This window comes from Metopolophium dirhodum, chromosome 1 (genome assembly GCF_019925205.1).
Source record: "Metopolophium dirhodum isolate CAU chromosome 1, ASM1992520v1, whole genome shotgun sequence".
NCBI classification, from domain to species: domain Eukaryota; kingdom Metazoa; phylum Arthropoda; class Insecta; order Hemiptera; family Aphididae; genus Metopolophium; species Metopolophium dirhodum.
The window spans coordinates 98,660,930-98,733,018 of NC_083560.1; the positions used below are offsets into that span (position 1 = coordinate 98,660,930).

The following is a 72,089-nucleotide window of genomic DNA, read 5'->3' on the forward strand; positions in this document are numbered from 1 at the left end:
GGGGGTAACTATTAAGCTATACAAACATGCAATATGAGTTACCTATTGTTTTGTACCTATAATACCTTTCGATCAGTTTTACGATTACGGCAAACAGTGCAGACAAATATTATGTACCTAAACTCAATTCTATACATATATATTATACATTTATACAACAAATATACAAAGCTGGGCTAGTCAATGAAAACAATTAACTTGAGATAATTAAGGCTGTGTTAAGAAAATTCTTTTTTAGTTACCTATTTAATATTTATATATTTTTATGTTATAATAATGATTAACAAATAATGTATTTGACTCTGAAAGATAAAAGTTAATATCAAGCCCGAATTAATATAATTTTGGGCCCTGGGACAAATAATAATAATATATCCACTACACATATATTATGGAAAACGTACTACCCGTTATGCCAGTGGCCCGCTATTCTTCGATATCCGTATTGTAGGCCCATGCCCCCCTGCCCGCCCTTAATCCGGGCTTGGTAAATATTAATTTACTCAGTTAAAAAGAAGGTAATTTATAATTTTACAACCTAGGTATTTGTATTTTGTTAAGATTTGAACTTTAAATGATTGTAAATAAAAACTCTGACTAAGGATTTTTAATATTTTTCATCTGCCTTTAAAACAATAACCTAAGAGCCTTCTATTAAATTCTCAAGCTTTTTTAACCAACAAATAAAATTTTATTGATATTTATAGAAAAAAAACTAAAAAAAATGGAAAATGAAAATATCCGTAAACAGCTCAAAATAATTCAAAATATTTGTAAAATGTTATGGTGTATAGAAAATGCTAATATAAACATTCAGTCAAAATGTCATGTACCTACCGACATTTGTTTTAGAGTTACACCAAAAACCAAAATCGATTTTCTCAAAAACAGATTTTGCGTAAAAATTCCCGTTTTTCCTTAATTTTTTCACGTCGCTTTTGAAAACTACTGGGAAATTTTTACCTTTGACCCCCCGAAGTACTAACTATATTCACTTTCCTATCAGAAAAGTTACTGTTGAAGAAAATCCAAGCATTTTTACTGCCCTAAAAAGTAATGAAAGACACAAAAAAAAATAAAAATTGAATTTACCACTTTTAAATAAATGTTGTGATATAGATTCATTCAAAGTACCTAGTAGGATAAATTGGGAACCTGTTTTCTCTTTTTGCCATAAATTGCATACGCATTGATGTGATACGTCACTATTTAGTAACTATTAGCTATTAGGTCTAGGTATAAGTGGTATAACTATACAAGAATAATTTGTAAAGGACTTGCAGATGTATTTTCTTAAGCTTTTCGCTTATAATTTTCTTATTTTTTTTAAAGTTTGTCTTTAAATTTTTTTCTCATTATATTACTTAGGTACATGATTATGTTCACTATTTGATGCATGACAATATTCATCAATTTTCGTTATTATGCTGGAACTACTATTTTTATTTGAACATTTCCATCTTATTAATCCGTCTTTGCGTTGTGTCAAACTTATCTTTTAACTTATTAACTCGTTAATGACTTAATGCCCACCCTTGACAAAAAGTGCTGGGCGCCTATCACGTGCGTATCGGCACAACCAGGCACTGAAATATATACCACGGTCCTTACAATACATAAACTTTTGGTTACATCTTATATTCATATTATAACCTCCACGGTTGACGCTTAAAATAAAATCAAATCGTTTCTTTTATGAAATATTGTTATCGTAGGCGTATTCGTAAATAGGGTCCTCAAATGCATAGGGCTTGAGCCCAAATGGTTTCAAGAACAAAAAGAGTGGGAGACTTGTCTTCCATCCACTACTTATACACAATTTTATTTGGTCTATAATACAATTCAAAACTATCACAAATTAAATGTAAATTAATTACGTTGTTCAGGCCAAAGATTTGTATTTTTAATAAATACATTTGTACAAAATTTAGGTATATGCCATATTTCTTCTAAAGTTCTAATTATAATATTAATATAATATGTAACCAATTGCAACCATTTATATACACAACAAAATCACGTGTGAACTATCATTTAGCTATCCATAGGCTATGGCCTATAGGAGTTTAAAAATTAATCAATTTAATAACTTGTATATAACAATTTATTTAATTTATCAATTATCAATAGACAATAGATTACTTTAATTTATTGCTAATTGATATAATGTTTATTTAAAACATTCCAGTCGTTTTTTGAGGCTATATTAATTTTAGTGGTGTAACCCGATTTCACCCGTAACAAAATTAAAAATCCAAAATTTAGATTGTATAAGTGTATATTAGTTTTGGTGTACCTCAGTTCACAGGCAAATTTACGTCGCTTTGTGAACTAACTCGATCAAGAAGAACAATTAATTTGTGGTGGATTATATAAAATAGTACTTGGTATACATTGAACGTGGTTCAAACTACTCTTTAATTTTTCATAATATCTCCAAGAACAATTTGAAATTTTCGCAAAATCGGTTAAGTAGTTTTTGAGTATACATAGATATACCAATATACCCCGGCAACCATGGCCATTAGCATCTGTTTTAGATTATGAGCGGATCGATGGATGTATTGATTTTAAAATGAGTTTTTTTTTTGTGTCTGTCATCACGGTTTTGGGCAGTAAAACTGCTTCGATATTTTTCAACAGTATTTTGTTTGATGGGAAAGTTGGTGAAATCAGTTGGTGCATTCGGGAGTACAAACTTAAAATTCCTTATAGTTTTCATAAACACCGGGAAAAACAACGTAAAAATTAAAGAAAAACGGGAATTTTTACTTTTTAGACAAAATCAATTTTGATTTTTGGCGTAATTCTAAAACTAATAGGTAACGGTACTACGGTAGATACATGAAATTTTCACTGAACATTTTTAATCAGCATTTGCCAGTCTTGGGTAGCATTCCGAAAAAAGTATTCCGAATACAGTATTCGGAATACTATTTAGGTATTCAGAATACTTTTGAAAATACTTTCCCTTAAAGTATTTTTTGCAGTATTCAGAATACCTTCGAAAGTATTCCAAATGCTATATTCGGAATACTTTAATAGTATAACAATATATTTTTTTTAGGATTTTGATTACATAATTTAAAACAAAAAATAGAAAACGTATAATTTGTGTTGGAAATTTGTAGGTAATTGATAACATCTCTCAATATTTAATATCATACATTCATACAATAATAAAATTATAACAGGTATTGGTTCATATCATGTTTACTGATTAGTGGTTACCGATCAGCGATACCGATTGCATTAACAAGAATGCTATAAATAAATTTGTATATTAAAGACTAATGGGTATTTCCGTATTGGCTTATGGTGCTTATCTTATACATTTTATCTACTGTAACTGAACGTCTGTGTCTCTGACGTCTCTGTAGTCTGCACATCGTTGTACCCATACTAACTATGGTCTATGTTCTATGACAAGCCATTAAGACATTTAGAAATGCAGAATGAAGTGCGACAGTCGGACAGTGACACATCACACATTATACTGACTACTGACATAATATATTATTATTATATAATATTTTACGTATTTTTGTTTTCAACGTGTTAAATCATTAATTTGCGAGTTCACAATTATGGCAGATAAAACTTTAAATAGTGTAAATAGTGACTACCTTCTTCCTTGGATTAAATATGAAAATCTTTAACAAAAAATATTTTAAAAGTATTTGGAATATTTTTATAGTATTCTAAATACTTTATTCAGAATACTATTTTTATGGTGTATTCGAATACATATTCGGAAAACTATTTTTCATGAGTATTCGAGTATTTATTCCAAATACTTTTAAAAAGTATTTTACCCAAGACTGGCATTTGCTAATTGCTATACACCATAAAATAATCAAAATATTTCTTCTGAGCTGTTTACGGATATTATTAATTTCCAGTTTTTTTAGTATTTTGGATTCTGAGTGGAACGATGAATGTATTGAATTTACAATGTGTTTTTTTTTGTGTGTCCGTCATCACCTTTTAGAACAGTAACAGTGCTTGGATTTTCTTCAACAGTATCTTTTCTGAAGTGAATCTAGTTGGTACTTTGGGGGGTGTCAAAAGTAAAAATTTCTCAGTAGTTTTCAAAACGCCGTGAAAAACAAAAGAAAAATTAAGGAAAAACGGGAAATTTTAAGCAAAATCTGTTTTTGAGAAAATCAATTTTGATTTTTGTCGTAACTCTAAAACAAATGAACGTTACATGACATTTTCACTGGTTGTTTATATTTGCAATTTCTATACACAATAAAATTTAAAAAATATTTTTATTTGTTTTGAACTGTTTAGGAATATTTTCAGTTTTTCTATGGATGCCAATAAAACTTTATTTGTTGGTTAAAAAAGCTTGATAATTTAATACAAGGCTTCTACTATATTGTTACAATGATATTTGAAAAATATTAAAAATCCTTACCCAGAGTTTTTATTTAAAATCATTTAAAGTTCAAATCTTGACAAAATACGGAAAAATCACAAAAATTTGCAGATAATTTTGAGTTGAAAATTCATAAAATTTTTTCTTTTTAAATCTAAGATTTGAAAATGTAATACACGATTATCCATAAGTTTGTCTACCTTTATCAAAAAAAAAAAATGTCTACAAGAAAGTCAAATTAAATTTTTATGAGCGTTCGAAATTCATATTTTTACAACATTTGATATTCACTCGATTTCTCATGTAACGATTTTCTTATTTTGTTGTAATTAAAAAACATATGACTGTAGATACTTGAAAATTTCACTGAATGTTTATATTAGCATTTTCTAATCACGATAAAAATTTGAAAATAATTTGACTTTTTGAGCTGTTTACGGACATTGTCAGTTTTCAATAAACTTGTATTTGTTAGGTAAAAAAGAGTGAATATTTAATACAAGGCAGTTAAAAAATATTAAAAATACATAGGTAGTCACAATTTTTTTTATAAGCATTTAAAGTTCAAATGTTGACAAAATTTATAAAATTTATAATTTAATAATTATTTTGTAGTTAAAAATTTATAAAATGTTCAACTTTTATAGCTAAGGATTGAAAATTGAAAACAAGGCTCCACGTAAATAGGTTATTAATTACTTTATTCACAACAATATCATCAAATATATACTTAGTAATATCATAGGCTGACTAACCGTTTTCGCTCAGAATCGTTTTTCTTATACAATGATATTATATCATTGAATTCAAATTTAAGACCATCCGTTACAGTGACCCACTTGTAACCTACTGTACAGCAGAGTGACATCCACTTACCCACCTTTTTTTCTATGAATGTCAATAAAATTTTATTTGATGGGTAAAAAACAAGGCTCCTGATATATTGCTTAAATAGCATTTGAAAAATATTAAAAATCCATGGATATGCATAGGTAGTCACAATTTTATTTATAAGCATTTTAAGTTCAAATATTGATAAAAGGTGTAAAAATCACGAAATTGTGCAAATTATTTTGAGTTAGAAATTCCTAAAAATTATTCTTTTTAAATCTAACATTTTAAAATGTAATAAAAAAACTCATTGTAAGGTTATCTACAAAAATGTCTATAAGAAAGTCAAATTAAATTTTTATGAGCGTTGGAAATTCAAATATTTACAACATTGGATATTCACTTGATTTCTCATGTTATAAAGATTTTCTTATTTTGTTGTATTCAAAAACGAATAATCGTAGACACTTGAGATTTATATCAAGTTTATTTTATCAATTCCTATTCTTAAACTTGTTTTGAGCTGTTTACGTACAATTTCAAGTTTCAATCTTTTAGTTTTTTTTTTCTAAGTATCGATAAAATTTTATTTGTGGGGCTAAAAACAAGGCGCCTGATATATTACTCAAATAGCAGTTGAAAAATATTAAAATACATAGGCACAATTTTTATTTATAATCATTTAAAGTTCGATTTTTGACAACATTTATCAAATTTAAAATTTAAAAATGTATAAATTAATGCTCAACTTTTATAGCTAAGGATTGAAAACTTACAACAAGGTTCCACGTAAATAGGTTATTCCGTAACCAAAATATCTCAAAAATATAAATCATGGGTTCTTTTTTATAATTATTTTATGTTAAAGTTTGGAGGAAATTATTAAATAACCAAGAATAACAATTTTATTTTGTTGTAGTTTTATAATATTAATTCAACTTACTGCCTACCGTATTAATAATAACTTATTATTAATACGGTTAGGTTATTAATAAAAAAAGCATTTAAAATGTAAAAAAAGGCATTTAATTTATATAAAAAGGCAATTCATAAATATACTACAAAATAAAATAGTGAACATTTTTAAACACTTTCAAATACACACAAGTTTAAGTTTATGCTTTTTTTTATAAATAGATTAACTTTTTCTTTAACCAGGTTTGTCCTAAGAATTAGTTAAAAACAATTTTAAAAATTAACTTACTTGAGTTATACCAATTAATTTAATGTAAAATAAACTAGTTGGTATTAAAAAAAAAATTGACTACCATGTATTTTGACAAGCTGTCATCAGCAAAACGGTTACGGTTCGGGCTTAAAATATTTTTCACCTACAGCGACACGAATTTTCGACAAAACCTCTTCATAGCATTTATCGAAGTATCCTTTCCGCAATGTCAATTCGCATGGAATATTTTTGTTGCAATATTTTGATAAAAAAGATCTAAAAACGTCATTATTCAATTTATTCATAGGGATATTTGCCGCAACCAACGAGTTTCACAAATCGTAATTGAAATCTGCAGACTTAATGGTATTTTTATTAATGAAAGGCTTTACTATTTTCAATTTTTACAATTTAAATATTGCGAAGAATAAAACGCATTTGTAGCGATAATACGTAAGCTGTGTATAAAATTATAAAATCAACTGAAAATTAAACACAAAAAAGGCATTTATAAGTACAAAAGGCAAAAAAAGGCAAAAAAGACAAAAAAAAAATGCATCCATCGTCTAAGAAATTAAATAAAACACATTTTTGTATAAAAATTATTTTTCTATTATGATTAATAAAAGAAAGGCATTTTCCTTCAAATCCGAACCCTAATAATAAGTAATGACAATATAAAATATCCTCACTGACTAACCATCACCGCTCAGAATCGTTTTTCGTATAGAATGATATTATATCATTGAATTCAAATTTAATAATATCCATTATACAGTGACCCAGTTGACACCTACTGTACAGCAGAGCGACATCCACTTACCCACCTTTTTTTGTTTGTAGGCTGATTGTAGCCTGTAGGGGGAGGAACGGTTTGTTGAAATTTGAAACCATACAGACCTATAAACTAGTAGACAGCGCACTCTACTACCCCTGCCCACATTGCTAGGGAATCAAGTAACTGAAGAAGAAAGAAGAGAGAACGAAGAAAGAAAGAACATAAAGTAGTAAATCATGGAGGAAATACTTATTTTTTTTCCATTTTCTTTATCAACTATAAACATAAATTATTTATATAATATAAATAGGTAATATTATGGTTGTTACAAACCTACAAGTTTGGTAACCATAAATCAGTTATTATGTTACCAATAAAATATAACAATTGGCAGTTTTTATTGTAACACAATTTTTTATTTGGCAGTAGTCACACTGTAATTTACTTATTTGTTTCTTTTCTCGCTCTATATCGAACCCCTGACTTCTCTCTCTAAGCGCTGTCCATTAGTTTATAGGTTCATGGCCTATAGGTGATTATTAAATATATGAATTGATTCTATGCTAAATTTATTTACTGTCTAAGTTGAATAAATATATGAGTTTACAAAGCTCTTTGGTTGAGATATTTTAAAAACAAACAAAATACAATTTAACAAACTATTATTTTTTTTATGAAGAGTACTTCATATTTTGTGTTGTAAATATATAAACTTATTTCGGGAGCTCTTAAATGCCATTTAATAATAACTACCTTCCTAAATAAACCTAAAATATAATATTTAAAATTTTTGGTAAGATAAATTAGAACAGGATCCAAGGAAAATTATTAACAGATTTGCAGAATGTAAAATACGTAAATACTACATATTATAATTTTTACAAAATAACATGTGTGTTTGACTAAATTCCAAATTTATCAAATAATTAAAATAGACGTACAATCAATAAAAATAAATTATTTGCACAATAAAATGAATGTAAATATTTAGTAATTTGAATTGATTGAAATCAATATTTTAACATTTATAAAAATGTTAACAAATGGTTTTAAAATCGCCCCCTCCTCACTAAATTAAATAAATACCTCATTTGGCACCTTGTTAATTATAAATTTCTCTGCGTATTTCTGATTACATGATATTATAGGTAGAAGATAATGTGCATGAAAAATTATAAAACATTATTATTAAATATTTTGAGGCTAAAACAGTAAAGGCTCAAAGAAATTATGGTTAAAAGAAAAGTTTATTTAAACTTGCAATAATGAAAACAAGATTAACAAATATTTACTATAATTGTATTACAATTTTGCTGTAAATGCATATAGTGTATTAAAAACAACAAGGTAGATCCAAAAATTATTATAAACAACAGTTGATATATAAACCTTGTAATAAATTCTTAAATATAAATAAATTACTGCTTAAGTAATTGGCTAACAGTTAATATCTATATTTTATACAATCAAGAGTTGATATTTGATATACAATGAGATTGAATAAAAAAACATACTTTAATAAAAATAACAGGGTCAGTTCAACAGTTTTCCATACAATTATTATAAAAGATAAAACAACAACCGTGTCAGATACGTCATAATATTAATAAATTAAATAACTAAACTTAGTTATAAAAATGAGTACATTGAAATAAAAAAATGTTACTTACTACCAATAATTCAACAAAATAATAAAAATAATTAATGACATTGAGCAAAAGTAATAAATTGTACGATTTGGAATTCGCCATTATATACAAACATTCGCATTAATTGGTAACAATAAAATACAATATAACAAGCAACTTTAACTTTATAATAATATTCAATATGTGCATCACCAGTCATTAAAAAATAAAATTGTACTATAAGTTTGTAAATAATCACACTTGCATAAAATTAACAAAATTTAATATTCTTTACATCAGACTTGTGTAAATATTGGCCTATTCACTTATTATAATAATTTAGAAAAATACAGTTATTCTCAAATCATCTTGATTATTAAAATGTAATCATTAACAACCAAAAACATTCTTGCTGTATTTTTGATTACCAAGGAGAGAAAAGTTTTATTTTATTATATAAAAATATTATTATAATTGTTAATAAAAATTAAATAAAGTAATATTGAATAAGGATATTTTATAATATTTATTAGTTATAAGTTTTTATATATTGTAAACTAAGCTTGGTGTTCGACATTTTTGGAAAATTAAATGACTAGACATTATATAAATGGCACAAAATTATTCTAGGTATAGTTGTATATTACAAACAGATTTAATCTAGGGTATATTTAAGATTTTCATTAAGATTATGTAGCAAAACGATACATTATTAAAACTCTGCTACTTATTTGATTGTTTGCCAAATAAGATAACATATTGAATCTCCAACTGCTTCTACCAGTGCAGCCACCTCATCAGAACCACTCACATTTCTTCTAAAAACTACATTTACTAATGAATCAGACGTGGAAACCAGTTTCTCTGATGAATCAATTCCATTATCAATTATTACAAACGCATCAAATTCATCAAATTCTGTTAGATTTGGTAAGACTACTATGTATTGATGTTCTGATCTATTACTATTATAAATACGACACTGGGGTGGTAATGTAGACGTTGTCTCCAGTAATAATGTAGATTGCCCTGAGATCATCTTATGTAACAAAGTAAACCATTGTGGTTGTTTAAGAAGTAGTTTTAATATATAGCTATAATTCTGGTCATATTCAGATAATGATTTTACAAAAACAGATGTATTCACAAGTTCTTCTAGTTGGTTAAATGTAACGTCAGTGATCCCAAGCTTCTAAAAACATACAAATTTAGATTTTATTCACATATAATAATAATAAATTCATGCTAATGGCCATAGTAGTTGATGCTTCAAAAACTAATAAAAATTAAATAAATAAATTCAATTTTTTCCTTATTATTTACCTGTTGATCAATTGGTATGCCAAATAATTTCCATAGTAAATGTATGCGGCAACGATTAGCTGCTGTATCTACAGTATGTGCGACCAATTCTGCTGCTTTTTTTTCATAGAATTTTATTAGGTTTCTTTTTTTGATAGTTTGTTGATGATGTTCGTTTAAATCATCATATTCATTATTTTTTTTACATTTTTTCTTAAAATATGGTAAATGATTTGGTGGTAATTGAGACCATTTTTGAAAAGCGTTATTTTCATCCAAACTTCCACCACAAGTAGCTGATCCAGATGTCATAGAATTACCAACGCTATTACTAGGTACACTAGCAGACAGTAATGCGTTATTAGATTGGTCAAATCTACGATCAGGTGGACGAATAGGAGTACTATGTCTTTGTTGCACGTTGTAGACGGTTTTAAGTGAAATTGCTTTTTTTCTATAAAAAAAAAAAAAATTGTACATGAACATTTGTAAATAATATTATATCAGCGGAAAACACACTGCTGCGGTAGATGGTACGGTAATGGTAGCGATAAAATTGAGGTCATAGTTTTGTAAGAGACAAACCACATTGGTACAATATTATCGGATCGGTGAACGGTAGGCACGCCGATAATCTTTGTGTGGTAAAGTTTAAAACTAAACGAATGTAATTAAATGTAGATGCGCACATTGCTGCGATAAATCGCTGGTACAGTAAAAAATATTGTACCGTACTCCGATATTTTTTTAACGTTGCATGCACAATTTTTACTGTCTACCGGGCCGATAAATATTAATAGCAATAATGTTTATCTATTTTGTAATTATGACATACATAATATGAAGGTGTTTAGCTGTACAACTATATTATCATTATGGCATTAAGTGCTATATGTTATACATACTACCTTACATTATTAATATTCAAATTAAGTATTAAAATTACAGTAGGTATATCATAATATTTAAAATAAGATTTTATAACAAATATTAGTTGCCTATACTCCCATTCTGCAAATGTGGGCAAAAATTAACTTAAGTTAGTTAAGTTAAGTCAAGTCAACATTTAGAAAGCTATAAGTTAAGATTTAATAATCATTATACATCACTCTTAAGTTGAAAGTTAACACCTGGAAAAATATGAACTTAACTCAGTTATATAATTACTTTTTAATTTAGCTTTAAGTGAAAGCATTTTGATTAGCGTAATATCCACCTTTAGCAATGTATACAAAATACGTAATTTCATTGTAATTCATATTAGTGAATTCAAGAAATTATATACTAGGTAGGTGCCTACATTTGTCAGTTTCTATGAAACACTATAACACTATATGAGTACCTACAGTTCTTATACCTAGTATTCTTATTTACACTTATAGGAAATTTAATGAAGTGATTTTTGGAATAGCAAAATTTTAAAGTTCATGGAACAAGAACAGATCAAAATTTAAAATAGAATTCGTTGGTAGGTATACTTTGTATTTTCAAATTACATTCGGTAGTACTACCCTAGCAATTTGAGATAACACCCCTGGACATGTCACAATAATAGCACACCGGTTATAATTAATAAAATATATTTAGATTTTGAGTAAATCTAGTGAACTTTTTATAAAGAAAAAACCTAATACATATCCTGTAATATTAAATATAGAACAACTAACCATTTTAACTTCATAATATTCACTTATAATTGTACTTATATAGTACCCTTATAATATAATGTAGTACCTAAATGATTTTAAAAGCTATATATAATTAAGAAATCATGATAACATAATATATTCATTAAAATTTAAAAGTATTAACTAAATTAATAAATAATTTCATAATGTTGAACATAAAATGAATAGGTATCATTAGAAAAATCAATTATTTTGAATGGGAATCTTAGACATAGGTATTATAAAAAATCATAAAATTGTACTTGGATTATGAGTTATGACAATGCAAAATAATACACAATATTGATTTATATATATTATAATTTATAACAAACTTTTACAATTAATAATAAGAAAATTAGGACATTAGCAGTGTGTGCAAGTTGTAACGAAAAACGTTCCGGTAACTCATAGCGTTACCAGATCAGTGTGCAAGCTCCGACGGTAAAGATTACCGCACAAATAAAATATTGTTTACCGTATCATTACCGTACTGTCTACCGCAGCAGTGTGTGCGGACCTTAAGTATTATATAATAGAAATATACAAAATATTATTAATAAATTGATAAATTAATTAAGTATAAAATGTAGGTAATATGATGTATTTTTAAATTTTTAAATTTAAATTAGATAGTTTTTACTAATAGTGGCTTAAATAATAATAAAACAGATATTTCATGGGGTTGTCCAACTAATATCAGTTATTAAACAATAACTAAAATGGATTAATCACTATCATAAAGCTGGGTTCTGAAATAAATTATTTTAATGTCAGTGCCAAAAAAATGAAGGTGCTAAAGTGCCAGTTAATTAAATTTTTCACGATTCTATAAAATTTGAAAATTAAATATTATATTTTAGTTGCCACCTAAATTGTAATACTTTTCCACTAATCTACTACCCGATACTTATTTAGGGGGGATTGATAGGGTGTATTATATCACAAAAAATAACTTCATGGGAATAATTCTCCGGCCTTGTAGAATTTTTGGATTTTGATAACTAATTATTTATCTGAAAGAAGAAAACTTCCCACTGGCCGCATTGAACTTTTTTATTTAGTTTGAAATAAGGATAAAATATAATTTTAAAAAAAACGCTTAAAATTGCATTTAATTTTAAAGACATATTATAAAGTTTGAGATCAAAATTTTAAAAACTGAGATTGATGGGCCTGTAGAATATTACCCACTATAAGTTTAAAAAAAAATTATCAAATTTGGTTGATTCTACAGAACAGGCTTATTATTTCCGTAGAGCGTATTTTTGTGTACAAAATTAAATTGACACCAGACGCCTTAAATTATGCCATCAAAAAAATATTATATTATTCTAAAATGTTTGATGTAATATGTTTAAATTAATATTTTTTGGATTAAGGTGTTTTGGCACTATATGCTTCTAAATTTATACTTAAAAAATGAATAATATCATATTTAATATAAACATTTTATAATTCACTACTTATATTATACTGAAAAAATTAAAATTTAACATACTTTTTCAAATTATAATTTTCATTATTTGTCAACAACACGTAATATGATAAAGTTATTTCATTACTAGTGTCCAATAATAATTGTTTTACTGATGACAATGTCATTACAAGTGTTGCATCAAATAAACCACATACTTCATACTGATTATCAGTAAAATATTCATTTGATTCCACTCCCAATTTACGATTATTTGAATTATTTGCCAATTCTTGTCTTCGTTGTATATCACTACCAGCCATATGATGAACAAGAATATAATCCTATAGTAAATTATTATTATAAATGCGTTAATGTTATCTGAAAAAAATTTATTTGTCATTCTTACAGTCAAATCATTGCCAAAAATATGTTGAGAATCTAGAAATTCATGATCTTCAAAATCATCAAATAGAGATGCCCCATCGTCGCCATCTGCTGATGAACTATCACCAATTTTTAACACAGCCATTCCTTCACAATCTTCTGAACAGTTTTCTACCAAGTATTCATATAATTGGAGGCCGGTAACAGGTATTTCAGTACGCTTGATGACACCTAAAAATTATTAAAAATGAAATTTTACAATCGTATTGATATACATTTGAAATATTAATGGTAATACCTGCTAGTACTAAACAATTAGAATATAATGGTGGAAGGGTGTAATATTTCAAAAAATCATCTAGAAATCCAGCGATAGCATTTTTTTTATTATTATTTCCCGTTTTATTGGCACTATTTTGTATAGAGTTTTTATGATCCAATAGCATTAATATATCGCAGCCATAATTACATCTTTTCCCAGCCTTCTGTCTTTCTACTAATTTACTTAGTCTATCCGATAGTATCCGTACATGAAAGTCATATGTAAATGAATGTAAATGCATATTCTGAATAATATTTTCAGATTGTTCAAGGAGACAATACTAAAAAAATATAAATTATTTAATTAATATTATTAAATACAAACAAAACTTAAAAATAACTATGCATGTAAGATAGCATTTTTTTTCTAGAATGTATTGGAGATTAATAATTATTTAATATTCTTTACCGGATTATATTTTTCTTTGTGATTCTCAACAAGATTTGTAATTCTAGCTCTTTCAATATAACTAAGCTTGATGTAATAAAATGGCTGGCATACTCCAATTTCTATTAAAAGTAATCCACCAGAAACTCCAGGTATAGTTTTTTTATAATAACGAGTAATGAATTTAGTGCAATCCAGATCCATTATCATACTAAGATAAAAACGAGATTAATTATTTTGATTATTGTATTTTTTTAAAAAACAAATTCACTTACCCATCATTATATACACGGGATTTACCAATTTGAATTGGTTGGAAGCCACTAAAAAGAGGATCAGTTTCTATATATTGGGCGTAAGCAACTGTCAACCTAGCACATAATCGTTTGTGCCATTGCGGAGCATGTGAAAAAACTAAAGTTTTTAATTTAGATGCATCTACTAAATGATCACGAGTAGCAGCTGATTCTAATCGCCACCTAAAAAAACAAAGTTTATTATTAGGATCATTAAAAAATTATTTATAATAATATAGGTAAGTATTTATATTTACCAAGGTAAAAATAATAATGGTGTTAAACAGTAATGAATTAATCTACTTTGTTGATAAAAAGTCCGAAAAGCTTCTTTTGTAATAACAGCATCCACTTGAATCCACATGTCATATAACAACTTTTGAAATATTTCTGAAATCATACACACGAATCATATTTAAATCTTAACATTTTTAGTACCATTGAATCTTTATAAACAATGTTAAGAATTAAAATATATTTATAATTGTAGATTTAAGTGCTGAAATAATATATATTATGTATATCAAATTTCCTCAAAAAATTAATCATTGTGAAAGAATGTTTGTTTTAAAATAATATAATTTTCATATATTATAATATTATGTTGAAGTACTTTTATTCATATTTGAAAAAAAACTATTGGCATATTAAAAATTATGTCTATGCTAAAAACAATATTTATAAAACAACTTGAAGATATCAAATCAATATTATTGATAATTCAATTTCATATAAAATTACATAGCTAAATGCAAATAAAAAATTTAACGATTTGTTTTAAATTTATTTAATATTAATAACTCAATAATATATATTGTTTAGCACTTGTTAAATTTAGTTAAAATTTGTAAATATTTTTTTCAAAGAACTGCATTTATTCATATAATGAAAATAAAAATGCCAGACACATTAAGTATATAAATCTACCTGTGCGACGCCGTTGTTTACTATTTCTCACCAATCTCTCAATATATGAATCCTGAACATCTTTTGTGTAGTTTAAAGGTTTACTTTTTTTATCTTCTGTATCATTATCAAGTGGTTTGGTACTACCACGATTATTTATCCGAAAGTTTTTTTCTATAAATATTTTTTCATAAGATTCATATTCTCCTACAATAGAAACATAATTCTTGTAATCCAATAATAATTCTAGGTTATTATTTATTCTTGATGAGTGGCTTTTAATTTGAGTGCTTCCAAATTGGCCATATATTTTTGAATTTCGAAGTCCTATCATGTGATATATAGATGATGTGAAAGCATTGCTTCGCCATTCTAACCAGCGACTCAAATGATGGATAGCAATTGGTTGGTTTGTTTTTTTGTGGCAATTATATGATAATGCATGAACTGATTGACCAGATACAGCTAACAGAAATAATTTAGAAATTTTTTCACAAGTACTGATATTTTGTGGTGTTTGATATTTTTTAGTATCAGATACTGTGTTTGGTATAACATTTTCATCTGTATCGCTGATTAAAGTCATTGGTTGGTCATCAGTTATTAAAGTTTCAATATTAACTGGAAAATATAAATAAATATTTAAAACAAAATAAATGTACATAATTAGAATTTTTTTGGCAAACAAATTATTCCCTAGGTATACTAAAATTATTATTAAATTATATTAAAGGTGGGTCGAACTTTTCCAAGTTTGAAAATTGAACCAAACTTTAGGTGTTGTTCATATTTGAAAGTTGAACCAAGCTTTAAAAATACTGAACCAAACCCAAACACAAAGTTTGAAATTTTATAATTAATAGTTTGATCTCCAAAAAAATTCCAATAAATGGTTTAAACCAAACCGGTTCAACCGGTTGTTTATTGTTGAATACATATTAAATAATTAATAATTAAATGTTCAGGTCATGTACAGTTAAAAAGTTTGGTTCAAGTTTGACATCACAGTGAATTTTTCGGTTTGGTTCAAGACCATATTTTGGAATTTTACCCACTCTAAATAATATGATTTTACTATGATAATCTAATAATCACTTCAGTATTCCTTGAACAATAATAATTATTATTACAAGTTAATATAAATAGAGTTACCTTCCTCTGTATTTATGTTTTCATGATTTTGTGGTACAACAAAACCATTATCTGCATCTGAATCGCTATGTTCATTACCCATATTTAGATGTTGATATCGTTTACGTTTTTGTTTATTCTTTGTAGAAGTTACAGATACAACTATTAAGATACATGCAGCAGAAGGTGGACATATAACTGAATCAGTATCTGGTACTTGCCATTCATAAAACATTAAATTGTTCAATGAAGAATCATGTTTTTTTCGCAGTTGCAGAGGGTCAGTTGAGCCACTTATTATGTTGTTACTAACACAATCAAATGATGTATCCCCATAATTTGTGCGAGGAACGTAAAAGTAACGAACAGAAATGGGCAAATTATTAGATGATGTTAACCAGGACCAAGACAAATGTGTCTTAAATTCTCGAAGCACATGACTTATGTGGATGCTAAAAAAAAGAAAAAAGATTAATGTTTAAAAAATCTTATGGTACATAGAATGTACATTGCTAGAAATATATTTTATTTTATTTTGTTACAATATGTTGATCAGTTTTGGGCACTGTTATATATTTTAATGTATAGTACTTTCTGATTAGGGATATAAAATATACTTCTAAGGAATTTTTAAAGGATATGTGTAATTTAAATAATAATTTTGGAACTTTTTTATAAAACTAACAAAATAATTTTCACAATTAATTAATATTAATTTGAAAAAAATCCACTACATTAAATATAATATCATATATTTTTGTATTTTAACAAAACATTAAAAATCTATGGTTAAGTCTTTACGGCATTACATTTGAGGAGAAGAAGAAAGAAGATAAGCCAATAGTAATAATAACCAAATTAAATAACATAAGATATGTACCAAATTTAAAATAAATTATGTTTTGGAAAGTTGGTTTTTAACATGATAATAATTTTCAAAAGCATAAAATTCCTAAGAAATATATGTATTTTTAGTGTCATAAATATGAGCAAACAGGAGCATTCACTAACTATGAAAAATGATTGGCTCTAAAAACTTTATATTAGTTAAGTTACAATTTTTTTTGTTCCTTGTATATATCATACTCTTACATAATTATCAGACATCTATTAGCTATTGATTATCTTTGTTATGAAACCATATTTTTATTTGATACTCCAGCAGAAAATAATTTCCTGAATGTTTATTTAATTTAAGCTTAAGCTTATGATAACAAAAAATAAGTCACTGGTTAACAATTTAAAAATGTTTAACATAACATCATGATTTTAGAATTTGTTTAACTATAAAATCATTCATGAAATTTTCATTATTTGTTTTTATTAATTAAATAAGGACAAAACCAAAAAAAAGACAAATAGTTATTCATTTTTTTTTTTTTTAAAGAATAAGTAGATTCCCAATTTACTCAGAATCCAACATGATAATTGATTGGATAAATATTCAAAAATAAAGAGTAGCTTATATTAATAAAAAAACATAATATACAGTTTCAAAAGAGAATACCTATACTAGTTCTGTGTAGGTCAAATTATGGTTATGGACTCCTATTTACCCACCCACTTTGTCACTATTACAAATTTTGTGAACAACAAGAACATAAATTGATACATATTGATGCATATTAGTTATGTTCCAACACATATCAAGGTCTGATTTCAATATGGATTGGTACGTTTGGCTGGTAAATCAATCATGTTGCTAGAACTCTTAATTTAGAACTGATACAATATCTATATACTGATACTGATATCGATCGATACAATCAAATTTCTTTCTTGATAGCAACCTATCTGGGTTGCTAATACAAATATATTTCCATTTAAGTTAATAATTTATAATCTACGATTATCACAATCAGTGGAACAGTTATATTTTGATGCGTAACAGGTGGTACTAAACATGTTGTTTTCGAGTTGGATGGTTCTTTGGTGAGAGTTGCATGTCACCGAACAGAAACCGATTTCCACCTGGTATATTCTCTTTTAAAATAGTTTTATATAATACACTATATGAGTATAAAATATACTTACCGACATAATATTTTAGAATGGTAGGCCAACGGAACCGATTTACGTGCTCCAAACGCTAACCATTTCGCTAAAAATTGAATGCATAACGGGTTCACATATATTTCAGATGGTTGTTCAATTATAAGGGGTTGTTCCCACAGAAATCGTTCAATGTAAATATCCCATAAAGAGTAAGTTACAGTGGAAGTCAATTTTTGTTGAAGAACTTCCATGTTATCTCGACCACGCCACCACACAAACAATTTAACTAAAAATAGCAATTACAATAATTACTTCAAAGAAACATAGGTATAAATTAAAATTAATAAATCTTACTATAGCCGCTAAACTCAGTAGTTGACTTCAAATCGTCAATACATGCTGCTTGTGTACGTCTTTCAAATAACTCAGGATCAATAGGATAGTCATATAAGTAATCTATTGAATCGTGATCTTCATTTGAATAAATGTCAAATAAAACACATGCTAGACCTCTTTTACCACTTGTAATACGTTTACCACCAATTACACTAGTTCCGGCAATTGGTTGATTGTACATAAAAAATGAACGAATAATGGGTTTTTTTATTTCATTTATCATACTATATGCATAGTTAAATCTATGATGACGACTCGCATATTGTGGCGGGTATAGCAATAAAGTTGCAGCATTACGTTTTAGATTGTGTATAAATAATTTTGTAATTTTTGTTTCAATTGGCAATGATAACTAAACAAAAAACAATTTTAAATAAATAATATGACTTATAAGTAAAATTTTGTTTAATATAGACATGTTGGTACTATTTATATTAAATATTTAAAAAAAGAAAAGAACAGATTTCTCAGCATTATTTTATTATGTAACAAAGCGGTTTCTAACGTGTATGCCGCTGTGTCTTTATAAAGGTGCCACGCTGCCGTAGAATTTTATATAGTCCAAAAATAAATTTGAAACCCAACAAAAACTATTACAATTATGTAAATAAAAATATATAAATTGTGTATAATTTAAATTAAATAATTATTTTCATATTGCCCATAAAAATGTATACCGGTTTTTATTTAATTTTTCTATTTTTTATGTTTAATCATGATATGACTTAGGGAAGGGCGCCCTAAGAAAATCGTGGTTCAAATAGGAAGAGCCAAATAAGTTTGGGAACCTTTGATGTAACATATTATTATAATTTTAAACTTAAGTGTACTTTTATAAGAAATAATTTAAATAATTACTTTCATAGTATAATCTGGGTGACCATTACTTGGTTGTACAAAACGTACATCATCTGGATATAATCTACAGAGAGGATTTCTATATAACATAGTTGTCAGCAGTTCTAATACACCATCGTTTAATCTGTTTTGCAGAACTCTTACAAGATCAATGCGTATTTCATCACCTAATATAATTAAATTATAAATAAATTAAATTCTTTTCTTTATGTTTTAATTAATTAAATATATACTACTTACCCACAGGTGATATCCCATGTACTTTTAATGTCAAATCTTCCACGTCTTTTGAATCTACATCACCCCAATACCCACCTAAGGAACGTGTTCCAGGATTTTGAATAGATTTATTGTCCATATACTAAATTAAATAATTACAATTATAGAGTGGTCACGTGGAGATAAATAAATTAGGTATGCTTTGTTCAAGTTAAGAAACGTAGTCGGTGGCTGACTTGTGCACAAGGGTGTGGAAATTCATGGCAGGCGTACAAATAGTTGACATGGTGGGAGAACAAACTGGTGTTGCTTGACACTGGTGCTCAACGGAAACTGGTCGCCGCCGACTAAGTTTCTTAACTTGAACAACAGGGTATATATATATACAGGATCCTCCAAATTGTTATTAATTATTTAGTTTTTAGTATTGTATCATTTCAATGATAAATTATGATTTGTTTATCAACTTTCATGATGTTTACACTTAGTCTTTGTTCTTTTTTATTTTATTTTATTATAAATAAAAGGCCTTAACGGCATTGATAATTGGCCGCTATTAGTGTGTTACAACACTATTGGTTTTAACTGTTTTAAGTACATTATAGAATATGTTTTTTTTTATATAACATCAAATTAAATAAGTAATAAATTATTGTTATTTATTTGCTATTGAATATGCATACTTGAACATAATGAGCATTATGCATTAAAAAAATTTAAAGTTAAAAATATTTGAAAAGCTAATCAACTGGCAGATGTAATATGTACAAGATAATATGAAATAGTTTTTAAATTATCATTGGACGTGCGAAATCGATGCAGTGTTTTGCTGAACATTTACATTCAGTTACATAGAAACAGTTATTATTCTAATTTTGTCCTGCTTTGGTATTCCTTTAATCTCTTATCGGTGATTTAATGCTGATGAATTAAAAAAGTTAGTTTATGGATAGATTTTAGACTTGAGAAAATATTATAATATCAAGTCCAACTTACTTTTGAAACAATGGACTTGCAATCTCTTTAGTATTAATGTATTTGGTTCTAAATTTCGTTTTTAAGCAACAGCAACTTAATAATATTGTAATATATATTTGTTTTAAAGCTGGTTTGTTTTTATTAAGTATTGGTATTATAATGAAAATTGTATAACAGAAGGCAGAACGCATAAATTAATTATTTACTGTTGAAAAAGCTTAAGCTAAATAGTTTTAGTTCTTTAAAATGTTGAGGTATAAAATTAAACCACCCGTGAATACTAATTAAAATTTAACCTGTATATGAATCATATTTTAAAAATGTAGGTTCACCTTTGAATTATAATAATACTCAATTTTCCCTTTATTGATTAGTGAAAGAAATACCAAACATACAATTTGTCTAGATCTTACAATACAAAATTATTTTTATATTGATTGATTTTTTTAGTTTCATATATTATAGTGATATTTACTGGTATGTATAATTTGAAAAACTCTGTATATATGTATGATGATAAACAATATTAGACTAACATTTACATCTTCCGAGTATTTGCGTGAAAAATTTGATTGGTTGGAAAATATTGTGGATGTAATTGTTGTTGAAGTGGCAGATGAGCATCTTGACATAGTGTCATCGTCGTCAGAATCATATTGTAATGAATATATTACAATATTATTATTTTTTTGTTCTAATTGCTGTTGACTCGAATTTTCATAAATTCTACAAAGCAAGCCATATTATAAACCGAAATTAATTGATTATATTTTCAAAAATCACCTCAAATAAAACACAGAACCAGACGACTCTTTGTAGACGAACATATTTCGACGATTTCGAACAGAAAACCCTTCAAGCATAGTATGTAAAACTTGTATACCGAGTAAACCCATAGCTGTTGCTCGTTGAAGCCTAGGATGTAGTGAAAATCTAGTAGACCATACAACAGGGCACTTAAATTGGCCAAGAGTAAAATGGTTAATAACTTTTTTTTCTTCACCAATACCATTTTCATCTATAAAAATAAGAAAATTAGAAGATTACATGTTATTATAATTATAGAGCATCTTGGAGGCTTAAGATAATGGTTAAAGTAGTAACTAACTGTATAAATGTATCCTCTATTTAAGTAATATTTTAAAAACATAGTAACTTATTATTATTAAAATTAAGTTGACTCGGGAACCATACATTATTAACAGATATTTCAATATTAAGCCACACTGTATGTTATTTATTAAAAACAAAAATTGATACTTTGAATAATTGTGTTATATACAATTTATAAGTTTTTTTAAATTGTAACAATTTAGATGCTCATAATTTATATAAAAATTAAAATATTATAAAATAGCCAACGTAGGGTGTGCAGGTATTGTTTTTAATTTAAAGTTTGATACTAGGTGAATTCACTTTAAGAGGATGTCAGCGCACTATTTGTTTTCTCTCTCTGGCCCACGCGCAACATAAGACAAAACACATTTACGCAATCATTTTTTCTATGTTTTTAAGTAATCTTAGAGTAAAATCACCCGTTACAAAAAAGATAGAGAATAATATTTTTGAAGGAATGACATATCAATTTGTCTAAATATTGTCTCAAAACAATTTAAACATAATTTAAATTTACAAAATTTTTTTGTTTATTTTGAAAGTCGAATACAAAGTCAAATAACAATAAAATATTAAATCGATATGTCATTCCTTCAAAAATATTATTCCCTATCTTTTTTGTCATGGGTAATTTTACTCTAAGATTACATAAAAACATAGAAAATATAATGTTGCGTTAATGCGTTTAGTCTATGTTATGCGTGGGCCAGAGAAAGAAAACAAATAGTGCGCTGACATTCTCTTAATATTAAAATTAATAACACCACAAGGTTGATTCTGAAAAACATAAATTTGCTAAATTTAATCATTAACTTTTTACAAAAACAAGTTTATTATTTTGGTATATTATAAAAGTGTTTAGTTATAATTTGAATATTAAATTATGTATCTGTAAGTAGAAGTTACACTGTTTTGTAATAATTTATGATAAATAACGATACCAGCATCATCTGAATGATCATGATCTTCAATAATCGGTTCCAATAATGGATCACAAGTCTTTGTTTCATATAAACGACACAATAAAATAGTTTGATTAACAACAGTTGCTGCTTGATGTACATTTTGTTTTACAATTTCCATTATTGCAGAATATTTTCCTTGTACATTTAATTCAGAAAACCTAAGTAATATTAAAGTGCGTGAGAGTTCAGATAATATTCAAATAAATTAGGATATTGATTTACCTGCAATGGAAGTATACATTTACTAGTAATGTGTTGACTGTATTTTTATTATCAGATTTGTGTTCTTTTTGAGATTGTAGATCCTGCTGTATTTTTAGTATGATCCAAAAATTTGGTAATATTGGTTTGGAGTGATCGATATCAGTTAAAAATCCATCTGAACCAGGACTGTTTTCAAGATCATCACTATTGCTTTCAAAAACTGTACTATCAGGACTAGGATGCAGATTTTTTTCCACGACATAAAATGTATCTTTTGTAGACTGTTCAAGCGCATAACAGTCATGACCATTATCAATATCTAATATAATATCCAATTGATCAAGTTTCTATAACAAATAAGTGCTAATTGTAGAAATTACATAAATTATGAATTGTCTACAGCTTTATAGCAATATACAACAATTTTTTGTTAATTCTACAATCAAAAAGTGACATAAACCTAGCACGCTACTTGATATTTTCCACTTTGAAATGAATCATAAATATGTATTGATAATTGTATATATACCTAGTGGAAATTAAGTAATTTTTACATATTATTTATTTCTATGGTAATAAACAAAGTGTTACGTGAAATCAGTTAAAAATATCTTAACATAGCCCAAAAACATATTTATGTAAAAAAAAAATTTGATTAAATGTAGGTAACCTGTGCAAACAAATTTTTTCTTATAATGGTAGTGAAATATTTATAATTATTAAAATGTATACTTTGTGTGTTTAGATTATATCCAGATATGATTATTATTATCTACAATTCAGATTTTCTTTATTGATATGTTATAAATTATAATTTAAATTATACATTGAAAACCACTGTGTGACGGGGAGTATAAGACCATTCAAAATATTATTTTTATTAGCTTACAGATTTACATACTTTAAATATTGAATAATGTGGATAATATATTCTGAAATTTACCTGTAATATATTATTTCCATACATATAAAATATTATGTATAAAACTATGTGTTAGATTTAACCACGGTCCACGATTAATATATTATACAAAGTTAAGAGGACGCTACACAGATATTGTTGTCACCGTCTCACAAGTGTGTAGCATAACAAATATACGCTCAGCAGATCACGTTTAGCTCTGTTAGTTTGAAAATGAGAGTGAATCCACCTATTATGGAACTTGATGGTAAGAACATTATCTGTGTTTGTATTAGGTTTTTTACAATAATTCAGTTTTTAATTGAGTTATTAGCATTTTTAATTTACACTATATCATACACGCATAAAATACTATAAAATTTAACTATTGTAAAAATCCCACATACAAACACAAACCAAGTTTCATAATATGTCGATTCACTTTAATTTTTTAACAAACGGAGCTGAAAGTGATCTGCTAAGCGTAAATTTGGTATGTTGCGCAGTTGTAATACGGAGACAACAAATGGCTGTGTAGCATCCTCATAAAGCCTAAGTAAAATACCTTACAATAATTGTTTAACAAATATTAGAAAATAATATTATAAGTACATTTATAATACTAACAATCAACTTGAATTTTTAATTTGTAGGCATTATTTTGCAATTAGTGCCGAGTGGTTGATTAAAATATTCATTTTAAATAAATGAATTGTATTTATCAACTGAAGTTTGATAAAATAAATAGTTTAATAATCGTATAATATAATTAAAAATTTTAACATATTGAGAGAATTTTTCATGACAAAGGAGAAAAAAAATTGTTTGAATATCTATCTCATAATACTAATTTTGTATGGTAGAACATATATTGAAATTAATTTAAAACGATGAGTAATAACTATTAGGTTGTAAAATACCTGTAAAAAAAGTGATATACTGTTGTTTTTAGAAGGACGTGGTGAAGGTACTACAAAATGAACAGGTATTTGTTGGTGATCATTTGATGGAGATTTTGGCGAATTTGAGACATGTTCGATGATCTTTTCTAATGAATTGGTTGTGACAGTTGGATATTGTAAAAGACCAGCTGCCATTTCATCACGCATACACCATTCCACCTAATACAGAAAAAAGATACAATAATATTATATTTCAGAATAAAAAAGTTTTAATTATTATTTAAGTACTATGTAAGATTGATACATTATGATTACTATTATTACCTCAGCTAAGAATTCTGCTAATCCTTGAGCATGTTGAGGTGGTAGAGAAGCACTCAAATGAACAAACGAGTTTTCATGATCAATTGTCTGTTTTCTATAAATAAAATATAATTTAAAAAAAAAAAATGTATAGTTTTAAGGTTGTACTAACGATGATTGTGGTATTGTAGATTTATTATTTATTGGAAAATGTAATTGTTCTGAACTATTCACTGTAGTATATCTATCTATCTCATCATCATCATCATCGTCGTCATCATCATAAACATTAATTGGTAACATTAAACAATACACATCTAGTGATACTTTTAAATCACTGAAATCCATATTTTTTGAAGTTTCGTTATCATTGTCTTGTTTCAATAGTTCAACTATGTACAAATATATACATATAAGTATATTGTATATGAGAGTTTTATATATTTAAGAAAATAAAAACATAAATATCAATATTTACTTGGAAATCAAGTATTCATTAATCCATATTAATGATGTTCAAATAAGGTTTTATAGAACATTTTCATTTTTTTTTTTTTTTGTTAATTAAGATTACACAATTTTTAGATTTAAACACCTGACCCCACCACAAAAAATTTAAGTTTATCATGACTTTTCCAAATGTGAACATAGACAATTTGTGTTCAGCAGTTGCAATTTTGTATATAGTAAGCTTAAATAATAGAGTGAAGTGAATTATCAAAATTATAGGTAAGAATATTATCTGTGTTTTCTCATTGGTGTTATATGATATTTTAATTTTTAAGCAAGTCATGATTATGTAAAGTATTACGATTTAAAAATTCTCATAATCGCTTGAAAATTAAAAATATTATAAGAAACCCATAAGAAAACACACATAATGTTCTTATTCACTCAACTATTAAAGCTTACTAAACAACATTTAAACGGCTTATCACGAATTTGCTATGTTTAACGTTTGTAAAACGGAGGACATCCCATGTGGATTCGACATTTTTTTAAGTATACTAAATGATAGTTTATACTGTAAATACTTACGAATACAAGTAGGTAAGGAACGAACAGACTGACTTTTTGTAATAGTATTTGTTTTTATAGTGCAAACTAGATGTATAAATAGAGGAAATATATCTTGTTCATCTAATTCATGTGTATCAAAATCTGTTTTGTGATCAGTTTCTCCTAATAAAATATTAGTTAGATATTTTTGTCTTCTGCTGTTATTACTGTACTCGTCACAGTCCTTAGGATCATGATAAATGAAACAAACAAAATATTAATCAGAACAGTAAACAAACAAACATGAAGAAATAACTCACTAAATCATCAATTAAGTCATAGAAATAATAATCTTGATGGTTGGCTACGGGCTTCAGCATGTGGCGATCTAATGTGGCTGAAAATTTTGAGTGTATCATATCATGGTGCGATTTTAATGTTGTATTATCAGCAGGGCAAATAGAACAGGTATCAGCATTTTTCTTGAAATGATCACATACAACCTTAAACACATAATCGTCGGTAGGTCTTAAAATTATTATTATTATCTTAATCTTAATTCAAATTACATTTTAAATCAATTATTACATGATTAAATTTTGTTATGATACATAATATATTAAAATAAAATACAATTTAAGATAATAATATGTTAATAAATGCAACTAATATTAATATTAATTGTTTCTTTATACAAATTTTCAAAAGTACTGTTAATAAGTTATATATCAATTTACATTTAACCAAGTGTATCAAATAATAATTGATTTGCCTTTATTTATTATTATTAGCACCAACAACAAAATATTAATTAATAAAACTATACTTTGATATAATTATTTTTCAAACACAAAAATAGTTGTGAATAACTTCATAATATAGGAAAAAAACTTGATAAAATAAGACAAGAGATATAGGTTACATACATGTTATAATGAATAATTTTGATAATATTTTGTCCACCATGATGAGATAATATTTTATTATTGTTATAGATTTCAAAGCAATAATAAATCATCACATTTTAAAAACTAAAATTGTTTGTCAAAGTGATTTAGATATTTAAAAACCAATAATTGAATATAATAGATATAACTTAATAAATATAATAAAAATGTTTATTTCTTCAAATTTTTATACATATAACAATAATCTATAGAACCAAAATTACGTTTATAAAAATTAAAAATAAATATTTTTAAATTAAAAAATTCTGTTTCTGTACTCTATTCAAGTTAAGAACCGTACTCTATTGTGACCAACTCCTCAGCAGAGACATGGAATTCTTACACTGCTAATAAATACATGGATGACTCAATGAGTATGATAAACATGTGTTGCCTGACAGCTGCCCAAAAGTACTATTCTTAACTTGACTATGGTATAGAAAAGGTTCCCAAACTGTGCTATCTAAAAGTGGGTCGCGATTATATTTTTGGTGAGCCGTGTTAAATTTTGAAATATTTATATACATATACAGGGTGTCCCGCAAGGATTTACCCATTTGCCATATCTCCTCAGATAATCAATATATCATAAATCTGTTTTTTTTATTAAACTCACAGAGACAAGGACTACACATATTTTTTTTTGGTATAAAAGTAAAAAAAATTATTTTTCATTTTTGAAACAATTGAAGATAGCCATTTTATAGAATTTATTTTTGAGTAAATTTTGACTTTTCTACATTTTATTTTCATTAATCTTATGATTTTTAATAATTTTTCTAGTTTATAGGTAAAACAGCAAAATACCGATTATTGCCTGGGTGTCGAGTCCCCCTTTACGGCTAATAGGTATATCCTCATGGGATACCCTGTATATTATATATAAATACAAGTATAAATTCAAATAAATATGACAAAGTTTTTTCATTGATGTTTGAATTTAGTTTGATCATTGATCGTTTTCCTCAAAAATTATAATTGTACCAAACTAAAAGTTATCACAAGGATAGTGATCAGTAATAAAACAAAAAAGATCATTAATTTGTAAGGGATCACCAGAAGTTAAACATTTTCCGAAATGTGTCGTATCATGAAAAGTATAAATTTTATTTTACCTTAATGTAATCAGTGATATCAAATGAAATTAGACGATGCTGACATCTATCGACAGCACGTTGAATATCCATGTACCGAACATTCAATCCCAGATGTAAAGCTTGAAATACTGTTGTCACTAAGCTGCGATCATAGATAACTCGAATTTTATATAAATATTTTTCCAAGAACATTGGATCAACTGAAAAAAAGGTATTATTTTTAAAAATAGATCAATCCTAAAAATAAAAATAATAAGTTACCGGGTGGGTCATCATAAATATTTTGTTCTCTGTTAGAAATTATAGTATTTTCTTCTACATATTCATCACTATCTGTCTCAGTACTACTACAGGAACTACTATCTTCCAAATAGTCATCAGTTAATGAATGGTCAAATGAACTACTGTCAGACATGAGAACATTTTCTACATCTTCTTGTCGACAGTCATAAACATCAATAAACATATGTGTTGGGTAATCTTGTCCATCAGTACCAATATCACTTAAACAACTGTTATGTTTAATTTCAGGAGTAGAAAAATTTTGTTCAAGCCTGAGTTGAGCCCAAGACATATCTTCAGAGTCTTTATAATATGGCTTTGATCCTACAGACATGGTTCGGTAGTAAGGTGTAGAATTTTCTTGGGACTGCGCACTCAATAATGATTGTCCTGTTCCTCTTTTAGTGTAATGCCACGTATTAGCCCTTGAACGACCAAATGGTGGAAGATTATCCTCAGATAAGTTATCTGAAATATTACATTTTTCTTCTATAAGTGATGGACCAACGGTTAAAATTAAACGGGTATCATTAACGCGTTTAATGAAACATTGGCCAATTTCTTGATCATTCACAGTTTGATTCATATCTACTGATATATCCGAGTCGTTTACATCAAATGATCGATTATTGTATGTCCGTAAACGTGAGTAAAATGAACGCTCCAATATGTAGTTCAATTTTTTTTCATCTCTAGCACTATTTAATTCTATATAAAAATGTAATAATTAAACATAAAAAAATGAATTTAAAATGGAAAAATATTCTTACCAGTATCATCATGATCTGCAGTGAAAAGACTAAATGTTAATGAAGAATGATGTCTACATTTAGGTAGTAAATTTACTAGATTAAATGTAAAAGGTAATTTATATATACGACCAGCATCAATAATAACTGTTTTACTCTGTCTTAGCTTCTTATTTATATCTATATCTGGATTAGAAACCAAAATATTTTGGTTCATGCACATATGTTGCATATGTTGAAATGTAAATAACGAGCCAATACAATCTGAGTCCACTTGCCACAACTAATAATTTAAAAAAAATATTATTAATTTAGATAATAATATAATACATAATAATTTAATAAATGTATTTTTCATCATAATATATTATAATAATAATCAATTTTATGTGGATATATATCTTTTAATAACTATAAGAATTCATATTTTGATTGGTAACAACGAAATAATTTAACCAATTTTAACTAAAATAAGTACAAGATCATTGATTAAAATAAAACACTAATAATCAATTATGGCTGTATTATTTTTAATTATAAATAGTTGTAATAGATTAGTGGTGTGTCAATTTCTTTGTACTGTTTTTTTTCTTTAGCAGTTTAAAGGTGTAGTTTTTAGTTGTCAACTCATAGATTTAAAATTTTTCTAGTTAAGGTGATTTTTTTACACAATGTACTTTACGGCAATGGGTTTTTTTAAGAAAATAAATCTCTGTTATTTGTTTGTTAAACTCTGCCATAGGGGTACCGGTTTTGACAAAGTGACTTGAGGTGATGCACAGATTTGGTACTCACTGGGCAGAAGGTAGATACTTGTAATTTTCATCAATTCAATTGATTATTATCAAATATTATACTATCAATATCAACATGAAATAACTAATAAAATACTATACAATTTTAGGGCTAAATACAACATTTTGAATTATATTAGTACAAAAATCAAAATCAATGGGTAATGGGCATGATAACTAATAATAATATGTTACCCATAATATTTATAAGTTTTATAACATATAACTAATATAACTATATCATAGAGGTAATTTGATTTATGATTAATGATTGACATAAGTACCAAAATAAAAAATAAGAAAGAATAAAGAGTATCAAATAAAAGCAACAAAATTTCAGGTACGAAGGTGTTTTATGTAAGGCATTAAAACAGTATAGTTCAAAATGGTCAAACCAAAAATAAGTTTAATATATAAATTAATATTATTTCTAATTGTAATGTAAATTGTATATAATACGTTGTCTCCGTTTACAAACCTACAACACAGCATATCTGTGTTCAGTAGAACCATTTTTGTGTAATAACCTTAAATAATACAGTAAGTATTATCAACATTTAAGGTAAAAATATTATGTTTTATTATGGGGTTTTTTACATATACATTTTTAAGCAAATTATGAGTTTGTAAAAATTGCAATTTAAAAATACTTGCTCCTAAATTGCTTGAAATTTAAATATCATGAAAAAAAAACCCTTAAGTAACACAGATCATATTTTAGATTCTGAGCAGAGTGATGAATGTATTGATTTTACAATGATGTGTTTTTTTATTTTTTTTTTGTGTCTGTCATCACCTTTTAGGACAGTAAAAGTGCTTAGATATTCTTTAACAGTATCTTTTCTGATAGGAAAGTGAATCTAGTTGGTGCTTTGGGGGGTCAAAAGTAAAAAATTCCCAATAGTATTCAAAAGCGCCGGAAATAGAAAAGAAAAATTAAGGAAAAACGGGAATTTTTACGTAAAATTGGTTTTTGACAAAATTGTTTTTAGTTTTGGGTGTAACTCTAAAACAAATGACCTCCTGTTTATTCATGACATTTTGACTGAATATTTATATTAGCATTTTCTATACACCTTAACACTTTCAAAATATTTTGATCTGTTTACGGATATTTTCAGTTACCAATTTTTTAGTTTTTTATTCTATAAATATCAATAAAATTTTATTTGTTGAGTAAAAAATCTTGAAAATTTAAAAGAAGGCACCTAATATATGACTTCAGAGACAGATAAAAAAAATTAGGAATCAATAGTTACCATTTTTTTTTTATAAGCATTTAAAGCAAATCAAATTAAATTTTTATGGCCCAGGGCCCCACCTATAATGAGGGGCCCAAAGATAAAAATTTAAAAATATATAGAAAGAAAAAATTAAACCATTTTGTTGTAGTAATAATTATTAATAAAGATTGAACAATAGATCGGTTTTGTTTTGTATACAACATTATACATCAACGTTTCTTTTGCGACCTATATAACCAAAATTAAAAAGGTGGGTAAGTGAATGTCACTCTGCTGTACAGTAGGTTACAAATGGGTCACTGTATAATGGATGATATATTAAATTTGGATTCAATGATATAATATCATTGTATAAGAAAAACGATTCTGAGCGAAAACGGTCAGTCAGCATATGATATTACCATGTATATTACATATTATTGTGAATAAAATAATTTATATATATCCTATTTACATGGAACCTTGTTTTAAATTTTCAATCCTTAGATATAAAAGTTGAACATTTTATAAATTTTTTACTACAAAATCATTATTAAATTTTAAATTTGATACATTTTGTTAAAATTCGAACTTGAATACTTCTAAAAAAAAATTGTGCCTATGTATTTTTTATATTTTTCAACTGCTATTAGAACGATGTATGCCTTATATTACATTTTCACGATTTTTTACCCAACAAATAAAGTTTTATTTATTTTTACTATTTGTTAACAATTCATGATTCATACATGAAAAATAACTAAGAACATTAGTGTATCCAGTTAAATGGATCACTTTGTATTGAAAATGTGTGTATGAAAATACAAAACAAATTAAAACTCATACCCAAGATCTTAAAGGACCTAAAAGATTAGAAATACTCAAAATAGATATATAGTATCAATGTAGTTTATATAAAATTTAATTTAAATCATGAATCTAACCTTATCCTAATAAAGACAACTTATATGATATTTGAATATTATTATGAAAATATATTCTAGTGTTTACTGCTCACAATAAGGTACTTTAACTGGCTAATTTATTGATCTGTTTTACATGTACATCATTTTTAAATTATAAACAAGGCCAGGATTGATATGCAAAACATTAATTTTAAAAACCAAAAATCCTGGTTATAATATTAAATATTGATACTATATTTTCCAAATTTTAAACAATTAAACCCTATAGACTATAAATTACTATAAGAAATATTTAACACCAATCGATTTATTTCACTCAATTAAATCATGTAATTTATAACAATAGATAATCAATACACTATATAATATTATTAAAATTAATAAATTCTTGTTAAAAGAAAAAAAAATTATTATTTAATTACCGACATTCCTGTAATGGTTGAATATTATAAAGTGTATACATAATTATTATTATTTATTTATTTTTATAAAATAAAAATCTCTAGGTATAGTATCTCTACTCATATAATAAACAACTAAAAGTGCTGTTCAAGTAAAACAAAATGTTTGTGGACTTAAATTAACGATTGCTACTGACATTTTCAATAGTTATTATTCTTAATTATAATAACAAACATTCATAAATTAATAATTAATTAATGTTTTCTTTTCATATAGTAATTATTAAGAATAAAGCTATCCAGATTTATTGAGCGCACTAGTGGTTTATTCATAGATCCTATTCCTTTAAAAATCTTCTATTGCTCTTTTATTTGTTCTCTCATAGACTACTGCCCTCTTATTTGGATAAATAATACATCAAAACAACATACTACTCTAGAATTTGTTAAAACTAATCTTTTACATTTTATTTATTTCAAATTTAATATTCATAGAATATAGATCTCCAATGATTATAACAATGTATTCAATTTCCTTAATCTTTCACTACTTAGCAAACTTCATATGCTTTAGCTTTCAAAATCTTTCCATACATTTTTATTAAGTACTATTGATTGTCTTGAAATGCTATCCTTAAGTTACTTTAAAACTAATTGCTTCAATACTAAAGATTCAAAACCATTTTATCCATTATTTTCAAATAAAAATTATATTTAATGCTTTCTCGCTAGTATTAAATAATAATATTAAATAATATTTAATAACTTTAATCTTTATTCTATTTTAAGTTTTTTCATCATAATACTAAATGTATTATTAAAAGCAAATAATAATATTGGCTAATTTATTATATTTTTTGCACCCAATGTTTAGAACTATGTTATAGGACTTATGTCCGTATTGAATATATAAATAAATAAATACAATTTATATATACCGTGTGTCCCAAAAAACAGGGGCCACTTTACCACTCATTACCATGTAAATATTTTTCAATTCTGTTTGCGGGACATTAAACTAGACTAATGGATCGTAAATTTCTATGACTTACAATGTTTCTAACTCGTGTATCTTGCGCATGCGCAATAAAACTTACATTTTTTTAAATGGCAACCAGTAATTTAAATACCATATTCGGGTTCACCGATTTTTTTCAAGCCATTTTGATGTATCAACTTGTGTCCTAAACCCAAAATTGACTAAGCTAGAGCTAAGTAGAATTAAAAAAATTAAATTAAATTAATTTTTTTTTCTAACTGTATGTACTTATTTTTTATTCTTAACACCATGAAACAAACAATCAAAATTATTATTAGTAAACTAATCAACTATTTACTATTGACACATGACTCTGATAATGAGTTCCATAATACCTAATATAAAAATAGCTAGGGGGACGAGGTGGCCGAGCGGTCTAACGCGACGGATTTGACACAGCCGGTCCGAGTTCGATCCTTGACCACTGGGCGGCATTTTTCTCCGTGCAAGTCACGGTATCCGGAGAACAAGTGCCGCCATCCCCCACCCGGGCATGGCAGATACCTACGGGTGCCCAATCAAAAATTCTGCCAAACCTAACACATACGTGTTCCTCCCCCTACCGACTTAATAACCTACAGTAAAAAACTAAAAATAGCTAATGGCCTCAGCTGCCGGGCTCAAGATCAATAAAAAAAAAAAAAAAAATAGCTTATGACATTTTAATAGTTATAGGTAGATTACAAAACTAGAAACATCAATGCTCATTATTCTTTTAATAGATGGGTACTTAATTATAATTCTGATGGAAACAAAAATACACTTCTTCTCTTTTGGTTTCAGCCAATTAAGACCATATGCATTTTCATAATGTGTAATAATAAAATAAGATAAATAGTAAATAGTTAATTAGTTTAATAATAATAATTTTGATTGTTTGTTTCATGGTGTTAAGAATAAAAAAATAAGTACATACAGTTAGAAAAAAAAATTAATTAAATTACATTTTAATTCTACTTAGCTCTAGTTTAGTCAATTTTGGGTTTAAGACACAAGTTGATACATCAAAATGGCTTGAAAAAAATCGATGAACCCGAATATGGTATTTAAATTACAGGTTGCCATTTAAAAAAATGTAAGTTTTATTGCGCATGCGCAAGATACACGAGTTAGAAACATTGTAAGTCATAGAAATTTACGATCCATTAGTCTAGTTTAATGTCCCGCAAACAGAATTGAAAAATGTTTACATGGTAATGAGTGGTAAAGTGGCCCCTGTTTTTTGGGACACACTGTATATATATATAATTTTTTTTTACACAATCTCTGCTATAAAAATATATATATTCAAATATTATATTAATAGATTTTTTACATCATTTGTAATAAATAAAGTGAATACACATCTTTTTAAAATCACTGTTAAAGAATAATGTTTAAAAATGTAATTCAATCAATATATATTTCAAAATTTCATAAAATATATATTTTTATTATTGTTCATACCAAAAAGATGAATGGAAGGATAATACCGTGACTTAGACTATTTATTAAATTATTCAAGTACTCAATGTTAGTAGACAGATATTTATTATATTGTACACAACAGACTAATTATAAACATTGAAACCTATATGTAATTTATTTAAATAATGAGGTACTTAATCAATATCTTTGTACATTTAGTAACATTAGTCCACAATATTTTAAATAAATCCATTTGATAACAAGAAAACAAATAGTTTTAAATGTCGATACAATTTTACAATTTGAAAGAATATTGTAACATAAACTGAAAAAATTTGATGACTCGAATAATTTAAGTCATAATTAGAAAAATTAAATTATTTGAATAGCAATACATTTAATACATTTAACATTTCAATACTAGTTATAATTTATACTAGGTACTAGTTTAGCAGCGGCCATCTCTGTAGATCTTCGTAGTGCGTAGTGACTGAATTAAGTTGGAGGAGTTGAATCTCACTTTGTGCGTATTTGCAAAATATTTTATTATATTTAATAAATATAGTGAACAGACTACTTCTCCACTTAATTCATGAATTCACATGTTCTGTATATAATATGTATGAATACATAAATATATATAATAAAGGCCGCTGCTGCTATTACTAATTTAAAAATATTTTACAATCTCACAAAACTTATATAATTATTGAGATAGGTACACATTTCATAAACGACTCCCTAACAATACGAAAAAACAAAATAATTCAATTATTAGTGAGAAATAATGAGAAAATACGCTTGAACGATCTTGGCCTGATCTAGATGAATACATTATAATGTCTTCAGGCCAATCTTTTGCGTAAATGAAATGTGTAAAAAACTATCAATATATATATATTTTTACAAAAATCTCAATATCTATATGACATGAAATATGATTAAATGTATACACGTTCAATGGCTCTTTACATTTTTTTTTGTACTTTATCTATAATTTCAATTTTATTTTTTATTATTAATTCATTTACATAAAATTTTTAGAATGGTCTACTCAAGTTTTAATATTAAACTAAAAATGTGATAATATTGATTTAAAGTTAAAATAAATACGTAGTCCAAGAGCTTTATAATTTATTTTTTATTTATGTAATTGGGTTGAACTGTAATTTAATGTTAAATGTTTAAAAATAAAATAAAAATAAAATGTTGATAAAACAATAAAAGTAAGGGTACCGTGTATACGTTTTATACAGACATTAAAATGTACCTATCTAATATAATTATAATTAATATAAAATATACAAAATACATTATTTGATATATACATAAATGTTTATAGAAAAAAAATAATAAAATAAAACAAAGAAAAAAATTGATAAAATTCATTGAGATCTTACATTATTTGGTGCTAATAATACGAACAAATGCTCACTTTTTTAATTAATACTAAACAGTCGAAATTCACCGAGTCCAATCAGCTGGAAGAGTTAGATCTGGCACGGTATGATATTAAAAAGATAATTTTCTATTTTATACCAAACGTAAAAACATAAAACATGCCTTGATCCAAACTTCCAACTGATTGAACAAACGGTTGTTAAACCACATGACAGTGTTGTTGCAACAAACGAACAGAAAGAAACAAAAACAATTTACACATCAAAAACAAAAAAAAAAAAAACCGAAAAACCAACTAAACACTTTTACTTTAGAAAACAACTCGCGTCCTAAGAGTAAAATATCTAAACGAAAAAAAATTACTGAACGCTACAATTGATGTGTGACGATCCAACACCAAATGCGCTATGAGTCTACAACCGTCCGGCGTGGCGTTTTTATACTGCGAGTGTGCCGTTTCAAGAGCCAGGCTCAAACAAGAGATAACGTACCAACAAATAAAAAACACACACGCCGGTTGACTAATACGCGCGATATTTAAGTAAGTGCCTGAGCGTTATCTTTCGAGTGGTTGCGTTTAGATACAGAGGTAAGGTACGTCGTAGACGAACGCGTATAACGAAATTTATAGAACCGTGTAATAATAATATAAAACCTTCTACTAAAAAACTGATAGCGATTGTAATACTTTGTCAGTTTGATGAAGAACAAACAAATTATGACGAAATGTAGGTATAATACTCGACAAAAGAACAAATAATATAATATAATAATATTACACGATCAGAACGCCGCGCCGGCAAGTCGTAAAAGACGAGACAACGATACACTGAAATTCCACGAACACGAAAAGATTCACGAGTACCTACTTTACGCGTGCCTTAAACAAAACACACTCGTTTTGCATATACACATTACAGATCGCACTAATTAATCATGTAATAATAATATGATCGTATTAATACATATTTTACTTTGTACGTTATATTACTTTACTATGTGTATTTGTGCACATTCGAATTGTTTATTTGAATCAGTTTGAAACCTGAAAAACACTATGGCCACAGATAGACGATATTACGATATTACGATGACGACAACGAATTATTTAAAGCTAAAATAACGACAGTAATAGTAGAAAATAATTAAGTGCATTAAACTATAATATTATAAATGTATAACATATCGCTGTGGTTGTGCATACGTTAGTATTTCAAATTTTATAATATATATAATTTCGAGATTAGAGTTTTATAATTCATTAATTTTTTTTTAACAAATACAAATCGAAATTACTCATTTATTTGTGTAAACCTCAAAAAAGAAAAAATATAGGAAATGGAGTTAATTCTTATGTTTGGTTTGTGAGAAATATTTAATAATACAATTACGTCCCAGATGGAGTTATAAACTCGAAATATAAATCATAACAATGATAATGTTAACATTGAGTATACTCAAAAATTAATGATCTTACTCAAATCCAAAAAATGAACTTTTTCTAATATCTGACTCTATGCAATTTATTTTTCTTGACATTACATTTCATTAATACATAATATGCTTATCTACAACTCTAAAATATAACTAACTTCCAGTGATTCTTAAATATGTTTTTGTACAGTTTTCATTAATCATGGCCTAATCTTCAATAAATATTTTTGTACATCAAATTATGTATGTATACCAAATTTTTTATGTTAATTATTTATTTTACGATTTAATTCAAATTAAAAAATGGACCATCTACTAGACAACAAGGTAAAGATAAAATACTTGTCATTTTTATTATATTTATCTAAATTATTTTTAGAAATATATTATGTCATATTATATGCTATTCTTATTTCTTCATACCATTAAATATCTAAATATAATATTGATTAGGTCACTGTAATAGATGTGTTAAACTTGAATTAATTTATAAATCATTCTACCTATCCATTTATTATGGTTATCTTACCTTATATTATTATTAGTATTTAATTAGTTTAGTAGATAAAACTAATTTTTGCCAAAATATTGTATAAGACTTAATCACTATACCGACGCGACGTACCGTATACAAATTGATTAAAATCAATATTGTAAGTACACAGTTAGTGTATAAAAAATAATAATTACAATTTAAATTTATGTTATAATGTTTCAAAAGTCTCTACAAATAAATGTTTCAAATGAATTACTAAAATTGATTGAAAAAAAATCATTAGTTTTTCTTTATATTTACCAATTTTTCAAATTTTGAATTTCAAACACGATTATAAAAAATGTGGTAAATGGGTCACTCTGCTGTACAGTAATGATGGTATTACATTTGAATTCAATGATATAAAACATTGTATACGAAAAACGATTCTGAACTGACGAAATATTTGATGATATTATTATTGTGATTAAAGTTGTTTATTTTACTATTAGGCATTCGTACCTACATCAGTACGTTGAATTCGTTTTAGCCAAAAAAATACATTTGTAAATGTCATTGTGTGTACTGTGTATAAAATATAATAATAATAATAATAATATATAGGTATTCTAAAAATGACATATCTCCACGAATAATATTTTTAAATCACCTACGACAAAATAACTAAAATCGTAATATGTAATTTTAATATGTAATTTCGTCCAAATTTGAACTTAAAATGACAGTAAAAACTAAAATACAACTGTTTAATTTGTATATTTTTTAATTTTTTTGGATACAGTTTGAATTATTCATGATAATCCTTGTTTTAAATTTTTCAACTTTAGCTATAGAAATTGAACATTTAATCATTTAACTACAATAAATTTGAACTTTAAACACTTATATAAAATAAATCGTGCCTAAGGATCTTTAGTATTTATCAACTGCTATTATTACAACTTATTAGGTACCTTGTATTACATTTTCAAGCTTTTTGACCAAACGAATAAAATTCTATTGAAATTTATAGAAAAACTAAAAAAATTTAAAATTTAAAATCTTTAAGTAACTTAAGACGAGTCAAAATATTTTGAAAATTTAACCATTTTACCATTCTACGTATGAATATCTAATGTCTAGCTCCAAAATCTCGTAAGAAATTAGTTTGACTTTCAAGTAAATTTTTTTTTGTTAAATTTAGAAAAACTTAAGGGGAATCTTGTATTAAATGTTCTAACTTAGATACAAATAAAAAAATTGTATGAATTGCCAATTTTCGTGTTTTTGATCAACTTTGTCAACATTTTAACTTTAGAATCTCATGAAAAATTATTGTGGAATTACGTTAAACTTTTTTTTAATTTCCACTAACTTATGAGGAACGTTGTATTACATTTTCAAGGTTTTTGAAAGACCGAAAAATGTTGTATCGACAATAGTTAAAAAAAAATTATAAATCTAGAATTTTTCTTATGCTTATAAATAGCTCCAAAAAGTAGCAATATTTCAAAAATGTTATGATGCATAGAAATTTTTAATATAAACATTCAGAGAAAATTTCATCTTTATTCAGTTATATTTTTAGAGTTACCTACACTAAAAAACAAAACTGATTTTTTCGAAAACTGGGTTTGCGTAAAAATGTCAGTTTTATGTTAATTTTTTTTTTTCCATACGCTTTTGAAAACGATTGGGAATTACTTTTTACCTCCCCCCAAAGTACTAACTAGACTCACTTTCCTACCAGAAAAGATGCTGTTGATGAAAATTGAAGCATTTTTACTGCTCCAAAAGTTGATGACAGAAAAAAAACACATTTTGGTAAAATTAATACATTTATCGCTCCGCTCAGAATCTAAAAAATATGACTACGTGGTTTTGCAAATTATCTGTTGTACATTTGTTTAAATAACTAATGAGGACCTTTTTATTAATTTACCAAGTTTCTTTCCTGAGAAACAACATTTTTATCAACATAATTAAAAAAAAAACTAAAAAGAATCGAAATATAAAATTTTAATAAACATGCTTAGCCAAAATATTTTGAATAGGTAACATATTATTATCAATCACCTATATGTCATAGTTAAATAGTTTTTTTATAAACAGAAAAATAAACTATTACAAGTTGACTGTATTATATTTGTGAGTTATTAATTAAGGTACCTAGTTGATTAAATTATGTATCCATCTTTAAAACTAGTTCAATTATTAAAACATATTAATTACATTATGTATAAATTTCAAATAGATATTTCTAAAGCCTAAAAAATAATAAATTATATTTTGTGTTCAAAAGGATAGGTTAAGTTGTAATCTTGAAAAATATAAATCTAAAACGACGTAAATAACAAGAATAACGTACCTATTGTTAAAATTAGACCAAAAAACTATCAATCTACAAAGTAAAATAAAATATTATTATCACTACCTATGTGAAACTCGTTAAAATGGCCGTGCTTTTTAGTCTCCAATAATTGTCGCTCTTTAAAAATGTTTTAACTATAATGTGTATTCATTTATTCTGTGTACTTAGGTCTTAGGTATACGTAGTTAATTTGGACACTTGGTAGTATTATTTTATATCTACCTACGTACTATGTTATTCATTATTATAAAAAGCACCTACATTGAATATCTATTAACATTAAATATGTTTATATAATCATAATGTTACATAATTCCAATGTAATTTTTTATTTTTATAATCTTATCGCGAGATGAATATTTTAACTTGTTATAATTTCAGCGTGCCAAGATATTACCACATAATATAAATACTTCGATAATAATATGGATACATAATTTTACACGGTACTTAAGCTTATTTGGTTAGTCAAACCGCTTAATGGTTGTTGTCAGATATATTAATTATAAAAACTTTTAAACCAATAATATTTATTTCATCAATTTGATTTAAGTTATATATTTGATTGTTAAAAATTAAAATAAGAATTTTGAAGCATCGAAATTGTATTTAGTTTAAAAAATGTACCTAGGTACACATTTATCCAAGATGGCTCCATCTAAATCGTAAATAATTTTTATTTAGTAAATTACAGAAACAGAATATATACAAATGAAATAAAACAATAATACTTATAAAATATAATTCCATAACAGTATTCATGTTAGAGGTCATTCCCACTTTGTTATATGCCTATATGTAACCCAAAATGAAAAAACTTAGTTAATTTTCTCTTATAAACCAATCAACAAGTAAATTGACTGCAGTTACTTTTTAAAGATTTAATAGCAAAGTTATCAATTGTTAAATATTTAGATATTATAATAATTGTTATTTGTTAATTACTTATCGTTTTTCAAGTGTTTTTCTTAAGGAATAATAAATTTAATTGAATATGAAATATAATCGAAGAACTCGGTTATTTTAGTGCTTTATACCATTTATATTACTACATACTTAATAAAATGTTCTTACGTTTAATTAAATTTTTTACTTTTTATCAACATAATCGTGCGACGTATATTTGTTATTCAGTTTAGTCATAATATAGTAGGTACCTAAGTACTTTGAAATATATTTTTATGAACATCTCGAGTGTAGAACTTAATACTTATTTATAATCATCTAATCTAAATGGTAAAATGTATACTGATGGTTTTAAGGTTGGGTACGCGACAGTTTTTCAATTCTTTGTCAGTGTTATAGTAATACTCATTTTGTTACACACCCGTTTCATATATTATTATTTTTATAAATAAGTAAAAATAATTTAATCTTGCAACATTTTGGTATATAAACATTTTGGCGTTAAAACATTTCTATAGGCTTAGTTTGATTATTTACATAGTTTTCGTTTAGATATTTTCGGGAACATTTTGGCTGAAAATTTCGAACGGTAATTGATCAATTAATAAGTACTATCATTTATAATATACAATAGTTTATTAAATTGCATTTACTGGGAATACAAATTGACCCCGGGAAAACAGAAAATTCGGCCAAGTTTTGGGCTAATAATAAAATATTTATAAGTTATCGGCCTAAATTTATTCAAGCATTTAAATTTTCACCAGCCCCATGCGGGGAATGCTCACCCGCTACCCTAGCCAGCCCTGACTAACTGACAGATGGCCTATCCGGAACCGCCGAAACTATGAGTATGCAATTTAGTTAGTAGTTTCGTTTTATGATGTAAAGACTCAAGATAAGAAAAGATTTTCTAAAACACATTTTAAGGAGGTCCTAAAATATGAATTTTGAGATTCACGGTGGAAATTTAAACTTTTTATAAATGGTTGTCATTGGTTGCAAATTATAATAATAGTAGAAATGAGTATTTTTTTGTAAATGGTTGCCTATTGTTACTCGAGCAGATCAGGTATATACAAACATGCATCAATTCGTTTAGTCCGATATTAGTCTCGAGAAACTATATCTTAAATCCAAATGTAACCTATGTTTGTAGCTTATATAGGTACTCAAAAACTACTGCTTTGACGAAAATCTCAGAGATTGTTTTTAGAAATATGATAAAAGTTAAGAGAGTAAGGAATTTAAAGCACGTTAAAAAATATACCAAGAGGTAAATCCAATGCACGACTTGCAGTTGCCCATATAGGTAGGTAGAATTATTTTACAAAGCTAAGTACACTGACGCCGATTTTCCCATAAACTGTGGTACAATAAAACTGAGCTACACCTACATATTCACACACGGTTATCAATTAGTTAATTATAAAAACGACATAGTCTAAGTATAAAAATATTAACACTCGTGGGCCAGTGTAAGACGTGTAACAGTTTTGAATTTACGAATTTTTAAAATAAAAATATCAAACTATTTAAAATATTATGAACAAGTACCAAGCTTTTAGGTTGAAAATTGAATATCATAATACATAACTATTTAATTTATTGTACCGAAACATTTTTCCAGTTAATTTAAGAATAAAAAATAAAATAAAATTTTTTAATTAGCTTTGTTTAAATATCTAATTTCTACCGAATTTGAACTCGAAATGTCTATAAAAAACTGAGTATATATATATATATATATTTAGATATATATTATTAGTTACTTAAGAAAAATCTTGTGCTAAATTTTTAATCTTTAGCTGTAAAAATTGAACATTTCATAAGTTTTCAACTAAATACAAAATAATTTGCAATTCATTTTAACTTTAAATGTTTATAAGAAAAAATCTATCTTTAATATATTTGAACTGCTATTATAACAACATATCGATATTTTTAGAAGAAACACTAAAACAAATTGAAAATTAAAAATATCTATAAATAGCTAATATTAAAAAAAGAAAATATTTTAAAACTATACCATGTAATATGTATAGAAATGATAACATAGCTAACATAAATATTTGGTGAACATTTTAGTAAAAATGGTGTCTATAATATTATATCTTTAATATTTTTCAACTGCTATATTATAAAACTTATGAAGAACCTTCAGCTTTGTATTAAATTTTAAACCTTTTTGACCTGACGAAATAATTTAACTAACATTTATAGAAAAAAAATGAATTAAAATGTCTATAAATAGTTCAAAACGAGTTAAAATATTTTGATAATTGTTTCATATATAGAAAATGATAAAATAAAGAATTGATGCAAATCTCAAGTATTTACAGATATTCGTTTTTGAATTACAATACAATAAGAAAATCGTTCCACGAAAAATCTTTAATTTACAAGGGAATATCCTGTCAAAAAAATTTTAAGTTACAAAAATTAATTTGACTTTTTAGAAATTTTTTTTTTTGTAATAAAACTTGTGAGGAACTTAGTATTAAATTTTCAAATGTTATGTGTAAAAAACTTAAAAATTTCTAACTCAAAATAATCCACAAATATTTGTAATTTTGACGAATTTTTTCAACATTTTAACTACAGACGCTCACAAAAATGTATTGTGAATTGAAGCTACATTTTTTTAAATTACACTGATAACAACTTGCATACATTTTTTTTAAGTGCCGTAAAGTGCTATGTAATTTAACATTTTTGAATCCATCAATTGCCAATGGTGGGGGTGGTGGTTCGGATCTCATGGAACTATCGCCGTAAATACACCACCGATCCTAAGTATACAGTAGTGTATACACATGCAGGATGTTGAGTGTTCTACACTTTATTTTTATCATTAGGTATATAAAAACATGAAAATACCTTAATATAGTGGTTACTAATACTTTTTACAAGTGTCATTTTATGTTGTATATAAATCGTCTATGGGTTTTTTTGTGTTTAACCCTCGATTGAAGACGATCTATCTTAACAACACGGAAGCTGTTAACAATTGTAAATTATGAAATAGGTATTCATAACATGCATAAATTTAAATATGAAAAAATCATACATGAGGCCCTATTTAATATTCTTACCTTTAATTTTTATTATAGGTAATTGCACTCAAATATTGATAATAACAAGGTAAAATAGATTATTCAGAACATAATATTTGCTATTTTGAAAAGTATAATAATATGTACACAGTAGTACAGTACAAAGCCATATTATAAGATAGATTGAATGGATATACATGTTGTCATTACATTGATTTTTGTAGTAGGTACGCCGAAGAGGTCATTAACGAGAGAATAAGAAAAATAAGAAAATAAGAAAATTAGAAATTAATTTATGATAACTATGACTAAACTAAATTTTTTTATAAAACGCATATACCTATACAATACCTATACAATACCTATACATAACGCGACGGATTCGGCACAGCCGGTCCGAGTTCGATCCTCGACCACTGGGCGGCATTTTTCTCCGTGCAAGTCACGGTGTCCGGAGAACAAGTGCCGCCATCCCCCCACCCCGGGGCACGGCAGAAACCTACGGGTGCCCCATTAGAAATTCTGCCAAACACAACACACACGTGTACCAACCTACCCAACCTACCAACCTACCCAATATAAAACCTACAGTGCCCTCCCCACACCCAATGGCCTATGTTGCCGCGGGTTACCCAATAAAAAAAAAAAAAAATACCTATACAATAAGTATTAATATAATCACCCACACGTATAAATAGGTACTAATACAAATAATGTATATATTATGATATATTTTGATGAATATATTTTCGTATTATTTCGTCGTAATATTAAAGTTTTAATTTTTTTCACGTATTATCTGTACGTGATAAATATTTTAACACACGCGTTGACAATGACGAAGTATATACACAGCAAACAAGCAGTTATCCAATAACGCACCTCAGTAGGAGGGTCGAAAACCCGGTATTGTTATCGATGAATAAATATTTGTTTATTTGTTTAGTAATAAAGATAAGAACGCGATGATGACAAAAAAAAAGGTGGATTAATGAAATAATACAACACGTCTTCCTTCCTCTTTCGTACTATTACACAGCTTATTTTAATCTATTTCAAAATTGCTATTAATAACAGACAAAATATATTATATTATATTATACTTCCATTTACCTATAGTAACTGCTATTATCGATTTATGTTAATTCCCATTTAGTGATTACTGATTAGTACCTTAGACCGTATTTTTTTTACATTATCCTGTATACTAACCCATTTATATAGGTGTGACTTAGGCATTACATTTAATAACTTAATCAACAAACATATAAAACCTATGTGCAGACAGGTGGTTTTGAAATCCTCAAAACAATATAATATAATATTCTGTTTTCTTATATTATATCCACACTTCTAAATGAGTTATAACTATATTTTTCATATTATCTATGTCTATATGTCTTAGACACACAAAGAATATTTACAAAACACTTATAATGTTTTATTGTAGTATATGTAAATCTATTGATAATGTTATAACTAAATAGGCCATAATATTATATTAAATGATAAGTAATTACATTTATTTTCCGATATTACTGTATGATACACAAACTACATTTATAACTATGTTAATTTTTTTAAAGAGTATATTTCGAACAGTCAATAGTTAAAATGTAATTTATAAAAAATTTTCACAAGTTTATCATTTATTTATAATCCCATTTGCATTCAATTCCTTCATAGATTTTATAATTGCAATAAATGAACATTAATCTATTTAAACAGTGCTTTTATCAATGCACTTGCGACTTGCTTATGAGATACCCAGGGGTAGACTGGGCCAATGTGCTACTGTGAAATTGCACAGTGGGCTAATGTCACATTATCTCCCCAGGGCTAGTACACAATTATTTTTTTGACGATTTTTTCAGAACATCTATTTAGAATAACTTGGTTGATCGTAGTGTACCAACATGATCCACTCTACTCAACTTAACATTAAGTACTTATAACTATAGCAAGGGAAATTTAATGCAAAATGTATTATTTTTGGGTAAATCTCCGGCAACGCTTTTCAAGTACAAAATCCTTTTCATACATCAGAGAATTGAAAACATACATTTGTATTTGTCAATTTTCGAGCATTTTACTATAATTTTGTTAATTTTTAGTGTACATTTAATAGTTATACATTTTAAGATTAAATTTAATTGGTACTTCAAAACATTTTGTCGAAAATTGCTTTTGTCTAAAAAGTAAAAATTCCCATTTATCCTATCACAATTTATACTCTAGATTTTACCTATGATTTATTGTTTAAAGTACAATATAAATAACAAGCAATTGTAGTAACTAAAAGTCAAAAATTAAGGTTGTAATAGTATAGTGCCAATTTTTTTTTATAATAGTGGGCCGAATGGGTCTCAGTACGCTCTTGGAAACACTTAATAATCAATATATTAAGTAAATATTTCAAATTTCAATAACAGTTATTAATTGATAAAAATGTGGGCATGTAATGTGTACCTCTCTACTGTGCAGTAGGTGTCAAGAAGGGTCACTGTAATGGATATATTAAATTGTATATTAATTCAAATGTAATATATTACTAAGAATATTTTAATAATTTTTTAATATTTTATGGTAATATAACTGTATAAATTATTTAAGTAGACATTGGTTATTCAGCATGTTGAATTAATTTTTGCCAAGAAAATCTCGTTGTCTGTATACACTATGCAATATAATAATAAACTTTAAAAATTTCAAGTACCTATGAACAATATTTTTAAATTACAACAAAATAACTAAAATTGTTATTCTTTGTTTAAACATCTGATTTAGTCAAAATTTGAACATAAAATATCTATAAAAAAAACTGTGTTTATATATTTAATAGATTTGTTTGGTTAAAGTATGAACTATTATGAGAAAACTCGTTTTAAATTTTCAATTTAAGGATTATTAGTTATTAATAGTTAAGGCTATACAATTTGAAAATTTTTTACATTTTTAACTACAAAATAATTTGTAAATTTTCGAGATTTTGATGAATTTAATCAAAATGTTCACTTTAAATGCTTATAAAAAAGCATATTCAATATTTTCCAACTGCTATTACAACAATTCATGAATAACCTTGTAATATCAGGTGGGGTAAGTGGCTAATTGAGTCACATAAAATACTAAAATATGATTGAACTAAAAGTCACACTGTAATACATAAAATGGAAAATTTCTTTTAAACACGGAAAAATAAAGATTTACACTCTACCGTGTATACAATTTAAGTTATCACATAATAAAATTATGGTCTGTTTCATAATGTACATTTTTTTTTTTTATTAACATTCTATTTTTTTTTAGTTGTTTTCATAAACTAGATATTCAAAACATAGAAAGTATTGTTATTTTATTTGTATTTTACAATGAGACATTAAAAATAACTTTTTTTTGTAATTTTGTGATGTAATTGATCAATTCACTTGTCTCATTACTCATTTTTGTGTTTAAAAATCAATATGGTGAAGCGCATATGTGTTTCACTTACCCAGCATAGAAAATAATTTGATTTTTCTTGATCTAAATCATGTAGTAATGGTAAAAACTAACCTAGTAATTGAAAGATGAATTTTAGACACTAGTTAGTTGACTATTTTCCACTTGCCCTATCTATTGGCGCAAGTGCGAGATTAAATTTATTTTTTTGTTTTTAAGTAATGATAGTAGATCAGTTTTAAGAATATATTTATATTCTTGGTTTTTTATATAATAGATATTATCATCTACTTCTAAGGTCATAAATACTAAAACATAAATTTAGTAATCAGTTAAAGCTAAAATTGTAAATTTGGTGTTTCAATTACTCCACCTGATCTTATTAAATTTTCGCTTTTTGAACCAATAAAAACATTTTATTAACATTTATAGAAAAAAAACTAACAAACGTTTTTAATTTAAGATGCCTATAAATAGTTCTAAACAAGTTAAAATATTTTGAAAGTTTTATCATGTATAGCAAATGCTAAAATGCTTTATGTGTTGCCTCTTTAATGTGCAAAGAATGATTAGTTATACAGTTGAGTTACGATTACGAGAACCTAAATATTTCAAAAACCTTAATAACTCAAATGTTTGACATGCCCCTTGAAGTGTTTATAAGTTATATTTGAGGTATATAAATCAAAAAATACCGTTAAATTGTACTATGACACAATAAAATACAGTTAAATTTATATTAATCCCTCTTTGAGATTCAAGTTGTTGAGACTTTAGCATAAATTATCTACAAATAGTAGTCTGTAATTATCCATCCATTCATCTTAAAATAAATAAATATATGTAAAATTAAATAAACAATTGTTATTTACTCACCGCATCTGCTAATTGTTCATACATCAATCCAGACATATAATTATAATTTTGTGTTTTATTAACTACCACTGTTCCATGTTGTGGCTCGATCCAACATTCTGTTATTAATTGGTATTCGTCTTCTGTTCTATGTTTTAAACAACAATCATTACTATCACCGGCAAAGGAAACTATATGTTTTCCTTGTTTTTGACGTTTTTCAAACTTTTGCTGCTCATCAATTGACAATATTGATGATCTTTCATCCTCATTGTTTTCCATGTTTAATTGATCAAAAACACTATTATATTCATAAGTTTTTTGTTGCTGTTTTTGTAGTTTGTTAGGCGGAAATATAACATACTGGATGACACAATGACTTGTGGGCGTACTAGGACAGTGGGGTGATCCCTAGAATATAATATAATTCATTTAATTCTTAAAGAATAAATTGCTTCTTTTTAAATTTTTGACTAATTAATTATTTTTATAAATCTTTTAGTTATAATATTAAATATAAATAGATATTATATATTATTTATAAATTATTAAACTTCAATTATAAATCTTTTAACTAAATAATTTGTATATTTTAATTTTAATATTCTGGTCAAATTAATATTTTATTATTTTAAATGGAAGTAAATTATTAGATTTTAAAACATAAAAATTGTTTTCTGCTAAAATTAAAGTAAATATAATTTTGTGATAGCTTAGATATGATATTACGCGTTGATATATTAATTGTTTTATTCATACCAATAAAAATTACTATTTGAAACTATAGGTGTAACAATGAATATAGTGGTATCAAGTACTATAAAAATAAGCAATTATTTATATTTTATATACAAATTATGAACTTTGTAGATATAATAAATATTAACCAACAAAAACTTGTAACAAAAAAATCATTTGACTATAAATTAAATTGTAATCTAAATGCATTATAAAATGTTTGTGCTTAATATACTATTGTCTAAGCAATTACACCTTAAACTTTACATTTTTTTTGTTATTTTAATCCATTGTTATTTGTTATAAAAATATGATGTATGTTATACTAACTTCTATCATGTCTACTTCTAAAACCATGTTTATAATACCAGCAGATGAGTGTGCAAATTTGAAACCTTCTCTCAATCGTATTCTAAAAAATTAAATAAATAGATCAAAAATATATAGATAGCATAATAAAACATTTAATATAAAAGTGTATTATTTTAAATACATACATCAGTTATTAGCACTATAAATAAAATAGTATAGCTGACATCAAGGTAAAATAAAACATTAAGTACTGTTTACCTAAAGGGTATGCATGTTAACAAACGGAATTGTCAAAATTTGAATAGATCATATTTTTAAAATAAATCTTCCTTTTTCATTTATGAGGAATGTTTTGATTGTACAATATTTTATAGATCTGAAAACACTAATCAGGTAGACTTAATGCTCCAAAAGTAGCTTAAAGTAGTTAAATATCTGACATGTAAAATATAAAACATACACATATTTAAAGAAATCTTTGTGCTATTTTAACATGGCTGAACTACAAATTATTTTTTGCTTTCATACTAATAATAATAAAATAAATCTACTCTGCGTTAAATGAGTAATGAGTAATGAGTTAGGTTATCAATACCAGGTTTCTCTAAAAACAATAAATCATAAAATAATAAAATGTGAATTTTTAACATTTGTAAATTGATAACTGAAGTAATTACATGAGATGATATTATATAAAACAAGATGGATATTTTCAAGCCCAAGCTATATAATTGCCATATACTATAGAATCACTGAAAATATATCAATCATCTTATAAAGCACACTTTATTCAATTTCATGACGGCCACGCAAGCATAGTATGTTATTAAATAACAATGAAATTATTTTTGGTTATTTTAATGGAAGTATAGATGATAGAAATTTAAACTTTACAAGTACACCTTCAAGTTTCATGTTTTCAAAATGAAAATACAATTTTTATACCTCATTTAATCACTAAAAAATGTAATGCGATGAGTGGTTTAGTTTGTATGAAAATATACGTAGAGACAATATGTTTTGCAGTTATAAAAAGTAAATCTTAATAATAATATTTATATTATACCTTGTCAACACTGATAAAGTACGCGCTAATTGCAATTGTAGTTGTAATTTTTGACACACGCTATTACTACATTGACTATAGTGACTACATTCACTACTCCATATCCACCGTTTATGATACAAATAACGCGAAAGAGTAGTCGTTGTTGATACAGCTTTTGATTCCCCTTCAGTTGATGTCTCATGAACAGTATTAAGAGGAAGTCCAATATTTAATTTAGATCTCGGCTTTTGTATATTTATTGTTGTTATAGCAGAAGAGGGTTGTGAGCCATCAGGGAATATGACAGTGGTGAATTCTGAAGGAATCCGCTCATATCTTGAATTATAATAAAATATAAAAATATATACCGATTATGAATATTACAACTAAATAAAATATTCCTATTAAATCCTTTACCTAATTAAAATCTTCTCAAGCGGTTTATCCATTAAATACACATATCTTCGATGTCTTGAAGGTTTATTTGGTGTTAACAATTCTTCAATAATAATTGTTTTAGTTGTTTGTTTCCTATTTTCTTGATCTTCAGTCCCTTGATTATTATCTTCAGATGAAGACGATTTCACTGCAGTAGTTGAATCCAATAGTTCAATATTATATTTCAAATCATCAATAATCTATAAGTAAAATTAAATGTAATTAACTGTTTTAATAATAATAATCAATTAATTATTTAAACCTTATGATGGACTGAAGCTGGTACACAACTTTGAAACGCTAAATGCAGTACAACACAACAGCAAGATGGTGGCCTAGGTGAAACTCGTGCAATACAAAATGATACATCATCAGTAAATGTTTCACTATTCACAAAAACAAAAATTCAATACAAAAATATATTAAAATCTGTATACAATTTTACCTTTGGTCTAAACATTTTACATAAGAGTGTTCATCAATTAAAACAAATGTGCACCATTGCTTGAGCAAAGCGAAAAGTGAAACAGATGATTTAGTGCAAGTCAGGGTTTGATAACTATCATTATCTGTATTTTCCTTCCGATACCATTGTGGTAATGGTCGATCATGTCTCAGTAATAATACACCACCACCAATTCTATAAGTGGAAAACCATTTTGGCCACTGAGTATCAGGGTCTAAGGTACAAACAGGTTTCCAAAAATCGGCAAATCGTTGATGTTGTTGATCAGTGTAACTTTGTTGTTGATCACTAAAATACATTATATATTTTATAAATTTACACAAACATCAAAAAAAGCAACTAAATACTTACTCTGTTTTAAATTGACTTTGCTTTAAGCTAAATGACGTGTTAGAATTTGTTGCCACATAATAGAATAATGGTACACCATTATGTAAAGGGCTTTTATTTGAAACTTCAGATGCCAAAAAACTAAGCGGGTTTGCTTCTGTTTTCTCGGTACTAAACACTGTGTCTGTTTTAGAGTTGTTACTATTTAAATTACTAGAATCATCCAATAGTAAAATGTCAGTTGTTTCTAGTACTTGAAGATTTTGTATAACTTGTAATAATGGTTCTATTTCTAATGTTTGATTACTATCTTGTTTCTGTAGTTGTTGATCTTGAATAATTTCATTCGGTTCTAAAGGTTGATTACAGTTGTCAGAATTAATTAAATGACCTGTACTAGGAGAATATGCTTCCAAATGTTTAACTAGTAGATCAGTTTGTGCTATAGAACGCATAGTTAACCAAAATCGAGCAATCAAAGCTTGTCTATACTTAGAAGTAACTTTCTTTTCAATACTACTGTAAGATCTATCTGGCAGCAAATTCAAATTCCTTGTTATAGTAGTTGTAGCAGTAGCAACAGAAATTGATGATGATCGGCAGGATGACAATTGAAATTGGCATTGTCTAGGTATTTTTGACAATAACTGAGATTTTTTAGTTCTAGTACATGTTATGTCATGTAGAAACTCATATGGACCTACAATTTATAATATAAATGAATCAGTATAAATAATTAGGTAAGAATAATGAATTGTAGTATATTGTTTTACCTTTGACCGAAACAGTATAATAAATATTTAAACTGTCTAGTTGTATTGATGCAGGTGGTTGTGTTGTTGATGTAGATGGTTCTACTGATTCTGGTTTTTCTTCAATAATAATTGGTTCAATTTTTTTTTTTAGTGATGGTGGCCATTTCACCGTAATATCATACTCAATATAAATATGATTAGTCCAAGGCAAAATTAATTTTAATTGTAGTTTACTAGAATTATTCATGTAAGGAACAACAGTTGAACTTCCTGCATCTTTGTATTGTATATCCTACAATTATTTATTTATTAATAAAAATATGAATAAAAAATTATTGTTATAAACAAGAAAACATTATTCAACTAAAAATAGAAAACTTCAAGTCATATAAATACCTCAATAATAAATCCTTCACGCAAACGGCAACATACTATATTATCAAGATTTGCTTGAATATGATCACTAAATTGTTTTTTAGAGACCAATTGTGTTTGTCTGTTACCATAAAAATTTGAATTCCTAAAGCAAATCATAATTGTTCAACAAAAATTAATTATTTATTAGTTCTTTAAACTGTTAGAAATGGGTATAACAGACATGGTGAAACCCACAATTTTTAAATTTGGATACTTTGCGTAACCATACGTTTTTTGTAATACAGTTGGAAAAATAATCGAGACTATCATTAATTAATTAATTAAATTTAATAAAATTTAAAAATATATACTTATATTAACTATAATAATAAAACTGAATTAACGGTGTATTGATTGCATATTTTCTTATTTAAATTCTGAGTGGAGCAATTTTACATTATTGTGTTAGGTTTTGTGTCTGTCTATGGAGCTAAAATAAATGCTCCAATCCACTTAGAGGGAGGTATCTTGTAGAAAATCACATCTAGACATCTAGTAGTACTTTGGGGATAATTTAGAACAATTGGAAAAAACTAACAAAAAACAGCGGGAGACTGGAATTTAGTTATGTTTATTTTATTAAATTTTGTTTTGTTGTTGTAATTCATAGAAGAATAACCACAGAGACTAGATATTATTTAAGAATATATTTTATAGTGGCATTTTCTAGATATTTTCCATACTTAATTACTTTTTTAAAGTAATTATGCCAGTTGTAGGCTAAGTAAAATATTTGAAGTTTTATAATTTTTTTAGTTTTTTTTTTCTTGATAAACATTTATCACAATTTCTTTTGGTAAAAATGCTTGAAAATGGAATACAAAGATCCTTATAAATTGTTATGGCAATTGTATGCAGAAAATGTATGTTATTAAATTATCATATTAATATATTATACTTATGAAATATCTAAGTTGATCGTGTAAAATAAATTGGATTCCATTACTTAATACTATGCCCAAGTATCAAAAAATCAAATGAAAGTATCACTCATCTCAACAATTTAGCAGAATATTTTTACCATTTTTAAATTAATAATATCTACTTCATAGCAATTTTTACAATATTCAATTTTTATAGAAAAAAAATGATTTTAATTTATTGGTAGGTTTCGGCCTTTCTTAAAAATATAGATCAGTCATATATTAGGTATAAATTAACTGTGTAAATAAAATATTGATAAATACCTCACTGTCCATTCACCGGGGCGAACACGTGGAGGTGTGCAACTAAGATTTGTTGTATTGTTTGGAGACTCATTACCATCTCCTCTTTTAAACGACCACATGATGAATTTATCATGATAAAAATTAACAACTAAATTCAGTGTTGTTTTTGGAAATGAGTTTAAGTAAGTACCAGATGTGGCTGTTGCTATAAGCTGCATCAACTCAGAGTAAGGCACATTACCGTGGCCTGAATGTGGGTGAAATTGACTAGATACATGCAAAAATGAGCATGCCACACTTATACATCTTAATTGATTTAAAACGGAATCAAGCACTTGTATGTCAGCCAAAGTAATCATCCCATCAGTAATAACAATTAAATCTAAAAAACAAATATTGTTACACTAAATATATTAAAATAAAAAATCAAATACATGAATAATATTATATATATGATTGTAATATTGATATACATACAGTACATCATAATATACTTATTTATTCGATAATTTCTAAATAAATATATTATAATATAAATGTCTATACAACTTAAATACTATTTTAAGACAAAATCTACTAAAAAACTAGATGATTTAGAGTAGTATTAATAGTTGAAAATGTGGTTAAAAAGGTATCACAATACCATGTATAATGGGTACATATAAACATAGTTAAATTCAGTGGCGGCTCATCAGGGGAGATTTTTAAACTGTATCTCCCCTTAAAAAAATACTAGCTACTTGAAAATAATAATTAATTAAAAATACAAATGTATAGAAGTATTTTTATCTGAATTGAAAAGCTTATTATTTTCTTTTACCATTAATATTGAAGGCCACAAAATATAAGACCTAAAAGTAGTTTTTTGGATAGAAATATTATTTTAATAATTTAAGTGATGGTCACCCATTCAGTGAAACTGCCACCAGACAGTTTTAATTGTAACAAGTAATGTTAACGTATGTTGGCAGAGGGGCAGAGAAGAATAAGCCTCGTACTACAGGCGGTATTAAAACTGGGTTCATGACACTATATGCCGAGCCGTCGTCATTACATCATTGTAAGTCATCTCAGTATCTCTAGAATATTTACTCACGAGCTGCTACTGATTAAGTTCAACACAAAATATATTATAGACATGGATTTAAACAATAAGTAAAATAAAATAAACCAGTCAAAATAAAAATAAATATTAAATAGTTTATAAACATTTTTAAGAAAACTACTGGAAATTTGGAAATAATATTAAAAATTTACATTACTATATGTGTTAACTTTCTAATTAACAAATGTGAATTTGGAGCTATAAGTGTAATCCAAAAATAAAAACTCATTGTTTTATAACTTTAAATATACTATGATAGTTATAATTTTAATAAAATTACATGAAAAAATTTAGTTGAAACTACAAAAATAAATTTTACATAAATATTTAATTACAGAATTATTTCTCAAAATATTGTTACTAACATTTGTTTATATTATTACATTATAATATAACATATAAAAAAAAAGGCTTACTTGATATGCTTGTTTGGGGTAATAATCTAACAGCTAGCATTCCATATCTTAAAGTGTTTATAAAACCTGAATCAGGATTGTTATTAAATGTAGGTCTTACATTTGAATCACTATTATTTAAATTATGATGATGATTTGTATTTGAATCATCACTTTCTGGAGCATTATTTGTTTGAGTTTCATCACTAAAATGCTATAAACAAAAATAATTTATTGATTATAAATAATGATAGGTATTTGTCAGCTTTGCATTTTAGTTTCCAAGCTTAGCGAATTAATGTATTGTATTTACAAAGTAAAAAAGCTCCAATTTTTGAAATCGGCATATTTTTTGATAAAATAATGAATCTATTGGTAATTTTGAGAGGTCTAATTGAAAAAATTCATGTAATTTAAGAAATCATTGGGAAAAACAAAAAAGAGAGCAAAAATGGAAATTTTTACGCAAGAACAGTTTTTGAAAAAATTGATTTTATTTGTTCACCAAATATTTATATGAGCATTTTCCATAAATGGTAAAATTTTTAAGTCTTGAATTTTTTTGGGTTTTGAAAATTGTTTTGAATTATTCTCAATAAAAACAATTACACTAAGTATAAAAGCTTTAAAATTTAATGCAAAGTTCCTCATAAGTCTCTTTAATAAGTTTAAAAATATTAAAGATACATAGATATTTATATTTATATGCATTTAAAGTTCAAAATTTTAACAAATTTGTCAAAATCTCAAGTGTTCAAATTATTTTTTAGTTAGTAATTTAAAAAGTTTTTCTAACATTAGAAATATTAATAGAAGATTCCACACAAATTTTTCTACTTTAAAAAAAAAAAAAGTTGGAACAAAACATTAATTTTTTAAAAGCTTTTAAAATTAAAATTGTTCTGATATATGATATTCAACGGTAAATTAATGAATTCTCATAATTCAATTTTGATATTTTGTTTATTTTATTATATTTTGTATTTCCAAAACAAATAACAGTAAATGCATGAAATTCTTACCAAATATTTGTTTTAGCATTTTCCATACATGGTAAACTATTTTGACCCCTTATGAGCTTTTTAAAGCCATGAGAATTTTTTCAAATTTTGTAAATTTTAACATTAGTATATATATATATATATTAACATTAGTATATTTACTAGTGAATTTACAATACAATTTTAAACAATATGTCAAGATTCATCAATGATTTTGAACATTCTCCAACTGTGGACATATTTTATAGTAACATATTTACCTACATTAATAATGTATAATTATTATATAATAGCCATTAAGTACAATATATTTTATTTTCTTATTTCCATTACAATATTTTTTTGTTTTTGGAGAATTTTAAAAAATTTACACATTTATCTTCATCAAATTTGGGTTTTAAGTGTGTCAGCATACTATCTGTTTTCTGTCTCTAAATCACCCGCAACATAGATAAAATTAATTCAAGTTTTTATGATGTTTGAGTAATCTTAAAAGTAAAATCAAAAAAATAAACTTTTTATAAAAGTTATATGAGAATTTTATTTTTATTGTTCAAGTTTGACTGGTCATTTTGTCAACATATCGTCTCAAAAACATAATACATCCCTTTAAATTTAAGTTGACAAAAAATTTGAATTAATAAACTAAATATTAATAAAAGTAGGTATTCAAAAATAAATTATACAACTGATATATCAAACCCTCAAAAATATTATCATCTATATCTCTTAAAATTATTCTATGAACCATAAAAACAATCGTATGTAACATGTTGTTTATGTTGTACAGGGATTAAAGAAAAAAGTGTCCAGACATCTTTTTTCAACATAATAAAAAAATATAGTATAGTAAAAAGAAACTTATGAAAAAATACACTTTTTTAAGATATTTAAAATGTTTAAAATTAATTAGACATGGAAAAAGTATATTTAATTTTACCTTAGGTTTTCGAGTAGTTTTTTTTGTCATTGCTAATGAATTTTCAAGATGATTCATTTCTGTTGTGATAGTTTTAATGAACTCTTGAAAGTTACGATTATTGATAAGCCATCCTTGTACCAATACCTAATTAAAAAAAAAATGAATCCATATTACTATTGTACTTTTATTCAATGAAATATTTCAAACCTGTTGAGCTGGTGATGTGTAAAATGGTGTATGTACTATAACTGTGACATACACTTGTGGTTCAAAAACCATTTGATCAGAGCCAGGTACAATAAACTATCAGGAAAAATTAAATGATAAATAAAAAAAAGCAATAGCAAAAAAATGTATAATTCATACAGGCCTGATAAACCCCTTGATACTTCTACGCAGTGCTACAGTCATCTCATCAAGCATAACATGACATCTCTGAATGTCCTAGTCAAAAATAAAAACCATAATATAGGTATAACAACAGATCTAATACTTATCAACTGTAATTAAGTATTTTAAGTATTCTTACCACTGAACAGTTTGATGGACTCATATCTAAACAATATACCATATTATATACTGCTGTCAAAAAATAAACACGAGTAAATGCATCCATAACAAAAATAGAATTTGCAAAGCCATCTTTATCCAAATTTTCTTCTCTGGGTATAAATGACATGATTTTACACTGCTCAGGTGATTCAACATCCAAGTCGTCGTCTACCATCTGTATGGTACCCAAACGTTTCAAATACCACATGACACGCATGTCTGCACTCATCGATCTACCCTTGTCAATCAGTACATAAACGCACGAGGCAAGGGCATAGGATCCCACAGGTAGTGGTGCAGCATAAGTAAACGTCTCATGTCCATTATCCTGTTGCACACAATTATACGTGAATAAAATACATGTAATCATCGATAGGTTAGAAGTACAGAAGGATTTACCTGTGTCTGGGAGTTGTTGAGAACTACAGAGAGCAGAGAACTGGAATCGGAATCCGTTGATGATGTCATTATACTACTGCAATCACTGTTATTATCGCTATCGTCAGACGCCTCCATCGTGTATATATTTGGCATATAATTATTCCGTCATGTATGCTAAACGATAATACCAGCACGACCGGTGGTATCGCACTCTACGAAATATTGATGAAAACTGGTTATTTCATTTGCATAATATATAATAATTATAACATGGGTAAACATAGGTATTTAGCTATTTGTATTACTTGCCTACACAGTTTGCGTATAATAAATAATAATGGTATCTGTAACTCAGCCAGTCGTCCGGCTACGGCTACCTAACGAAAATATTATTATTATTGACGTATTTCGTCAGCAGCCATCAGAAATCGCAAAAACAGAGTAATAATAATTGTTATTAACGTCGTGAATCGTGATAATGAACGGTTTTCCGCATAACAATAATTCCGTTTGATACGATAATGATAAGGCAATGCCCGCGACGCACGTGCCCGTAATTATTATTATTACTATTATTATTGTTATTGAAAACCACAGCATAGCCGTGACGCAATAGCCAGTGCTACAACACAACAACTGGTGTCTGGTGGGTGGTGGTGTTGATAATGGACGAAATAACACGAAAACGAAACAACGAAGCTGTAACAGATATATTGGTGTATACTACTACTTACTGCACAGAGTGCACAAATATTCTGCGAAAGACAGGCCGCAACGACCGCGACCACGGCAGGAGTCACAATAATAAACTAAGTGGTATAGAACACATGACCGATAGCAAATACCTACTCGAATGATTCGTGAATTGAGCGGTACAGCCACCGCCGACCAACAACATAATATTATTCGATCGTCTAAACTCTAAATTATTGTAATAAGCTGTGTGTAATAACGTATAATTATATTACCTACTCGATCGGTCGACCATAACACTTCGACGCCGTCGTCTGCGTTCAATTGTCTATTTGTCTGTAGATACAGTTTTTTTTTCTCACAGTCCGTATATTATGTGAAAAATATAAATAAATTAATACCTAGTGGCTAGTGATTAGTGAAGTAGGTATTTAGGTACCTTTAACAATAAATAAATTGTCAACAATAATAATAATAATAACGTACATCGTAATTCGTATAGCCTACTCGGAGGAAGTCGGAAGGTAGTACTCCGAAAGGTTAATTTCCCGGACTTATATACGACTTAAGAGAGGAGGTGACATAAAAGGGTTCAGCCCTCCCCGCAATAGTAATTTCAAGCCTTATTGCAATTCTATGCTATATTTTGTTCGATCTAGTTTTTAATACTTATTTCAATATTTTATGAGAAAATAGGTGCGTCATTTAATTCTTAATTAATTTATATAACTATATTATATTTCATATTTTTGAGGTTTGAGTGACTGATGATATTATATTATTATGTCCGAGTTCCTATATAGGATGGAGCGAGGTGTCAAAGAATTCTACATTATAATATTAGCATCAAGCTACTAAAATGCTCTGCAAGCTACGATCAATCAAATAGTCCTTTGCATTTCCTGACCACATTTACGTATATACTTAACGAGCATCGAGCTTTATTTTCGTGAAAATGTATAGCTCTGATCGGTAATTGGACACAGGTGGTAATTAAAATTTCAATTGTAGTGTAATCTCAGGCGTGATAATTTTTCAGGAGTCTTTCCAAGCACAAGTGCATAACTACTGACAATTATTCGAGTATGGATAACATTATATTCCGTCATTAGCGTTATCGATAAGTAATAATTTTACATCAAGAAATACAAACAGAATATTAAAACTTAAAACTAAAAATGAATTGGATTTAATGGTTTATACAAATCACATTTCAACAATATAAAAATATTGAAATAAATCAAATCAATACATTTTACACTAAATTATATAATCATAAATGTTATATTTACATTTTGAACACAGACATGTATCTATCTATATATACCTATTACCTATTAATACATTATTATAGGTACGATAATTACAATTTTTCAAACAAATAAATAACTATTATAATGTTTTACAAACCTTCATTAAATAATTTAGTGAAATTTAAAAAATTAAAAAAAAAACTTTTTTGGAAAATAACGAAAATAGCACCTCTGGGACGTTATGCTAAATGATTCTCAAAAATAAAAAAAGATTACCGCTTACGAATACCTAATTTAAAAATATCGATAATATTCCGAAAATAATTTTAAAACATTTTAAAAACATTTTAATAATAATATACTTGATAGTCGATACTCATAGTCTTACATCTTACGAAATGCAGTCGTTTACGCAATAATCGAATTAACATAAATGTTGACCCGGTACTGGTCCGGGGAGGCAGGTGGCAGGTCAAGCGCCTCAGTGAGCACGACACGACGCCAGCGCCTATATAGTTTGGCCGGACTTGCGTATTTAAAATATTGTAAACACCCGTATAATGGGCCACCTGTTGTATATACAATTATTGGTCAGAGGCGGGTTGGGAATCGGGACTGCCGCGCACTGATAATATAATATTATAATAATGGGTCGTCTCTCGTCAATTAACTACACGCGTTTCATCTTTTTATTTAATAATATATCGTTTAAAACTCTATGGTGTATGGCAACCTATAAGTTATTACAGTATTACTTACTGATATTAACATTATACACTTTAGTATAAGCATAATATAATACATATATGTTGGTACCTACCTACTAAATAAACGCATCGCGAGTAATAGTCGTAGTAGCAGGCCTTTTTTAAAATTTTATAAAATAGTGTTCTTAGTGTAAGTGCGTTACAAGAAAACATAAAAAAAAATTAAATTAATTGTGTAGGTACTATAATTGTTGTTTCATTCAGGGGCGTCATTTCAACTTTTTGAAAGATTTGCTTATAGTTATACTTTTACTATAGTTGGGCCAAAAAAAATTTCAACATATAATTTGATAGTTGTATTCGATTTTAAATATAATATAGTACCTACCTATATACCTATACCCGATAAATTAAATCAACAGGTTTTGTTTTATTTTTCATTAATTTTAAGCGTAAATTATGATTATTATTTATTAATTATTATACCCAGCATGATAGATAAATTTCAATACAAGGTAAGTATTGTTACATGGATGATGGATCATATAATATCTGACCAATAGGTACTTCTATTTGTTTATTAGCTATACCAGATACTTATATACCTAGTATATATAAAATATTTAATAATCATCATTTTATGAACATATTTTATTGTTTGAAACGTCAAAGTTTATTTTCAAATCTACCAATACATTACCTAATACACCTATTATACATTTATATCTGTACCTACACATTTCAATTTTCTCCAGCTGCAATCATTGAACGCGTTTAATAATAATATCAGACACAATATTATTAATATTAAAATAATGAAATAATGAAATGGTAAATTTCGTTACATCATCATACTGTGTATCAAATAAAAAATACTGAAATATCTACATCAATAATGCAGGAGTAACATAACAAACATGTAAATAACTTGAAAGTCAATATTGTTGTACAAAACATAACAGGCAACAGCTATATAGTGATTTAAATTTTAAATAAAATTAAAACATCGCATTAAACCGGTTTGAATTTGACTGAAAGTGTAAGCAGATCTTTTATAAATGTTTAGTTCGATTAGAGATGTCGAGTAATTTTATTTATTTAATGGCATTCAGCCAAAACATTCAAGCCGTAGGTAACCGTTTTCTTATTGAAATACACACAGATAAATCATAAATACAGTGTTGTCAGTTTTACAGAGTTTGGTAATGGTCATTAGACTAATTAGGACTGATAAACTATAATATTACAATATAATTAAAAGATTAAAATATATTTTACCAAATAAATTCAGCAATAATATCTATTATTTCTAAATGTAGTGGTATACAAATATGAAAACAGTACCTACCTAATTAAAGCGTTTCCAATTTTTATGAACATATTATCTTGTATATGAATTTTATAACCATGTTTAAGCACGATTTAAATTATGCGACTGCGCAAAAGATCCTCTTTATAATATGTAACCGGACCCTTAAATTTGTGTCTACATTATAATATAGTATTATATGATAATAATTTATTAATAACTACCTAAAAATGAATAATCAAAATTAAATACTATTTTCTTTTATAAGCGGTATTGCAGTAGGTACGTATTTAGAATTTTGGCACTTTTGAAATAGCGCTCTCTTTTAGGGCCTATTTCATATTTTATTTTACATTTTTACTTTAATTCTACTTTAATTTATACCTATATTTTTCCGTAATTATGGCCAACGCTCTACATTCCACAACATAGATACATTTATGTATAGGGTAGAAAAAACAAAAACTTACTCAATGTTACAAATCATATAACGAATAACTGAAAAAAATTATCAATGCGACAAATGTTAACAACAATTTTTGTTATACCCTTTACGAAAAACGATTCTGAACGGAGTATGATATTTTATAATGTTATAATAATTATAATTAATTATTAATACAGCGCGGCGGTAGCCGGTATATTGAATTAATATAATTTGCATATTATAATATTTGTAAACATGTAATAAATAATAATACACTTTAGAAGTTTCAAGTGTCTACGAATCATATTTTAAAATAATTAAATTACAAGAAAATAACTAAGATCATTGTTCTTGACTATTTAATATGTAGATAATTTCGTCCAAATTTAAACAAAATAACTAAAACAAAAAACGGTGTTTATATATTTTTAGATTTATTGGTTACAGTATGATCTACTTAGGTGAAACCTTGTTTTAAATTTTCAATTCTTAGCTATAAAAATTGGACAATTTATAATTTTTAACTACAAAACAATTTGCAAATTGAAAACTCGATCAATTTTGTGAAAGTTTGAACTTTAAATGCTTATAAAAAAAATCTTGCATAGGTATGTAATTTTAATATTTTTCAACTGATATTGTAACAATGTTTGAGAGGCCTTGTATTACATTTTCAAGCTAATTTACCCAACAAACACAATTTTATTAACATTTATAAAATAAAAAAGGCGGATAAGTGGATGTCGCTCTGCTGTACGGTAGGTTACAAGTGGGTCACTGTAATGGATGGTGTTAAATTTGAATTCAATGATATAATATCATTGTATAAGAAAAACGATTCTGAGCGAAAACGGTCAGTCACCCTATGATATTACCAAGTATATTTGATGATATTATTGTGAATAAAGTAATTTATATATAACCTATTAACGTGGAGCCTTGTTTTAAATTTTCAATCCTTAGCCATAAAAGTTAAATATTTTATAAATTTTTAACCACAAAATAATTAATAAATTATAAATTTGATAAATGTTGTCAAAATTTGAACTTTAAATGCTTATAAAAAAAAATTGTGCAAATGTATTTTTAATATTTTTCAACTGCTATTAAAACGATATATCAGGAGTCTAATATTAAATTTTCACGCTTTTTTACCCAACAAATAAAAATTTATTGATATTTATAGAAAAAAAAACTAAAAAAATTGAAAACTGACAATGTCCGTAAACAGCTCAAATAGAGTCAAAATATTTTCAAAATTGTATGGTGTATAGAAAATGCTAATATAAACATTCAGTGAAATTTTCAAGTATCTACAGTCATTCGTTTTTTAATTACAATAAAATAAAAAAATCGTTACATGAGAAATCGAGTAAATATCAAATGTTGTAAAAATATAAATTTCAGACGCTCATAAAAATTTAATTTAAGTTTCTTCTAGACATTTTTTTTTTGATAAAGGTAGACAAACTTATGAGTAATCTTATATTACATTTTCAAATCTTAGATTTAAAAAGAAAAATTTTTATGAATTCTCATCAAAATAATTTGCTATTTTTCGTGATTTTTCCGTATTTTGTCAAAATTTGAACTTTAAATGCTTATAATTAAAAACTGTGACTAAGGATTTTTAATTTTTTTCATTTGCCTTTAAAACAATAAGCTAGGAGCCTTCTATTAAATTTTCAAGCTTTTTTACTCAATAGCTAAAATTTTATTGATATTTATAGAAAAAAAAACTAAAAAAATTGAAAACTGACAATGGCTGTAAACAGCTCAAAAAGAGTCAAAATATTTGGAAAATTTTATGGTGTATAGGAAATGCTAATATAAACAACCAGTGAAAATTTCATGCATCTACGGTCATTTGTTTTAGAGTTACACCAATAACCAAAATCGATTTTGTTAAAAATCGATTTTGCGTAAAAATTCCCGTTTTTCCTTAATTTTTCTTTTGTTTTTCACATCGCTTTTGAAAACTACTGGGAAATTAAAATTTTGACCTCCCCAATGCACCAACGATATTCACTTTCCCATCGAACAAGATACTGAAGTCGAAAATCGAAGCATTATTTCGACTACTTATCGTGTACACAGACACAAAAATAAAAAAAAAAAAGGTGGGCAAGTGGATGTCGCTCTGCTGTACTGTAGGTTACAAGTGGGTCACTGTATAATGGATGGTATTAAATTTGAATTCAATGATATATCATTGTATAAGAAAAACGATTCTGAGTGGAGACGATATGTCAGTCTAGGTATAAGACATATTATACACTTATCTATGGTATTAAAAAAAAAATTGACCTATAATAAATTCCAAATTAATCATATCACAATATCCATTAGGTACATATAACGCGTTATACATCAACAACAAACCGTGATACTATCATCATAATATATCGATGAAAATATTACAAATTAGAAGTTTCAAGTGCCCACGAATAATATTATACAATCACAACAAAATAACTAAAATAGTTATTCTAGGTTTTTATGTAATTTCGTCCAAATTTGAACTTAAAATGACTATACAAATAAACTGTGCTTGTGTATTTTTTAGATTTTTTGGTAACCGAATTATCTATTTACATGGAATCTTGTTTTAAATTTTCAATCCTTAGCTATAAAAACTGAACATTTTATAATTTATTAATTACAATGGTTGATAATTTTCGAGATTTTGATAAATTCTGTCCAAATTTGATCTTTAAATGCTTATAAAAAAAAACTGTGCCTATGTATTTTCAATATTTTTCAACTGCTATTGTAAAAATATATCAGGAGTCTTGTATTAAATTTTTACACTTTTTGGCCCAACAGATAAAACTTTATTGATATTTATAGAAAAAAAAACTAAAAAAATTGAAAACTGAAAATGCCCGTAAACAGCTCAAAAAGTGTCAAAATATTTTCAAAATTGTATGGTGTATAGGAAATGCTAATATAAACATTCAGTGAAATTTTCATGTATCTACAGTTATTCGTTTTTGAATTACAAGAAAATAAGGAAATCGGTACATGAGAAATCGAGTGAATATCTAATGTTGTAAAAATATGAATTTAAAACGCTCATAAAAATTTAATTTGACTTTCTTGTAGAAATTTTTTTTTTGATAAAGTTAGACAAGCTTATGAGGAATCTTGTATTAGATTTTAAAATCTTAGATTTAAAAAGAAAATTTTTTATGAATTTCTAACTCAAAATAATTTGCAAATTTTCGTGATTTTTCCGTATTTTTTCAAGATTTGAACTTTAAACGTGTATAAAAAAAAACTGTGACTAAGGATTTTTAATTTTTTTCATCTGCCTTTGAAACAATAACCTAGGAGCCTTCTATTAAATTTTCAAGCTTTTTTACCCAATAAATAAAATTTTATTGATATTTATAGAAAAAAAATTTAAAAAAACTGAAAACTGACAATGTCCGTAAACAGTTCAAAAAAAGTCAAATTATTTTCAAAATTGTATTGTGTATAGAAAATGCAAATATAAACAACAAGTGAAAATTTCATGCATCTACGGTCATTTGTCTTAGAGTTACACCAATAACCAAAATCGATTTTGTTAAAAATCGATTTTGCGTAAAAATTCCCGTTTTTCCTTAATTTTTCTTTTGTTTTTCACATCGCTTTTGAAAACTACTGGGAAATTAAAATTTTGACCTCCCCAATGCACCAACGATATTCACTTTCCCATCGAACAAGATACTGAAGTCGAAAATCGAAGCATTATTTCGACTACTTATCGTGTACACAGACACAAAAATAAAAAAAAAAAAGGTGGGCAAGTGGATGTCGCTCTGCTGTACTGTAGGTTACAAGTGGGTCACTGTATAATGGATGGTATTAAATTTGAATTCAATGATATATCATTGTATAAGAAAAACGATTCTGAGTGGAGACGATATGTCAGTCTAGGTATAAGACATATTATACACTTATCTATGGTATTAAAAAAAAAATTGACCTATAATAAATTCCAAATTAATCATATCACAATATCCATTAGGTACATATAACGCGTTATACATCAACAACAAACCGTGATACTATCATCATAATATATCGATGAAAATATTACAAATTAGAAGTTTCAAGTGCCCACGAATAATATTATACAATCACAACAAAATAACTAAAATAGTTATTCTAGGTTTTTATGTAATTTCGTCCAAATTTGAACTTAAAATGACTATACAAATAAACTGTGCTTGTGTATTTTTTAGATTTTTTGGTAACCGAATTATCTATTTACATGGAATCTTGTTTTAAATTTTCAATCCTTAGCTATAAAAACTGAACATTTTATAATTTATTAATTACAATGGTTGATAATTTTCGAGATTTTGATAAATTCTGTCCAAATTTGATCTTTAAATGCTTATAAAAAAAAAACTGTGCCTATGTATTTTCAATATTTTTCAACTGCTATTGTAAAAATATATCAGGAGTCTTGTATTAAATTTTTACACTTTTTGGCCCAACAGATAAAACTTTATTGATATTTATAGAAAAAAAAACTAAAAAAATTGAAAACTGAAAATGCCCGTAAACAGCTCAAAAAGTGTCAAAATATTTTCAAAATTGTATGGTGTATAGGAAATGCTAATATAAACATTCAGTGAAATTTTCATGTATCTACAGTTATTCGTTTTTGAATTACAAGAAAATAAGGAAATCGGTACATGAGAAATCGAGTGAATATCTAATGTTGTAAAAATATGAATTTAAAACGCTCATAAAAATTTAATTTGACTTTCTTGTAGAAATTTTTTTTTTGATAAAGTTAGACAAACTTATGAGGAATCTTGTATTAGATTTTAAAATCTTAGATTTAAAAAGAAAATTTTTTATGAATTTCTAACTCAAAATAATTTGCAAATTTTCGTGATTTTTCCGTATTTTTTCAAGATTTGAACTTTAAACGTGTATAAAAAAAAACTGTGACTAAGGATTTTTAATTTTTTTCATCTGCCTTTGAAACAATAACCTAGGAGCCTTCTATTAAATTTTCAAGCTTTTTTACCCAATAAATAAAATTTTATTGATATTTATAGAAAAAAAATTTAAAAAAACTGAAAACTGACAATGTCCGTAAACAGTTCAAAAAAAGTCAAATTATTTTCAAAATTGTATTGTGTATAGAAAATGCAAATATAAACAACAAGTGAAAATTTCATGCATCTACGGTCATTTGTCTTAGAGTTACACCAATAACCAAAATCGATTTTGTTAAAAATCGATTTTGCGTAAAAATTCCCGTTTTTCCTTAATTTTTCTTTTGTTTTTCACATCGCTTTTGAAAACTACTGGGAAATTAAAATTTTGACCTCCCCAATGCACCAACGATATTCACTTTCCCATCGAACAAGATACTGAAGTCGAAAATCGAAGCATTATTTCGACTACTTATCGTGTACACAGACACAAAAATAAAAAAATAAAAAAAAAATAAAAAAAAAAATAAAAAAAAAAACACACATCATTGTAAAATCAATACATTCATCGTTTCACTCAGAATCTAAAATAAAAAAAAAATAAAAAAAAAAATAAAAAAAAAAACACACATCATCGTAAAATCAATACATTCATCGTTTCACTCAGAATCTAAAAGTGGATGTTGCTTTGCTGTCCAAGCTGGTCACGTATAATGGATGGTATTACATTTGAATTCAATGATATAATATCATTAATATCTTTGTATACGAAAAACGATTCTAAGCGGCGACGGTTTGTCAGTGTGCATATTTTATATTATATTTATTATATTTACTTATTATTAATACGGTAGCCGGTAAGTTGAGTTAATATTATAAAATTACAACAAAATAATTACGTTATTCTTAGTTACATAATATGTAATTTCCTCCAAATCTGAACATAAAATAACTATATAAAAAAAAAAAGAATAACCTACTTATACGTGGAAACTTGTTGTAAGTTTTTGATCCTTATTAATAAAAGTCGAACATTTTATAAATTTTTAACAACAAAATCATTTTAGATTCTGAGTGAGACGATGAATGTATTGATTTTACAATGATGTGTGTTTTTTTTTTTATTTTTTTTTTTTTTTATTTTTTTTTATTTTTTTTTTTATTTTTTTTATTTTTGTGTCTGTGTACACGATAAGTAGTCGAAATAATGCTTCGATTTTCGACTTCAGTATCTTGTTCGATGGGAAAGTGAATATCGTTGGTGCATTGAGGAGGTCAAAATTTTAATTTCCCAGTAGTTTTCAAAAGCGATGTGAAAAACAAAAGAAAAATTAAGGAAAAACGGGAATTTTTACGCAAAATCGATTTTTAACAAAATCGATTTTGGTTATTGGTGTAACTCTAAAACAAATGACCGTAGATGCATGAAATTTTCACTGGTTGTTTATATTTGCATTTTCTATACACAATACAATTTTGAAAATAATTTGACTTTTTTTGAACTGTTTACGGACATTGTCAGTTTTCAGTTTTTTTAAATTTTTTTTCTATAAATATCAATAAAATTTTATCTGTTGAGTAAAAAAGCTTGAAAATTTAATAGAAGGCTCCTAGTTTATTGTTTCAAAGGCAGATGAAAAAAATTAAAAATCCTTAGTCACAGTTTTTTTTTTATACACGTTTAAAGTTCAAATCTTGAAAAAATACGGAAAAATCACGAAAATTTGCAAATTATTTTGAGTTAGAAATTCATAAAAAATTTTCTTTTTAAATCTAAGATTTTAAAATCTAATACAAGATTCCTCATAAGTTTGTCTAACTTTATCAAAAAAAAAATTTCTACAAGAAAGTCAAATTAAATTTTTATGAGCGTTTTAAATTCATATTTTTACAACATTAGATATTCACTCGATTTCTCATGTACCGATTTCCTTATTTTCTTGTAATTCAAAAACGAATAACTGTAGATACATGAAAATTTCACTGAATGTTTATATTAGCATTTCCTATACACCATACAATTTTGAAAATACTTTGACACTTTTTGAGCTGTTTACGGGCATTTTCAGTTTTCAATTTTTTTAGTTTTTTTTTCTATAAATATCAATAAAGTTTTATCTGTTGGGCCAAAAAGTGTAAAAATTTAATACAAGACTCCTGATATATTTTTACAATAGCAGTTGAAAAATATTGAAAATACATAGGCACAGTTTTTTTTTATAAGCATTTAAAGATCAAATTTGGACAGAATTTATCAAATTTATAATTTAATAATTATTTTGTAGTTAAAAATTTATAAAATTTTCAACTTTTATAGCTAAGGATTGAAAATTGAAAACAAGGCTCCACGTAAATAGGTTATTTATAAATTACTTTATTCACAATAATATCATCAAATATACTTGGTAATATCATAGGCTGACTGACCGTTTTCGCTCAGAATCGTTTTTCTTATACAATGATATTATATCATTGAATTCAAATTTAACACCATCCATTACAGTGACCCACTTGTAACCTACTGTACAGCAGAGCGACATCCACTTATCCACCTTTTTATATTTTAAAAATGATAATTTTTAAGCAAAATCGGTTTTTGACAAAATTAATTTTGGTTTTTGGCATAACTCTAAAACAAAAGACTGTAGATACATATAATTTCACTGAATGTTTATATTAGCATTTTCTTTGCACCATAAAATTAAAAAAATATTTTGTGTTGGTTACGGTCATTTTCAGTTTCCAATTTTAGATTCTGAGCGAAGCAATAAATGTATTGATTTTACAATGATGTGTGATTTTTTTTTTATTTTTTTTTTATTTGTGTGTCTGTCGTCACCTTTTAGGAGAGTAAAAGTGCTTGGATTTTTTTCAACAGTAACTTTTCTGATAGGAAAGTGAATCTAGTTGGTACTTTGGGGGGTTAAAAGTAAAAATTTCCCAGTAATCTTCAAAAAAAAAGTGAAAAACAAAAGAAAAATTAAGGAAAAACGGGAATTTTTACGCAAAATTTGTTTTCGAGAAAATCGATTTTGGTTATTGGTGTAACTCTAAAACAAATGAGCGTAGGGACATTTATTTGTTGGGTAAAAAGCGTGAAAATTTAATATAAGGTTCCTGATATATCGTTATAATAGCAGTTGAAAAATATTAAAAATACATAGGCACAATTTTTTTTTTATAAGCATTTAAAGTTCAAATTTTGAGACTCATTATCAAATTTATAATTTATTAATTATTTTGTAGTTAAAAATGTATAAAATGTTTAACTTTTATGGCTAAGGATTGAAAATTTAAAACAAGGCTCCACGAAAATAGGTTATATTATATAAATTACTTTATTCACAATAATATCATCAATTATACTTGTTTCATAGGCCTGTATCACAGGCTGACCGTTTTCGCTCAGAATCGTTTTTCTTATACAATGATATTATATCATTGAATTCAAATTTAACCCTTCTAACCTACTGTACAGCAGAGC

General features: G+C 26.4%; 1 protein-coding gene across 3 annotated transcripts; it reads right to left on the bottom strand.

The window, feature by feature from the left end:
- Positions 1 to 9,296: 9,296 nt before the first annotated feature.
- On the bottom strand, positions 9,297 to 60,024 carry LOC132933684 (uncharacterized). Of its 3 annotated transcripts, none has more exons than XM_060999965.1 (43): positions 60,008 to 60,024; positions 59,292 to 59,485; positions 58,870 to 59,220; positions 58,707 to 58,784; positions 58,548 to 58,643; positions 58,359 to 58,484; positions 56,439 to 56,631; positions 54,936 to 55,299; positions 53,728 to 53,851; positions 53,350 to 53,623; positions 52,598 to 53,276; positions 52,226 to 52,534; positions 52,043 to 52,166; positions 51,760 to 51,980; positions 51,361 to 51,678; positions 50,313 to 50,394; positions 49,266 to 49,655; positions 29,537 to 29,798; positions 28,746 to 29,474; positions 28,503 to 28,684; positions 26,761 to 26,943; positions 26,480 to 26,684; positions 25,614 to 25,833; positions 25,463 to 25,556; positions 25,157 to 25,357; positions 23,354 to 23,682; positions 23,108 to 23,289; positions 21,834 to 22,068; positions 21,587 to 21,776; positions 20,094 to 20,214; positions 19,854 to 20,020; positions 18,954 to 19,347; positions 18,639 to 18,885; positions 16,626 to 17,056; positions 15,495 to 16,094; positions 14,825 to 14,957; positions 14,547 to 14,750; positions 14,293 to 14,482; positions 13,861 to 14,164; positions 13,585 to 13,793; positions 13,260 to 13,519; positions 10,113 to 10,545; positions 9,297 to 9,981 (listed from the first exon to the last, which is right to left on the bottom strand). In XM_060999965.1, the coding sequence occupies exons 2-43, from the start codon at positions 59,424 to 59,426 to the stop codon at positions 9,517 to 9,519; spliced, it is 11,034 nt and encodes a 3,677-aa protein (XP_060855948.1). In that variant the 5' UTR covers positions 59,427 to 59,485; positions 60,008 to 60,024; the 3' UTR covers positions 9,297 to 9,516. The 3 variants fall into 3 exon arrangements, with proteins under 3 accessions (XP_060855948.1, XP_060855949.1, XP_060855947.1); XM_060999966.1 differs by lacking the exon at positions 60,008 to 60,024 and adding an exon at positions 59,583 to 59,910 and having other exon boundaries at positions 9,297 to 9,978; XM_060999964.1 differs by lacking the exon at positions 60,008 to 60,024 and adding an exon at positions 59,583 to 59,901.
- Positions 60,025 to 72,089: the final 12,065 nt, after the last annotated feature.

Coding starts and splice junctions, on each gene's coding strand:
- LOC132933684 (XM_060999965.1), bottom strand. CDS start 59,426: ATGCCAAATATATACACGATGGAGGCGTCTGACGATAGCGATAATAAC. Junction 49,656..50,312: donor TAGAAGTAGACATGATAGAA/GTTAGTATAACA, acceptor ATTATATTCTAG/GGATCACCCCACTGTCCTAG. Junction 14,958..15,494: donor TAAACAACGGCGTCGCACAG/GTAGATTTATAT, acceptor GTATGATTTCAG/AAATATTTCAAAAGTTGTTA.